The 72089-nt window shown below is 34.2% G+C and overlaps 2 protein-coding genes and 1 long non-coding RNA gene across 4 annotated transcripts in view; 1 reads left to right on the top strand and 2 right to left on the bottom strand.

The window, feature by feature from the left end:
* LOC124541385 overlaps positions 1-883 on the bottom strand; it is a 5521-nt gene extending 4638 nt beyond the window's left edge. The window contains exon 1 of the mRNA XM_047119241.1: positions 1-883. This exon is cut by the window's left edge and continues 2570 nt beyond it. Within this exon, the coding sequence (XP_046975197.1) occupies positions 1-883 (883 nt within the window).
* An 11436-nt stretch (positions 884-12319) lies between these two features.
* LOC124541773 lies at positions 12320-70922 on the top strand. 2 transcript variants are annotated; one of them, XM_047119720.1, is made up of 3 exons: positions 12320-13784; positions 13914-14169; positions 69620-70922. In XM_047119720.1, exons 1-3 carry the CDS (start codon positions 13593-13595, stop codon positions 69823-69825), a joined length of 654 nt encoding a protein of 217 aa, XP_046975676.1. In that variant the 5' UTR covers positions 12320-13592; the 3' UTR covers positions 69826-70922. The 2 variants fall into 2 exon arrangements, 1 of the variants encoding a protein (XP_046975676.1); XR_006967269.1 differs by lacking the exons at positions 12320-13784; positions 13914-14169 and adding exons at positions 68615-68797; positions 68922-69172.
* LOC124541774 lies at positions 15973-20869 on the bottom strand. Its single transcript, XR_006967270.1, has 3 exons — positions 19081-20869; positions 18190-18785; positions 15973-16389 (listed from the first exon to the last, which is right to left on the bottom strand). It is a non-coding gene; the product is annotated as an uncharacterized LOC124541774 (long non-coding RNA).
* Positions 70923-72089: the final 1167 nt, after the last annotated feature.

Below are 72089 nucleotides of genomic sequence, written 5' to 3'. Positions count from 1 at the left end.
GTGATTTAATAAATCTTCTTTCTAACATTAGAAATCTTTTCAATGCAATCTCACGTGAATTTCCATATTTACAGCTCGGATCAGCTTCCTTAAATGGTAGTTTGACAATATACCTGCCAAAATCATCGCGGTTGGTTGTTTCTTGAAATATCTCTTCACATCTTTTTTCATCTGGAGTTAATTGTTTCTCCAGCATGAAATTATCCGATTCTAGTTCCCAAAATTGTTTAAGGTTAAACTCTTCGTTAGTTATGTTGGTATGCAAACTTGCGATAGTACAGGAAGTATTGGTTTCACTATCACAACTAGCTTGTCCCGATAAAATCCAACCCAGTCTGGTGTTTTGTGCAATTGGTGTTCCAGGTGGGCCTCTCATCAATCCTTCAGTTATAATCTGACAGTAGACTTCAGCGCCAAGTAAAAGATCGATTTTATTTGGTATATTAAACATTGGATCCGCTAACTTCAAAACTGGTAAAGTTGGCCACAGTTGGACCTTGAGTTTTCTTACAGGGAGAAATGAAGTTAGTTTACTTAGAACAAGTGCTTTAACTTGTATGGTAAAAGTAGGGTCGTGGAGCGATTGAAGCTTTATAAATACTACGTATTTGGAATTAAGTGAGGAAGTTTCCTCACCCCCCACTCCAGTGATAACACTATTACATTGTGTTTTCTTAAGCCCAAGCAACTGAGCTGCAGACTCCGTAATAAATGATGCCTGCGATCCCTGGTCTAATAAAGACCTTAATGTAAAGTGCGACCCATTGCTAGATACAGCGTTCACTAAAGCTGTTGCCAATACAACTTGACAGTTAGTGTTAGATAAACAAGTGGTAATGTTGTTGATTTTGGTCTCGTCTTTTGATGCTTCGTTAACTAACATATTGGTACTGGTGTTATCAATTGTTGCTTCATGCAGCAAGGAATGATGTTTCCGTTTACAAATTCTACAACGCGTGGGCAAACGACACGATGTTACAGAATGATTAGCTCCTAAGCAATTGAAACACAAACCTGATTTTTGCACGAAGATACGTCGTGATGGCAAGTTTTCATTGGCAAACTCTTTACAAGTCATGAGCTTGTGATTTGTGTCAGAACAATAAATACATAATGACATTTTATTTCTACTGACATTATTGACAACGTGATGAGACTTAGTGACATTACTTTTTGTAAATTTACTACATAAAAATTCAAGCGACCTGAATCTATGCTCTATAAATTCTAAAAATTGTTTTAATGTTGGCAATTCATTATTAAAACTACAAACCTTAGCTTCCCACTGCTTGCGAGATTCATTATCTAATTTAGAACACAATATGTAAATTACAATGAGATCCCAACTGTCTACATTAACACCTTCATTTTTTAAACCATTAAGACATTCGTTAGTGGTATCAAAAAGCTCTTTTAAACAGTTAGACGATTCAGTTGTTACAGTTTTTTGACTAAAGAATCTTTTAAAAATACAATCAGTTATAAATTTCTTATTATTAAATCTATGTTCTAAAGTATTCCAACAAGTTAGATAGTTTTCACTAGTAACCGGTAGATGTCGCAACAGTTGCTCAGCTTCGCCTGTTAGATAACTCTTCAAATAATGGAGCTTCTGTACATCTTCCAACGAATTATTCTTGTGTACAAGAGACAGGAACAGATCTCGGAAGGTTGTCCACTGAGAGTAATGACCAGAGAATGTAGGTATAGAGATTCTAGGTAACTTCACACAATTCTGGTTACTGTCAGCTTTCACACAATCTGAAGCGGTTGTATTGATATGATAGTATAGATGATCCTTCATTGCTGTTTTATAATCTGTATACAAATCTTCACCCTTACTATACATATTACTTGTGTTGTTGTACTCCGACTTCATGTACTCTTCCTTCTTATACTCAACAATTAATTTACGATGTGTTTCTTCAAATGAAAACCATTGCTTTTCTAAAGATTCCAGTCTTGTTTCAATGTAGCTCATTGTAATTCTATCTTTTGGAGATTTCTTAAAGTTTATGTAGCTTCTTTCTATTTTTTGAATAATGTCATCTTGTAATCTGATCCAGGCATCCATTTTATTTTTTCAAGAAAATTTCTTTGACAGTTAAAATTTGCTAAAATTAGCAAATTATTCTAAGTTCAATTTTCACGTTTTTTTTTAAGTCCAAAATTAGTAAATTATTCTAAGTTCAGTTTTCACGTTTTTTCGAAGTCCAATATTCACAAATAATTGTAAATGTTTGAAAGATTGACTTAGACGAAATTTAAAATGGATTCTTCAGACGTCACGATAAGTCAATTTTTTCTAAGTCCCAATTCACTATGCTTGCTTGGTTGTACACTACTTTATTATTAGTTACTTACAGTTTGTTCTTCTCTGACACAATCACATTCACTTAACTGCCATTTTTATATTGACACTTCATCCGACTCGATACGACCATGAATAAAACACCACTCGTTTCCAAGACAAAGACAGTTTATTAATTTGTATTTTCCAGTGTTATATATTTTCCTTTGACAAAGGATATCGCGATTTAGAAAATCATACTTTTTGAACAACGACATCTATTGACAAATGTTTAAAATTATACACTTTGTGACCCAACATCCAGTTTTTAGTTTCTGAAGCGAAGTAAGTCTTGAAAGATTTAAAAAAACTCCTCAAGCGGGTATAAAGGCTGTGTAGTGTGGCTTGGCAAACAGAACAATATGATGTAATTTTCTTTTGCTAATTCTAGTAAATCAATAGCAGTAGTGTGAGATGAATGCCCGTCAACTTTAATGGAGGAGTTATTTTATATATCGACTTGTCGATCAGTAACTTCGCTAGGAGCAAAATCATGGTCAGTAAAAACATTTCTGTCAAAGGGGAATATTCCAGTAGCTTTGAATGCTGCGCAAATATTTCCGGGTGTCATAGTTTTCATGTGGGCTTCCCTGACACATCTAGCCACTTCATATATTGAGAAAGTTTTGCCTGAGTTTCGCAACATCCAGCTATCTACAGCATGGTTATACGCAGTTTTGAATGGCCCAAAAATTCCGACATCTAATGGCTGAAGGTTTCCTGTTGAATGCGGCGGCACTGTTAACTGTCACACCATTGTCTTTAGCCAGATTCAGGGTCTCTATGCAAATGTGCGACTCGTGGTTATCGTATATGAGCAGACTAGGATTGTCCTTGCTGCTGTTTGAGTAACTAATAAAATGCTGCATGGTTTTACATTTTTGCACTGTCATAGTATTTGTTTCGTCTAAATTGAATACTCTGGTGCCTTTTCCAAAGGAAACATGTCTAGCCATGACATTTTCTAAATTATCGAAGAATAAACCAACATTATGGCGATTGAAAGACGTTGCTGTGCTCAAACTACAACCCTCTGGAGGCCGCAACGATAATTGATTATCTTTTTTTCTGAGATTATACAGATACTCGATTCCTGCGAGCTTAGTCTTATGCCATTTAACTGGTACTTTTATGCCATTTAACATCGCTACTTCGTAATTTCTTTGTTATTCAACAATAAATAATTTACGAACTGCATAGTTAGGTGTAAGCCTTATTGGTTTTTCGGGATCAGGGTTATATTTAACTTTTTTATGATATCTATATAACGTTGTAAATGGAATACCGGTCGACCTAGCAACGGCTCTTATTTTTTGGCCATCCGAAATAAGTTTTAGAGTGTTACTCATCTGATCTTCAGTATGTAGTCCGATAGTAGTCTTTTTTACTCGATTGCGAGGCATTTTACCTAAAACATAGAGTAAAAATAAATCTTAGTTTGTTGGGTTACAATGGATCAACAGTTCACTATGACCCAATACAGAATGATTCACTGTGACCAATTGACATTTATAGAAAAATAAACAAAAAAAAAACTCTCTATCTCGAGGACAAATCAATATGTATTACAACGGATCTAAGGTATGACAAGTATAGTTTACTTATTCAATTAGGAATTAAATAAATTTAAAAATCTCGTAAAAAAAAATAGGTTAGGTACTTACGTAGGGACCGAAGTGAGGCAGCGCGTTCTCCCGCTTCGATAGCGCACCGGCGACTAGTGTGACGCAAACAGGTATAGACGAGCGGCAAATAAGTGTTTTTGTGTGCGTGAGTGCAACACATACTCTGTTATTTTACATTATCCACTGTGACCAAAGAGTAGAATAATACATAGAGGGAAAGAGAGCCCGCTTCACGATTTCGATGTATACTCCTTTTCACGAAAGAAGTCCCCAAACGCAGCGCTTATTCGCCCGACATAGTGTTGCCAGGGTTAATTACGGGAAAATATTATATTATGAATATTAAGATACGATATCACAAATGTTTTATTATTTGAATGTATTATTTTTTTTTAGTATTTTATTAATTAAATTTTATATTTATTGTTTAATTGTAAAAGGTGCATTTTTATTAATTATATAACTGGATTTGTTTTATTAACTAGAATTTAAATGTGATTAATATTACATTGATGAGAATTATTGAATAGATGGAATTATTAGTGTCGTTATTAATAGTGATTATGTAATTTGATTATTTATTTAGAATTTTCCGGGATTTTATATATCACAAAATAAGGAATAAAACACAAAAAGAATTTACAATTTTATTGAATAATTATGATCAGTTACATCGGTCATACTAACATCACTATCGGAAAAGTGAATGGAAACAGAGTCCGATTCTGTTTCACTATCACTAGCCGTGGATATGATGAGTCTGTCCATTTCTTCATCTATAAGGCTGTCATTTTTTAAATATTGCTCTTCCAAATGCTCCACGTGTTTGCATTGAGCAGCCCAATCTTCCGCTGAGATACTCTTAAAAGCATCTTCGGTAATAGTCATTATGGTTTTTGGGTCTTGGGATACGTTTTTATCCGCCACCTTTCTTTTCACAAGGCTCCAGATTTTTTCTATCGGGTTGAGTTCGCAGTGATAAGGAGGCAATTTCAAAACCTTATGATTGTGAGCTTTCAATAATTCATCCACAGCATATGTCGGTGGACCTTTATTTTGTTTGACAAGATCAAACAAACAATACAGCTTTTGTCCAGGTATTTTCAAAATAGATACCCTTTTCTCGCAGCCACTCTTGCAACTTACTTTTGATGCTGGACATTGTAGGCGCTTTGTTTATTTGTGTACAGTGATTAGGAGCGTTGTCCATTACCACAAGAGTTTGTTTGTTAAGGTACTAAGTACCTTAACAAAAATTTAAATTAAAAGATAAAGTCAACAATGAGAATCAACAAGTCTTTCTTAATTTCAAACTTAAAATGCTAAGTAAATTATACTTATAGATAATCAACCAAATTATCAAAAATAAAACGTAAACTTAAAAACTAGAAAAAAGTAGGAAAATCTAATGAAATAAATATTTAGAATTAGTCCTGACTGCACCGAGTGCAAATAAATTTATCAGTATCTTCTTTTGTTAAACCAACACAGTCTTCATGGACGTATGCTTGACATAAAAGCATATTCTCAAATCTGCTATTCTATCCTCATCGCAAACGTAACAATACCAAGAGTTTTTAGATTTTTTAGTATGTCCTTTGCCTTTTTGATTAACCTTAGAAGTGACTGCTTCAGTCTTGTTCATTTTAGTAGAATATTGTTTCCTTTTTTGAGAAGACGCTCTAGGTGGACTTGGCTTATTTTCAATTTTTTGTTTACTTGCATTGGATGGTCCTGGCTTATTCTTTTTCTCTGTAAACATTGGTTTTGTTAGCTCCTGTGCCAGACTATTAATAGCTTTTGCTCTAGTTTTAGTTTTTGGACTTGACGTCTTCTCCGGGGTTTTTAAAATTTCACAAAAAGATGAATATGACTCATTAAGTGTAGTGGAGCAGACTTTTGATTCAGTTTTCGAGTCTCTATTATTCTTGTGCTGTTTTAACTTGGATAAAGGAATCTCTACGCTACTATCGAAATCATCATAAACTCTATCTACTTGAGTTGGGTGCTTTGAATTATTATTAGAACGATTTGCAGTGTTTGGCAATAGATGTCCACGTGTCTGGGAATCTTTTTGATCTGGATGCAGTATAGGCACCGGGTTTTCAACAGAGAAGAAATGATTTCCACTGACATCAAAAGGGGTGCTGTTATTGGGATTTTCATTTACGTGAGCAGGAATGACCAGATTTTTGCCAACAACAGCATCATTGCTTTCAGTGTCTATTTCAGGAGGAATTAAGATACTTTCGCTAGCATTAGTAGCATCGCTGTCAAAAGGATCTTCATTTCCACGAGAAGGAATCAACACATTTTCGCTAGCATTAGTATCGTGGCTGTCAATGATATCTTCATTTTGTTGAGGAGGAATTGACAAATTTTCACTAGCATTTGTAGCATCGCTGTCAATGTTATTTTCATTTCCTTGAGAAGGAATCAACAGATTCTCACTAGTAATACTATCGCTATCATTGGGATCATTATTTTCTTGATTTTGAGAAGGGCCAGGTATTGTGGAATCAAAGGTAGGTATGCTAGGAGCGTATGCCTCTTCGGGTATCCTTTCTGGATTAAATGGGAAAATTCCGGTGGCTTCAAATCCAGATTTGATATTAGCAGGTGTTGCAGCTTTATCCCACGCCTTGGAAAATAACATCCCAAAACGTCGTTTTGTTATTTTCCTGTCTTCGTGTACTGACCAGTACTTTAAGACTTCCTCGTCCCAGTAATATTCAAAGGACCGAAATACCGATTTGTCCATCGGCTGTAATTCATGCGTGGTGTTACTAGGAAGGCAAAAAAGCTTGATTTCAAATTTTTCTGCTGCTTCCACAATCGAATAGTCCAGGTGGCATTTGGCTCCATCGAAGATAAGCAGACAAGGTCCGGGCAATTTAAATTTCGAAAAATGATGAATCCAGTTTACAAACGTTTCAGAGTTCATGCTCCCTTTGGGTGTCATTTGGGCTATTGAGCTGGTTGGTAAGGAATCTATCCATTCTGGCTTCATGCGTGTTTGCCTTTGAAGAGAATCATAGGCGGAATGGCATGGCCTAAGGCATTGCCACATGAAACTATTGTAACATTCTCGCCGTGTTCTGATGCTACTAAATGTACTCTCTTAGATCCACGTTCAGCCAAAACTTCTGGTGATTTGTGCAATTTAAGTTGGCAACCTTTTTCGTCAATGTTAAATATGCGTTCCGGTTTATTCATAATTCTTAATAAAAACACACGACTGCGGTGACACAGCGAATTAATTTTTTATTGGAGGGAACTTCAAACATGACATTTACAATTTTACATGAAATGCCAAGAGGTGGCGCTAGTATGCACTTATTTTCTATTTTGATACAATATCAATACAACACCCCCACTTATCAAAATAAACTAGATATGTATAAGTACATTACTAATCTTAACAACAGGAAACAATTTTAAAATCAAAGTATTAAGTTTTTCTTACATCTCTCAGACCTAATAATTGAATAAAATGATAGTGTTTATTTTTACACAATCCTTTTGTGAATAAATCTGCTGGCATATCAGAAGTTTGCAAATACTGTAAACTTACAATTTTATTGCTGACACATTCTTTACAGAAATGATATCTAACATCAATGTGCTTGGTTCTTTTATTAAAATCATTATTAGATGACAGTTTTATAGCACCTTGGTTATCATTATACAAAGTTAAAATGTATGACTCATCAGTTGTTTCTTTTAACAAATTAAGCAAATGAATAGCCTCCCTACATGCCTCAGCAATGCCCATATATTCTGCTTCGGTGCTCGAGAGAGCAACAGTCTTCTGCTTCCTTGCCTCCCAAGAAACAACACCACCAGCCAACATAAAACACATACCAGTATAGCACCGTCTATTTATTACATTATTCCCCCAATCTGCATCGACAAACCCTTCTAGTTTGGCATTACCATCTCTAGAATATTGTAAACCATAATGCCTGGTTTTTTTAAGATATTTTAAAATTCTCTTAGCGTAAGCCCAAGTTTCATGATTATAACAGTTATTAAATTGACTGAGAAAATTGACTGAATATGCAATGTCAGGTCTTGTCAATACTGCCAAGTACATAAGTCCACCTAGTAATTGCTGATAAGGTATATCACTATTACAATGTTTATTTTCTAGGTTTACATTTAATTTAGGCTCTAAAGGGGTATCCATTTCTTTATAATCTGCCATGTTGAATCTATTTAACAACTGATCAACATAATTTTCTTGGCTTAAAGTTACTGTACCAACTTTTTATCAATATTAACATTCATTCCCAAACAATTTTTAACCTGTCCAAGATCCTTAATTTTGAACTTAGAACCCAATACCAATTTTAAATTATTACATTCTGTATTATCATTTGAAAATATGAAGAAGTCGTCTACATACAATGCAACAATTGTTTTTTTATCAGAATTATTTTTTGTATACAAACATGGTTCCAACTTAGAACGTTTATAACCAATATCAAAAAGACAATCATCAACCTTCCTGTACCAGGCCCTTGAATATTGTTTAAGACCGTATATTGCTTTATTCAATTTAAGCACTTTATTATTATTCTCAGAACCCAACAAGCATTCTGGTGTCTGCATATAAATGGTCTCTTCAAGGTCCCCATTCAGGAAAGCTGTAGTGACATCAAGATGTGTCACATCTAAGTCTAGTTTTACAGACAATGCAAACAGCAATCTTAGTGTTGAATGCCTAACCACTGGTGAAAAAGTCTCTGAATAGTCTATATTATGTTTCTGCATAAATTCCTTGGCCACTAAGCGTGCACGATACCGCACTTTATCAAGCTTTTTACGTAACACCCACTTACACTTTACCATTGTTTCACCACTTTTTGGCATGTCCACTAATTCCCATGCATTGCTATCTTCGAAACACTGAAGTTCTTCTTTTACAGCTGACAACCACTGATTCTTCTCCGCACCTTGTAGTGCCTCCTCTATAGACAAGCTGCTAGCATCATCGAATACTTCCTCAGGAATACACATATTCGTCATGATATACCGTTCAGGTTTCTTCTTTATCCTAGTTGACTTAGGTCGAGTGGGCAAATCTGAAGCATTTTCATAATCTCTCGGTATATAATCTTCATCTGAAGTTCCTGTTCTGTCTTCCGTTAGCGTCTCATCTATATTCTCTAAAGTTGATGTTTCTTTATTAGTGTCATCATCCCCCACTGAACATGACTTCTCTCTTCCTTCACTCTCCACAACTGGTATAGTGATTTCTGGATTCTTCTCATCTTCCATTACTACTACAACATCTCTACTTGTTGTTATTCGTTTTGTCCTAGGATCATATATTCGATAACCTTTGATATCTTCAGGATATCCCACAAGGATCTGTTTCTCTGCTTTTCTGTCCCACTTCAGACGTTTAGCCTTTGCCACATGCACCATGACGCTGCTACCGAATATCCTAAGGTGACTGATATCTGGTTTGTGTCCAAACCAAACCTCATATGGGGTCTTATCATTCAGTGAAGGAAGTGCTGTTGTTCTATTGTGAAGATACACAGCAGTGTGAGTCGCTTCAGCCCAAAACTCTTTTCCAAGCTTAGAGTCGAATAATAAGCACCTAGTTTTTTCAACTACCGTCCGGTTATTACGCTCCGATAAGCCATTTTGCTCGGGCGTGTATGGATTACTTCTTAGGTGAGTGATACCTTCCTTACTTAGAAATGAGTCAAATTCTTTGTTACAATACTCACATCCATTATCGCTTCTAATTATTTTTATCTTCTTGCCTGTTTGATTTTCAGCTTTAGCTTTAAATTCTATGAAACTTCGAAGTGCCTCACTTTTATGTTTGATGAAGGATACAAAAATCATACGGCTGAAGTCATCAATAAAAAGGATAAAATATTTGGAACCACCAAGTGATGTTACCTCCATTGGTCCACAAATATCTGTATGCACTACACCAAGCAATTCAGTGCTTCTCGTACCTTCTTTGGGAAATGGCAAACGACATTGCTTGCCCTCGCAGCATACAATACAAGATGATTTATTGATATCAAGTTTTTCTTCCAGCTTCATTCCTTCAACAGCACTGGACATCTTATTTAAGTAGTTAGTATTGACATGACCTAATCTTCTATGCCATGTTTCACCTGACACAGCCAAACCTGCTGCTACACTTTCAGCTACTCTCAATTTGTACACTCCATTGTTAAGTACAGCCATAGCCACTAGTTCTTGGTTCCGATTTAAAACGTTACAGCCTTCTGGCGTAAATATAACGCTATTTCCAGAGTCGATCAACTGGCTCACTGACAATAGGTTCGTGGTCAATCCTGGAGCACACAATACATCTTTGACTGGTATCTCGTATTCACATTGATCGGTTTTAGTCGCAATATTTACGTCGCCTGAACACAGAACTTTTAGCTTTTCACTATTAGCAACACAAATCTCTCGGCTTTTGTGATATGTTGCGTTCTTCATCCAATTTTCATTGGCCGTCAAATGTCTACTCGCGCCGGAGTCAATATACCAATCATATTTATTGAATTGGCCATTTAAAAACACTGCACTGAATGCATTACTTTGTTTACGTTGCATCTCTTTCGAATTATAACTTGAATTATCATTATTTGGACATTGATTCTTGTAGTGACCCAACTGTTTGCATCTGTAGCACTTGACATGACTTTTAGCGCCGCCACTGACATTGACATTTTGTTTCGCTTGACTTTGCGCGCTGGCCATAGACATTTTGTTTTTTCTATGTTGCCATTTCTGCCCGCCACTTGCGAATGCACCGCTAACTTCACTAGATTGATCACCGACTTCCGTTTCCATGTCCATGAGCTTTGTTCTAATGGCGTCCGTTGTAATTTTCATCCCCGAATGCTCAATAGCCACAATCATCGGCATGAATTTTTCTGTCAATCCAGCTAATAAAAGACATCCGATCCACTCATCACTGATGTTAAATCCTGTCCCGCTTAACTTTTGTCCCGTCTCGACAATCTGCGTTACGTATGACTGCATCGAAGTACAATTATCCAGGCGCACTGAAATCAGGCTTCGCAAAAGAGAAATCCTTCGCGAAAATCCAGCATCGTCGAATAACGCCTTCAGCTTGCTCCACAGTTCTGACGAAGTTCTCACGTTTTTTATGTGAACGTACAACGCACTATCAATTGTCATAATGAGCTTGGCTTTAGTTTTCGCGTCTTCTGCATCTTCTATTATCTTCCCGGGTACTGGCCTGACGCAATGCACCATATCCTCCAGGACTAGAAAATTCTCCGCGGCGAAAACCCATTCCGTGTAATTTTCTCTGCCTTTCAGTTTTGGAACGTTAACTAAGTAATTCGATACCATCCTCGTTAGTTAACTCACTGGATAACACGACGCTAATTCCTCAACTTACTCCTTGACGAAAAACTTGTAATTTTTTAGAAAATGCTGGGCCCATAACCTCTTAATAAAAACACACGACTGCGGTGACACAGAGCGAATTAATTTTTTATTGGAGGGAACTTCAAACATGACATTTACAATTTTACATGAAATGCCAAGAGGTGGCGCTAGTATGCACTTATTTTCTATTTTGATACAATATCAATTCAACAATAATGTCATTATCTTCCAAGACTTTTTTTAATTTAGCAAAATAATCAGAAACAACGGTTTTATTCAACTTTTACGCCCTTGCGGGGTTTAGGTTTTGTGCCTTTCGCTTGCTGATATTCTTATGACGTTTTAAAAATCCTCTCAGCCAATCTCGTCCCACCATCGAGTCTCCATCTGACGCTGAAATGTTATTTCGACCACAGAATGTCTTTACGCATGTACGTAGTACACGTTGTGTCAATGGGTATCCCACGTTGCACAGGCGAATAATACGGGATGCTAAAATCTTCTCTTGTTCAGGGTTAAGAAGCGGTTTCCGACCCAATGTAGATTTTGTCTTCTTTTTCTCTATTAAATAACGCCTCAAAGTACGTCTTGGCACATTATAGTGCTTTGAAGCCGTATATATTTTCATCTTACCGCTTTTTATTGCATTAATGCTTGTTTCATTGATGCTTCTGACCAATTACCTCTAATCCCTTTAGATTTATAGCGTGCCATGGTCTAAAACAAAAAAAAAAAAGTTTCTGCTTACTTAATATCGGAAATATGGCCACACGTTGACCATATTTGCAGTCATTCATTTTTTACGTTTTCATATCAGGAATGAAAACCTCATTATTACTTTGGTAATTTAACAAAGAAATATCAAATAACAATCGCCACACAAAATCATAATGTGATTAACAAAGATTCTTAAATCTAACTAACAAAATACAGGACAATACTTACTTGATGTTTTTATAACCTTAAAACTCGTTTCCGTTTAATAAACACTGGGCGACTAGCGGGCGCGCGGGAGGAGTGACAGGTACGCCGTTCGGAAACACGCTACACTAGCGACAATTTATGGTCGCGTTCAAGTTATTTTATTATTTCGTATTTGAAATAATGGCATGTGGCCATATTTTTCGGCTGGCCATATTCGACCCAGGTACCTTACTCGCTGCTGTTATGCCTTCTTTTGTTATCCTGGTGGCAGTTTTTCGGACACGCCTGCAATTAAGTTAAGAACAAATAAAAACACTAAAATTAAAAAATATATATCAGTTGCAAGTTTTTTTTTAATATAAATTCATCTTAAAAACAAAAATAATAGGAATATATCAACAATACAATAAATCGGCAAAAAAATCATTGGTACGGCAGCCCTAAAACTATCCTCATTGCGGCGACTCTCTTGCGAACATTGTTTGGTGGTATTAAAATACCTTTTTTCTTTTGTTCCGCATCACAGAACTCCTTCACCTTCAATATAATTTCTCGAGCCGAACTTTTTACAACTTTAGGCATCACGAAATATCCAATAACGCATTAATCTATTTAAAAAAACACAAATATCTACCACAACAAACGAACTTGATAACATTGACCATTCATATCGACAAAAGACAACATGGCCGATCTGTCAAATTTGAAAGTATTGTTTAGTGCCACAATCCACCGCGGGACTTCTTTTATGAAAAGGACTTTAGTATCAATTGACAATTTTGAAGCGCCATCCTTTGACGTTTCCCTTTAACTAATTGTGTTTAAAGCGCCATCTCTTGACAATTTTGTAATACCCTTATGTATGTACGTAGATGTATATAATACTTATATTATCCATTTCATGATATCGAATTGCATAAAACCATTTTAATTTCAACATTTTTTTTAAGATACAGAAACAATTTTATATTACAAATTATATGTTTGACAACAAAATGGTTTTACACACTGGCACAGTTGTGACGCTTAACAATTGGGTGTTTGACAATTTTATAAAAAGTATTTTATTGTATTCTTAGGACACTAAAGATACGTTTAATAATTGTTTATTTCATTTTTAAAGTTAATATATAACAAAAACAGTCATTTTAAATAATACGATTCAAAATTCCCGCCAAAACAGCAAGTCACGTGACAAATTAGGCCGTGACGTCATGATTCAATAAACAGTTAAGTGAATGATCCTGTGTAAACTGTTTTTCTCTTGTTTTTCTTGAAATCTCGAAGAAATGGCTTCGTCATCATACAAAGTTTGCACAGTTCCTTGCTATACAAGTACAACTATAAAAAATCCCAATAAATTATTTATTCATGTGCCACAATCGGGGCCTCTTCGTAAAAAGTGCCTGCAATTAGCACGACGCGACCCGTCCACTATATCACCTAAATCTTCAATTTATTTTTGCGAGGACCATTTTGATGTGAGTATTATTCATTTATTTAGTCGCAAATACTGGTATTATAGTGATAAATACCAAATAACTTTAAAATAAAATTACTTGTGAGGTTAGTATTTTCTATATAAATAATACTTCTTTGTTTTATTACAGCTGCCAAATGACATGGAAAATTACATGGAGTACCATATTAAGGGCTCTGTCTCAGCAATAAGAATGAAACCATCTTGTGTACCTACTAAATTGAAATGTCAACCTGATCGTTTAAAGAGAACAGCTACAACTATGCCTCGGTCTGCAGTAATAAAAAGGCAGCGTGCATCATTAATAGAAGAGATACTTGCACAAGAAACTTGTTCACCCTCCACTAGCAACATAGAATTACAGCATAGTAACATAGGAACTGGAGGTAAGTCTAAATTGTAAAGCGATACTATTTGTGTACAACTAAATCACTATCACTACATAGTATAAAACAAAGTCGCTTCCCGGTGTCTGTATGTGTGTAAATATGCTTAGATCTTTAAAACCACACAACGGATTTTGATGCAGTTTTCAACTATATATAGAGCAATTCTTGAGCAAGTCGCTAGTCTATGCTATAAGCAGAAGCCAAAGGGAGAATGATGTTTGTTATTTTTCAACCCCAAGGCAAAAACGACAGGGTTTTACAGTTTGATGTGTGTGTGTGTGTGTGTAAATGTATATGTAGTCTGGCGTCGTAGCTCCCAAACGGATGATCTGATTTTAATGGGTTTTTTTGATTGAAAGGTATATATGTCGAGGGTGTTCTAAGTCTGCCCAGAAACAAATAGTAAATTAGTTCAAGTAACTATTAAATCAAAATATAGGAGCTACAAATACAAATACAGGCATGAACCGGGCAACATCTACAATAACCAACTTTTTATCTGTTGCAACATCTCCAATCAAAGTTGAAACTTCAAGAGGTAACACCAGCATTAAAAGAAGATTATTCAGAACTGAAGAGAAATATCCTTATGACATGTTCTCAACCTCAAGTGAATCTTCACCGTCTGGGTCACAACTCAAAACTGATTCTTCAGTCTTCACCATCTAATCAGTCTTCAAATAACATAAGATAGTGATGATCAAAATAATAATGTTCAATTAGAAATGGCCAAAATAAAAGAAAAAGAAGAACAAAAGGAATATAACCAATCAACTCTAAAATTAATACGAGTGAGACCTAGGTTTTATATTGGCATATCTAAAAATTGTTATTTTTTAGTAGAAATCATACAAAATCAGACATGTATTCCTCTTGAACATATACTGTTATGTCTGAAAAAAATAAGATTAGACACAAAATTTACTGAACTTGGTAATCAGTTTGGTCTATCAGTTTCTTATGCCAGTAAAATATTAAAATAAAATGTACCACTTATAGCAAAGGCATTAAGTTGTTTCATTATAAAAAGTAATAAATCTACCATTGAACAAAACTTATCTATAGCTTTTAGGCATAAATACAGACATATTCATTGCATAATAGACTGTTTAGAAATCGAAATTCAAAAACCATTAAAATCTGTCAACCAGGCCCTAACATGGTCGGAATACAAGAAGGCCAATACAATAAAATATAGATAAGTAGCACACCTGATGGTATTATCAATTACATTTCTCCAGGCTATGGTGGAAGAATTAGCGATGTATCCTTAGTTGAAGATTGCAATTTTCTAGATCAGTTATAACCTGGTGTATCTATTTTAGCTGATAGAGGATTCAAGCATATTGAACAATTATTATTACAAAAGGGGTTTAATTTAGTGAGACCTCCAAGTGTATCAGCAAATTTAACTTACTTACTTAACTGTAAAGCTGAAGCTCGGAAAACTAAAGAGATTGCAAGTTTACGGATACACATAGAGAGAGTCATACGACGTCTGAGGGAGTTCTCAATGTTAAAGACTCATTCAGTTGTTAATACTAATTTAATAAAATTTTTAGATGACTGTGTTGTAATTTCTTGTGCCTTAATTAATATACAAGACTCTATAATTAAAAACATTTGAGAAATAAAAGAAAAATTAATTTTGATTATTGTTTTATTTTATAAATATTAAAAATAAATTATTATAATAGACTATAGATATTATTTTTCCAAAAGGTAACAACATTACACAATATATCATTTACCATCATTTCATCATACTCTATGGGAATAATATGGTTAATAATTATTTTTTTCAAAGTGCCAATCTGCCACACAAAATAAACCTTTTTTTAAATCGCTAACATATGTATGTACATTTGCAAAAGAACTTGGATAACAAACTTTGTTGTGATTTTGCCATTACACATATAGTTAGCAAACGTTTTTTCGTTAGTTGGACACTTAATTTCTACTACAACATCTTCCTTCAATATTCCATCTGGTGATCCAGCCACCATTGGGAATTTTCTGCTAATGATTAAGCCACATTCTTAAATCTTGCCATACTGTTTTTCTACTTCCTTTCGTACCAAGCCTTCCAATTTTCTTCCTCTGTCCATGGCTGGAGTGTTTGGTACTTTAGCTCCCATTAGCAAGGCAATCAAAGAACCATCTGTTGTTTTGCATCGAGAAACATCGAATGCCTTCGATGCAGTGATTCTAGCATATCTGAAAATAACAAAATTTAATTAACTAACAGTATTCTTAACTTTTTAAAATGTAAAACTACCAAATACTCTGGGGTTTTGGCCTGTCATTTTTTTTTCTATGGAAATTTTCAGGAAAAAGCTAGACATAGTCTGTTCATCATTCCCTAACCCACTTTTTTATTATACGTAGTAAGGTCCAAAAGTTTCCGGCCTGAACTATAAAATGAAGGATAAATCTCAAACAACGTTTATCATTTTTCAATATAGTCCCCTTTTATTTTAATACACTTTTCGCATCGCTTTACTAACATTTCAATTCCTTTAAAAAAATAGTCTGCAGTTTTATCTTCAAAATGTGCCAAAACCGCGGACTTCACCTCTTCATCCGTGTTAAACCTTTTTCCACGCAAGTCAGATTTCAGTTTTGAAAATAAATAATAATCGCTTAGGGCCAAGTCAGGGCTATATGGTGGATGGTCGAGCTCAGTGAACCCGCATTCTTTGATGGCAGTCTTGGAAACACCCGCTGTGTGGACCGGCGCATTGTCATGAAGCAGCAACACTCCTCGAGACAATTTTCCTCGACGCTTTTCTTTAATAGCATCTCGCAATTGATGTAGTAAGGAAGCGTAGTACTCGCCTGTTATAGTTGTGTTACGCTCTTTAAAATCCGCTAGTAATATTCCCTGGGAATCCCAAAATATTGTGGCCATGATCTTTTTTTGTGACTGAGACACCTTGGCTTTCTTGGGCCGTGGTGAGCTTGGACGACGCCACTCCATCGATTCTCTTTTAGACAAAGGATCATAGTAAAGAACCATAGTTTCGTCTCCTGTTACAATTGAATCCAAAACTTCTTTTTGTCGGCCTTCACAAAGAGATAAAAATTGAGTACAGCACTTCACACGTTCTTGCTTCTGAATAGCAGAAAGAAGTTTTGGGACCCATCTTGCACTGACCTTATTCATGCCCAAATGCTCATGGAGGATTCTGAGCACAGTTGTTTTCGAAAGACCCGTCATAGCTGCTAATTCTTTTGTCTTTAGCCGCCTGTCCTCCAGTACTTTCTCTTCGACAAACTGAATGTTTTCGTCCGTAATGGCCTCAGACGGACGTCCTGGGCGGGGTTCATCTTCAATTGATTGTCTTCCTAAACGAAATTGTTTCGCCCATTCTTTTACGGTGGAATATGAAGGAGAGGATTGTCCATATACAGCATCCAAACGTTGTTTGATTTCAGACGGCGTCCTCCCCTCTTTTGTCAAAAATTTGATCACGGCTCGATACTCAATCTTATCCATTTCGAATTTTTTGCTGACTTTCTGATTTCAAAAGGTTATAACTTTGACAATAAATGAAATAGAAGAATATTTTAAATTGTGGGTAGAACACAAAAGTGTAATTTTTCAATGTCAAGCTAGTTTAATATCATTGATGAATCCAAAGCGGGTAGGCCGGAAACTTTTGGACCTTACTACGTACATCCGGAAATAAATCCAACACATGAACATTACATAATATGTAAGTTATATTTTATAACTTACATAATATGTAAGTTATATTTTATAACTTACATATTATGTAATGTTCATATATTTATTTATGTTAGGCACTTTGAATGTATGATATTAACTAGCTTTGCCCGCGGCTTCGCTCGCGTAATGTACCCTTTCTCATTTTCTAGGTGTCAAACTATATCCATGCCAAATTTCACCTTAATCCGTTCAGTGGTTAAAGCGTGGAGAAGTAACAAACAAAGAAACAAACTCGCATTTATAATATTAGTTAGGATTAGTATTAAAGATAAAATATATAATACCTTAATTCATGCCATACAGGAGTTTTGTGCTGCCTTCGGGTCTGACTTTCAACAAAATCTAAATTTGGTTTTGAGAACAAAGGAGCAATTTTGCTTAAAAATGTGTCACATGTGTCATTTTCTGTTTTATAATTAATGCCTAGATAATGCATAGAAAGCTGAAGAATTTCTGGCATTGTATAGTCCGGTTGATGTTTAATAATTTGTGAAGAACATATATTCCTTTTTTTGTTTTCCTCCAAAATTTATGCAATATAATATCTCCGAACTGTTTGTTGTCTGTAGAGGAGTTACCCTTCATTTGTTTGACTGTTGTGAACTACAAGGTGGTTCCTACTTTTGCTAGCTTTGATTTTTTCCAATAGCATTCTGTACATGTACATGCTGGCTCTTCACTTCTTCTGTGCACCCACATAAGAAATGCTACAGAATGTTTACATCCCCCTAGAGATGCAGGGCAGTCATGGCACTGGACACTGGATGTCTGACGAACTTTTTGCTCAGGGCATATTTGCCATTTCACTGTGCACAGAGTGTGGTCACGTTTTAATTGAACATAACCAATAGCATCATCACCATAGGACTGTCTTGATGATCTGTAAATAGAAATATCTCAATAAAATAATTATGAAAAAAATTTGTACGCATTGTTACGCATCAATGTATTAGTAGTTATATTTTGATAGACACTTTTTGCATTCTAAAACTGCTTCAGTTAATTATAAATTATAACCTACCGCAATATAACCCGAAATATGTATATTTTTGACATACATAACCAACAAAGTAAATAATGACAAAAAATTTCAAAAATTTAAGGCTAAGGACATCGATTGAATTAGAACATTATGAATATATGTATATTAGATAGATACCGTTTTTTATACTTACACTGAAGTTTTCACGTTTCTAAATTCTGCAGAACAGAAGTCTGGGTTTGATGCAAATAAATTTGCAATCATAAACGAATCAACTTTTGGCAGATTAGCACTATCAGCTTTTATAAAGTCTTTCTCCACTTGCATTTTGACTGAATAACTAATAAAATCAACACAAAATTATTAATAAAATAACACCACCGTACAAAAGTAACAGTGCAATTTGTTTCACAGACCAAACAAGATTTGTTTGTTTATTGAATCGTGACGTCACGCGTTCTGATTGGCTAGTGAGCCGTTTGAGTTTTGTTATTGCACAGATGCAAAATTTCTTATTTATTTTTAAGAAATAAAAATATTAATAACGTTTAATTTGTAAATTGACATAGTTATTCTGAATCAGCATCTTGAAATCTACATAATTCAATTATTTTCTTATTTAATTGTTAGCCATGTCAAATACTGAATTTAATTAAGGAGATTGTTCAAAAGACAAGGCTTTATAAAATTGTTTTATTTTTTTAACTTATATTGCTTAAATTTATTATAATACATTTGAGCAATAACTTTTCATTCATCTGTGCAATCATAATTAGTTATTTTACCACATAGAATTCGATTAATACTCCTACTCCAACTGTAAATTAATACATTTAATGATGTATCCAAAAATAAGTCATTTAATTCTATTTTGTGTATGTCACACTTAAAAGGAGACGTAACAAATATTTATTAACATAAAATTTTATATTTCTCTTAATTCCTTGGTTTGGTACGTCTTTTTTTAAATGTGAAACAAATATATTGGACTTCTTGAAAATAATCAGTTAATTCTGTGGAAGGGTAGCATAGCCAATTCTTTTTTGAAAAATATTCTTTTACTGCTATGTCTTTCTATTTCTATTTTCATCGTATTCACAAATTGTATTGCGTCTGCATGATTTACAATTCTTAACAATACTTTCTAGACTCTTTTTAAGAACCCACCCACATACATAATTTCTTTGGCCATTATCCAATTTTTTTTTTCTAAATCAATTAATATGTCTTCGTTTATAGGTATATAAACTTTTTTCTCTTCAGAGTTATTAGATCTAAGATTTAACCGCTTCTTGAAAAAAAAATTAAATTTTGTAAACATTTATTGTTGTCGCTTTCACAATTACCATGAGAAGAATGGGGCGAATTATAATTATTAAGTAAAATTGATTTGTAAGCACCCTCAAACGCTACACAATTAGGCGCAACATTTCTCGCCCCATAGCTTCTTATATTGCCAAAAAAGTTTTCGGCTGGGTCCTGGTTCATGTTACGTTCAGCAAACAGTCAAAAGAATACTTTTCAGACAAAATTTTCCAAAGAGCTTGAAACCCTTCTATAGTTTTCATAATTTTTTATATAGTTGGAGGAGTGAATTCAGTGGTTCATTTAAAAAATCTGATACTTTTCAACATTAAGATGGGCTTACTCTACAACTCGTGATGTGTTTTCTTCGGAGAATTCTCGTGGTCTAATCACTTCACTTCTGAGCCCACATACCAGTTGGTTTCGGAGGTTCTCGTCTAAGGTTGCGTTGAATTCACAATAATTCTTAAGTTTTTTTTTGCAAAACACGGGATCGAGTGTCGAGTGTACATAAAATAAATTCAACTAGTGACAATGGTAGGGGTGACAATAGTAGTGGTGACCGGTGTTTACGTAGCAAACGTACAAGAAAGGAGGTAGTTCGATACGGACACCTCTAACATTATCAGCATCTACCCGCACACTTCAGTCTCGTGAACAAGACATTCGTAGACAATGTCGAAATATCGAGCTCCACCGAACAAAAATAAAAAACATGGTAAATATCCCGAAATTAATAACTTTAATAATTCTTAAGTTCTGTGACGTAGGCAGCTATTGATTCATCCTGAAGCTGCCGCCGTTGCCGAAACATAAGTTTCGGATAAAACCGACGCCTTAGGTTGCAGATGTGCTGATAATAACTGCACTGTCTGATCAAACATCAAGACTGATGGATAAGTCATACGCTTCTTTTCCCATGACTGAAATTAACGTTGGTACTTTTAAATCTTCTGCTCCTGTGTTCACAATAAAGTGCATATTTAATATTTCCACATAACTCAATTCAAGAAATATTCTTTTTTTCCGCGTTCGCCCCTGTTAAATAAGACACGTTTGTTCGCATGAGTGGTTTATTCCAACTGCTCCACATGTTGACAAGTACCCTATAATATGCTTACATTACAAACACAAAAAAAAATAATTAAAAATAGAACAATAAAATAAAGGTAAGCAACAAATTAACGATGAACTCGATAAAAATACTCTGTGCACATAAAATTCTAAATAAAAACGAATGTCGAACGTTATGAATGAATTTTAAAGAACCACTCGATGCAAATCCTGGTCTTCCAACGCAGCTTTTTCAGTCATATAAAGTGGCAACTCTATTTTTCCTTTCATTGCAACTTTTACACTCTTTTCAAATTACTTCTGTGATACTTCTTGTCTTATTAATGTCGCATCTTTACTTTTTCAATTTTAGTTATATGACTGAAAAAACTGACTCTTAGAGAGTCAGTTTTTTAGCCATTTGTGGTGGTTTTGGTGGCATCTTTTCTAAAACATGCATACGAAAATTATGTAGATTAATTTTGCTATTCTTACTAAATTTATTATATAAATGAAACGGATTACTTAGACTCATCTGTATTGTGTGGATAAAAATCTTCTTGTACTTACTCATAGTTTTTCTCTCACATAGATAATACGAAGTCATGTGATCCTGCAAATCAACACCACATAAATTTGCTGTAGTGGACAATTACTGATGGCTTCACAAGAACATTTCCTCTTTTATCGGTGTCTTCCATAATTTCGTGTTTACGCTTTGTTGATATATAAAGTACGTATCGCTTGTCCCTCCATTTGCCGATATGTGCGCCATTTAAAAAAAAGAGCCGTCACGGGACGCCTGTAAGATGTGAAACATCGACATTAATTTTGTAAAAGTTATATTCAGAAAAGAACAGATTGTGATACGAACTAAATATGTCATAATCATAAAATATTACGATTTTTTCCAGATAATGATGACTATTGAATAAACATTTATTTTCATTAAATCCAAAAATTTACGAATTTATTTCAAATCGTGACTACTTTTCGTTTATTCAGTGACTTCGGTAATAGTTATATTCGATGTTGCCTCTGAGGGCGGTATTACTGTGACAATTGGTCGATGGTAACTGAAGTGTGTTACAAAAGTATTGGACATAACATTATCAAGATATCTAATAAATACAGCATCTATTGTTGTTCCGTATCTGGTGGTAAGTTCTTTTGAATTGTTATTAATTTGCAATTGAAATTCTTCTTGAAGAAACGTAATTAATGGCGTTGATTCATCTTTTGTAAAATTTACATTGAAATCCCCAGCTAAAATCAATAGTTACTCTTTATTAGTTTTGAAAATTATTGAACCTCTGTGACTGTACGGTAATAACCTCTCCTGTAAAAATGAAATGATGTCATTATTTTTTTTATTAGGTGAGATGTACACAACAATCGTCATCAATTCACTTCCATCTTCTAGTTTAACACGTGAAGCACACATATCGCCAACACATGGTTGGGAGACTTGAACTTCTGTTGCATTTTGAACTACTAAATCCATGTTGAATGTATTTAGTAGTTCAAAATATGTGAAGTATTGTTGTTTTTATAAATGGCAACTTCAGCAGCTTTAACATTTTGTCTCTTAAGTTTAGCTATAGAATGAGAATTAGGTAAGTCAACTGATTCATCTGTAGGAAGCCACGTTTCAGTTAGTAATAAAAAGTTACTCCTTTGACAAATAGAATCTTGTAACAAATCAGTAGTACGTTTTCTGAGACTTTGGCAGTTTAAAGTATAAATGGTTAATTTATTTCTGTTTGTTTTGAGATAATCTTTTAAATTCTTGCTGTAAACTTGAAATTGACGGATCTACTCTTCCATGATAAAATCTTAAATTATCCTGACTGTTATATATACTAGTCAAAACAAAATAAGGGCCACCATGTTTTTTTAGTGGATTAAAAAAAATATGGGGTTTAGGGATATACAAATGATTAGATTAAATTATTTAATATTTTTAATGTAAAGAGCAGCAGATATTGTTTTTTTACTCTAAAATTAACATCACTTTCTGTCTTTTGGAAAAATCGACTTTTTAACCTAAAATTCACAATGTGAAAAAAGTGCCTAATTTAAAAAAACTGAAGATTTGTTGAAATGTTTATTTTTTTCAGTAACGTGTGTGCCCTCCCTTTTTTCGAACACATTCTTCAAGCCTCGAAGGCATACTCTCCACCAGGTGTCGTATTGTCTCCTGTGGGATTTGTTCCCTGCTTGTCTTTAGCACGTTGATGAGCTGTCGTTCGTTAGTTACCGGTTGATTTGTGTCACGAACGTTTGTTTTTAACAAATCCCACATGTGCTCACTAGGGTTAAGGTCCGGGCTACTGGCGGGCCACTGCAGCACCTGAAAACCAGCTTCTTCTAGTGCTTCGACAATAGCTCTAGCTGTATATGTAATAATGCACCAATTCTCTGTGAAAATGGCACCACGTGGGGTCTTATGACTTGTTCAATGTACCGTTGAGCCGTTACTGTGCCTTCGTTGAGAATTACGAGCTCGGTTCGACCTGATAGTGAGATTCCGCCCATACCATTATGTTAGGACCCCCGAATCTGTCACTTTCATGGATGCCAACATCGGAAAATTACTCTCATTCTCTTCTCCAAACTCTAATGCGCGCTGTGAACAATACCTTGCTCCAGTCATCGATGTTCCAGGCCTGGTGCTGCCTAGCTAACGTAAATAGCCTTGCACGATGCGCGGATGTCTGTGGAATTCACACTACTCGTCGTCTAAAAAACTGTTGGTCTTCATGCAACCGATTCCTAATCGTTTGGTCACTTAAGCGGGTGCCCATCGCTTGGCGCAAGCGGTTTTGTATGGAGCGGGCGGTGACGACTCGCTCTCTGCGCGCAGTTAACCGTATGTAGCGGTCTTCCTGTATTGTGGTTGCTCGACTCCTGCCTGATCCTGGTCTTCTGGTAACTCTCCCAGTCTCTTGAAACCTAATCCAAGCATTCTGGATTGCTCGCCGTGAAAAACCCAGCTGCAGAGCTACAGAACGCTGCGAATGTCGATTCAGCGTTATGGCCCTAGTTGTGATCTGTATGTCCATATGTCTTCAAATCCTCGGCCCTTTTACAGAACAATTCTTTAAAAATGATAATCACGCACTAACAAAGAGAATTCCTGCAGTTCACCAAGAACTTGACAGTGTAAATGATTCAAAAAGTCGACTAAAAAAAGGGTAATTTTTAGTGACTTCGAAAAAAAAATCATATTCTACCCACTTCAAAAATTAAGTAAGTGATATACTCTCATAATGTTTGTCAACACTTAATGTAACGCCACAAAAAAACTTAACCGGTACCGATAGCTTAAAATTTATTAGATCGCTTCAAACGTCAAAATAAACAAGTGGCCCTTATTTTGTTTTGACTAGTATATAAACAACCCTTCAAGACTTGTTACTCGTGTTAAAACTACGTACAGTAATGGAATAGAATAACTCTTACTGTACTCATAAACCACCTCGTCATATGTACCTCCTTGAGACTTATGAATAGTCATAGCACATCCTGATATCAATGGAAAATGATTTCTTTTCCCCGCAATCGTTTTATTGTTATTGAGTGGTATACTTGAAGCTCGACGTACGATAGGTACTGCACATCTATCGATATTATGTTCCGCAAGAAAGGCTTTTCTTCTAGCCAGCCTTCCAGATAAAAACACTGGTATGTACCAGTGTTTTTATCTGGAAAAACGAGCCGCGAGTTACTTGATATTCATCATTTTGTTCTACACTGTTAAAAATTTCTATGGTAATATTACAAAAAATGCATTGGAAACTAATAGGCAAAACAGTTTGTCGATATTCAAATGAGGCTTAGTAAAAATGAAATTTTTTTGATTCTTACAAGTTATTTAATATTACAAAATGAATATAGCAATATTACTAAACAGTTTTTTGTAATTAGATATCTTTGAGAGTGCTAAATTTTCAAGCAAGCTTTGTGAATTTACAATACAATTTTTTGAATAATGTTCAGTGCTATAACAACGAATTATGATAAATTTATAAACATATGAGATTGTAATAGTTTCACAATTTCGTTAATCGGTTTTGTAATTTTACAAAACTACATAGTTCTCCTAGCTTAATAATTTTGTAAGGCTGTTTTGTAATTTTACAAAACATTTGAGATCTTACTAGCTTAATAATTTTGTAGAACTTTTTTGTAATTTTACAAAACATTTAAGGTTCTACTAGTTTATGAATTTCGTAGAATTGTTTTGTTATTTTACTAAACATATGAAGTTTTTTTAGTTTTATAATTTTGCAAGATCATTTTATAATTTTACAAAACATTTGAGATCCTCCTATTTATACGATTTTATACAACTATTTTGTAAATTTACCAAACATATGAGGTTCTATAAGTTGAGCAACTTCTAAAAACTGTTTTGTAATTTTACATGTAATTTCAGTTCAGTGTTAATTTGTGAAATTACTAATCATACTACGATCTTTTACTTTCTAACATGTGCTAGCTAAGCTAGCTAAGTTCTTCGATAAATTTAGTCAGCTTTGGGTGTTGAACAGAGGCCTTTCTTTTACCGCCTCGTTTATTGCCTTTTTGTGGATCAATTTTCAAAAATAATCTGAAATAAATGCAAAATTGAAAATAAATTTCACTGTTACATACAAATTTAAAATAATTTTTATCGACATTCTCAGAATTAAAATTTGAATACTGTAAAACCGGTGACTCTTAAGAATTACAAAAAAACTTCTAAATTAAAAAGAAGAATATTTTTCCGATTTTTTTATAAAATTGTTGATTATTTGTATAAAAATTGGAATTAATGATATTTATTTTACACTCACATTGAATTCAAATACTTTGTATTTATCTTCCGTTAAGCCCAGTTTCAATCGAGCAACTTGGAGCAGTCCATCCATAGTGGTTGCTTTTATCATTTTTTTCTCTAATAATTTGTCATGTCGACAAACTTTGAAAATTGGCATGCTGTCATTAATCAGTTTTTGATAAATTATTAATTTTTGGTTATATGTTATAAAAATATTGATAATTTTATTATATTTTGTATAAATAAACAAATTTTAATTCTTATTTACAAGAACTCACTCGAACTCAACTTTTAGCCCAGGCAACGAAGGTAAAATAAAAATAATAATTTTTATTTCGTGAAATTTTACCTTTGTTAACTGGGCTATTTATATTGATCATAAAGTAACATGATATCGATTTTAATAAATTTTCGTTTAAAGAAAATGTGTAAAATATAATTTTTATCAATGATAACTATCAAAGTAGAGTTTTTTTTTATGGAATAGGTGGCAAACGAGCAGGAGACTCACCTGATGGAAAGTGACTACCACCGACCATGGACATCTGCAACACCAGGGGGCTTGCAGGTGCGTTGCCGGCCTTTGAGAAAGGAGTAGGCGTCCCGATACGACATGGGAACCTTCAAGAAAAGATTCTTGAAGGTTCCCATGTCGTATCGGTTCGGAAAAACCGCCGGCGAAAGCTGGTTCCACAGAGTGGTTGTGCGAGGCAGAAAATGTCTAAGAAATCGCGCTGTTGTGGATTTTCGGACATCAAGACTTAGAATTTTGACGCGATGTCCGAAGGTGAAATTCAGCAGCCGGGATTAATCCGAACAATTCCTCGGAACATTCCCCGTGAAAAATTCGGTAGAAGATGCAGAGTGATCCAACATCTCTACGCAAAGCCAAAGGATCAAGGAGATCGGAAAGAGCTTGATCGTCGATAACTCGAGCCGCTCTACGTTGGATGCGGTCAAATGGAAGGAGCTGGTACTGGGGAGCACCCGCCCAGAGGTGAGAGCAGTACTCCATGTGAGGCCGAATTTGCGCCTTGTAAAGTTTTAGGCGATGGGCCGACGTGAAATACTGTCTCGCCTTGCTGAGCACACCGAGCGTCTTTGAAGCCAATTTGGCTTTGCCTTCCAATTGGCCGCGGAACTGAACGAGGCTCGAAATATCAACGCCAAGTATTCCGATACTACCTGTAGCGGCTATCGGGATGTTCTCAAATCGTGGAGATACGACAAATGGTGTTTTTTTAGCGGTTAACGCGCAAACTTGCGTCTTTTTAGGGTTGAAATGGACTAAATTTAGCCGGCCCCAGTTCGAGACTTCGTTTAACAAAGACTCGATTTCAGACACAAGTTTGTTCCGGTTTTCTTCGACGTTTTCCCGAGAAATATTAGCGCGGCCGGTGTATAAGGTGTCAACGGTACTGTCGTCTGCATAGCAATGAATGTTCCCGATTTGCAACAAATCATTGATATGCAGAAGAAACAGAGTGGGTGATAGAACGCAGCCTTGTGGAACACCAGCATTGACGAATTTTAAGTCAGAGCATGCACCGTCGACAACGACCTTGATGCTCCGATCTGCCAAAAAGCTGGTAATCCAATTGCATAATTTCCCGGGAAGCCCATAGGAAGGAAGCTTCGAAAGAAGCGCTTTGTGCCATACACGATCGAAGGCCTTCGCTATGTCCAAGCTGGCTGCTAATGCTTCCCCCTTGCTCTCAACTGCTTCAGCCCACCTGTGAGTAAGGTAAACTAGAAGATCACCGGCTGAGTGACCCCGACGGAAACCGTACTGGCGGTCACTAATCAGCTGATTCTCCTCTAGGTACCGCAGGAGCTGGCAGTTAAAAAGGGGCTCCATTATCTTGGAGAGCAAGGAGGTGATGGCTATAGGCCTATAATTGGACGGATCTGAGCGGATGCCTTTTTTAGGGATCGGATGCACCAAAGCAGTCTTCCAGGAGTTCGGGACGACGCCTAATGCGTAGGATTGCCGGAAAAGACGCGTTAAGACCGGTGCCAACTCGGAAGCACATGTCCGTAGCACGATTGTAGGGATGCCATCGGGTCCACTCGACTTGTGAATGTCCAAGGAAAGAAGTGCTTTCCGAACTGCACTTTGCCGAAATTTAACCTCCGGCATCGTCGTATCACATCGCGGGATTGATGGTGGTGACTTTCCTTGGTCATCCAGAGTCGAGTTCGACGCGAAGAGAGACCCTAAAAGATCGGCCTTCTCCTTCGCGGTATGGGCCAATGACTCACCGTCCCTGTGCAAAGATGGAAAAGAAGGCTGACAGAAATTCCCTAGGACAGCCTTAGCGAGAGACCAGAACGCACGTGTTCCTGATGGGAAGCGCACCAGTCCCTCGCCAATTCTGCCAATGTACTTCGACTTCGCCTCAGCTATACGTTTTTGAAGGACCTGGAGGCAGAGTTATATTCCTTTCTGAATGTGCTGGTGTTTGTATCACGAGACGCCGATGCGTTAGCCCAGTCTTGGTAGCGTTCCCATTTTCGGCGTGAAGCCGTCTTACAGAGGCGACCAAACCAGGGCTGGGACTTGCCACCAATGGGCACCGCAGAATATGGAATGAAAAGTTCCATACCCTGAAGCACCACATCGGCGATAGAGTCAGCAACAACGCTCGGATCATCCATCGAGAAACAAACTCGCCCCCATGGGTAAGATGCAAAGAAGGACCGCATCCCATCCCAATCTGCTGACTTGTAGTGCCACACGCGACGACAGCCCGCGAAACGAGGTCGTGAGTATCTTGTAACTGGCACTGTACTCCGGACGAGACAGTGGTCCGACGAGCCCAGAGGGGGATCGACGACAGTCTTATAGCCGTCCGGATGCGAAGTCAGCAGAAGGTCCAACAGGGAAGGTGTATGATCCTCCACGTCCAGTATTCGCGTTGGCGAGGTGACCAGTTGTGTCAAATCATAAGCCAAAGCGAAGTCGAGAACAGATCTACCCGCATGATCAGTGGTGCGTGATCCAAGCCACTCTGTATGATGAGCATTGAAATCGCCCAGAATAATGATCTCTGCGGATGGAGTCTGCTGCAGCACGGAATCTGTAGCCAATTGGACGTGCTCAACTATAAAGGGACCTATAAAGGCACGCGTAGATACGCGGATGGTCGTCGCAGTCTACGCGCAGCCAGATAATTGATAGGTTCTGCCCTTCAAGGCTGCCGAGGCGTCGAGAGCAGATATCATCTCTGACGTAAACGCACACCCCAGCTCGTGGCACAAAAGTATGCTCCAATTTGTACCCGGGGTAAGAGAGAAAAAACGTATCGGCAGGAGAAGATATCTGGGTCTCGGTAAGAAAGAGCAAGGCCGGCTTCGCCGTCTCAAGGTGAAAGTGAACGGCATTCATGTTGGAGTTGAGTCCACTTATGTTGCAGAAGTCCACAGCGAGTGTGGTAGGGGTTGCCTTATGATGCCTGCTCCGCTTGCCCCGAACAGTGGCGAGCGCAAAATTGCCCCCCCCCAGAATTCGGAGGGCAGCCTGGGCATCCCTGCTCAGGCGGTGTACGTCCTGAGCATGGATGCCCAGAGAGGGATTCTCCACCGCAGTCGCTGATGGTACCCTCCTGGGGTAATGTCACCAAATTCTGCACAACCATGTTTTGGGGGGAGAGGGATCGGGCCTCCGGAACTCTCACTTACCGGACGAAACGCGGTAGCATAGCTACCACTTCACGCCGATTTTAAGTGAGAGAGTGGTACTTCCCCGGGCGTGCCGGCCCATTCGACTGCAACCGAGAGGTATGCAGTGTGGCACTACTACTTAAAATCATTGATTTTGTAAAATTATTATGTATTATAAACATTACCATGATATAATATAATTGATGAAGTTTTTATAAACTGAATTCAACTAAACCATATTTTGGCTTAACATAATAATTAGAACTAATACTATAGATATGTAATTTTTCGAAACTTGTAATTTGATTAAACGACAAACATTTATAATTTAAATATATATATATATATATATATATATATATATATATTTATGTGTAATAAATATTTAGTAGTTTAATATTATATTACTTGAGATCTTTTTCATTTTTTATTATAAGAAAATAATTTCTGAATAAATGCTCTTGTAGATTTTATAAATTACTACAAATGCTTTTTTTTATATTTTTAATAAAAATCATTTCAGTACTTTATTTTTTAGTTTTAAAAATTTCATTAAAGTTCGCTGGATTGATATTTTAAAAATTGACGTCTGTGGGAATTTTTGTTTTTTAAAAGTATAATAATCATATACAAGTTATTCTTATAATCAATAATTGTTTAACTAATCAGTGATTGAACATTTTTTTTTATTTTAGAAATCCACTTGATTGTTTTTATCTTAGGAGAATTTTTTTCTTTTATAGGAAAAATATTTTTTGAAATTTCATTATCTAAATCAAATTTATAAAACTGTAATAAAAAAAAAAAGATATTTAAAGATGAAATATCATTTTAAAAAAATATTTATTTCATATGATTATTTGATAAATAAATAAATTTGATTCTTTTTTGAGTAACTTAATGAAACTTTAATGAAATATAAAATCTAAATTGTAAAACTCATCTCAAAAATATTAATTCGTTAACTTTCGTTAATAATAATAACAATATTAAAATCAAAATAATATTTAATTGAATGTTTACTTATAAACATTTCCCAGTAAAAATTGGTATATATATTTACTGAAAAGATTTATGAATAAACATTACAATATAACTATTAACCGTAAGCAAAACTAAATAAAATCCTAAAAAACAAAAAACACTCAATACATACACGTATTTAATATGTGTATGAATGAGTCATTGACGATCGACTGTTTATCCTGCATGATATGCGTGAAAGAAGAGGGGCGAGAGCTCGACTAGTCAACATGTATGTGCTGGCCGATTACTCGTATAACTTATATATTTCAACTGCATTCTCCGAAAAAGAGCTCAATTTCAAATCTCAAATTATTCTAAATAAAAAAAAGTTTTCAGTAAATTTGTAAAAGTAAAAATAAGTTTTCGTTATCTTCTCTGTAATTTTAGTTAGAATATTTTTTGATAATTTTACGTCAAAAACACATGGAAATAAATAACAAACAATATTTGTTAATCTAAAAAACCTTAAATTTGAAACTGACAAAAAGCTTAATAAAATTATATCTCGCTTTGTACCAATAAAAATTTTTGGTAAAATTATAATGTACCGTGTAATTCTACAGCCAAAGTAGTAAAAATGATAAAAAAATTCCTGCCTGCCTGTAACAAGTTCGTTGTAATAGATATTTCAATATTTCTTTGTAATTTTACATTGATTTACAATAAATTTACAATAAATTGCAAACAATGTTTGTAAATATGAAAAACTTTTGAATGAACATTAATCAACGGTACAGTGAAGTTACGAATTGTATGAGGCAAATTACAGTTTTTAGGTAAAGTATAAGACACCATGTAAATTTAAAGTCAAAATTGTAAAAATCAGACAAAAATTTATCAATTTTAAATGACTACGTTGTAATTTTAATTACAACATTTCTTTGTAATTTCGGGTCAAATTATATGAAATTAAAATGTAAATAATGTTTGTATATCTTTGAATACTTTAATTGAAAACTAACAATCAATCGAGTAAAATTACAATTCGCTTTGGAAAAACAAAGGTATTCTGTAAAATTAGATTGCACCTTATAATTCAACAACAAAAGTTGTATAAATAATCAAGGTATTTGCGAATCTGTAATGAGTTGGTTGTAATATAAAATAGAATGCTTTATAGTAATATTACAAAAGATTATTGTATATCAAATTACTAACAATGATTGTGAATGTAAAAAGCTTTCAACTGGAATTGTACGCAAGTTTTGTAAAAATAAAGTACGCATAAGAATTATGCATGAAAATTACAAAACTTGTGAAATTACAAAACTTTGGCCTAGATTCTTCGACATGTCTTGGAAAATTACTTGAATAGTATTCCAATTTAATATTGGTACACATTGATTTGGATTTTACTTTTCGCGTTGTAAAATAATTGTAATTTTACAAAAAAATTTAACAGTGTATATGAACCAGCTTCCCAACGGCGCTGCTAGCTAAACCGTCTACCAAGTTTATGTTAGTGGTGATAATACAAGGTTTTCTAATAACAAAAATGATTTCGTATGGCAAACCTCCAGTATCAATCACTGACAACTTGAGTAATTTTTGTCTCATGTTTGCTTCTTGCTCATGATAAATACAATCAGAAATAATGTCCATTGCAATTGAATCTATTTTATTTCCAGTTTGTAAAGCTAGTACGTTATATGCTAACGCATACACCACTTGGACACAGGCGCAAGGTTTCTTCCTTCGTAAAAAATCTAGACTCTATAACAGCTAATTCATCATCATTTAAAATAATACCACTGCCAATTTTTGTGAGAATAGAAGCAAACATTTCATTATCTTGGCGCATTATTTGAGTTAATTCGTAGAATTTTAATCCTCGCCAGAATGAGGGTCCAACCAATAATTAATCTTTAAAACAATGTTTCAGTGTAATTTCTTCTCTTTTCACTGCTATTATAACACTACAAAAATTAAAGCATTCACAATTTTAATTCTTATAGTAATGTAAATAAACATTGTTAAATTCGATAATATAACCTTTAAATTTTTAAAGACAATACTTTTCGAGAAATGTCAGATACAATAAAAATGACAATATTTTCTCTCACCTTTTTTTAGCGCGTGTAAGTGAGGTGGAAATATGAATTGTGTGGTAGACTTTTTCGAGTAGCTCGATGGCTATCATGGTTTTAACGCAAACGAGTAATGGTAAACTCATACTATCGAATTCAAATACTTCGTAAACGTTTTCGAATAGACGATACGTTATTAACGCAAGAAGTATTGAAACTCATACTAGGGGTACTGCATATAGACTGTATATAAACAGAGTCCGATTCTGTTTCACTATCACTAGCCGTGGATATGATGAGTCGGTCCATTTCATCTTCTATAAGGCTGTTATTTTTTAAATATTGCTCTTCCAAATGCTCCACGTGTTTGCATTGAGCAGCCCAATCTTCCGCTGAGATACTCTTAAAAGCATCTTCGGTAATAGTCATTATGTTTTTTGGGTCTTTGGACACGTTTTTATCCGCCACCTTTCTTTTCACAAGGCTCCAGATTTTTTCTATCGGGTTGAGTTCGCAGTGATAAGTAGGCAATTTCAAAACCTTATGATTGTGAGCTTTCAATAATTCATCCACTGCATAAGTCGGTGGACCTTTATTTTGTTTGACAAGATCAAACAATACAGCTCTTGTCCAGGTATTTTCAAAATAGATACCCTTTCTCGCAGCCACTCTTGCAACTTACTTTTGATGCTGGACATTGTAGGCGCTTTGTTTATTTGTGTACAGTGATAAGGAGCGTTGTCCATTACCACAAGAGACCTTTCAAGTAGGTTAGGAATCAGTTTTTCCTTCAGCTATTTAAGGACATTTGTTGAGTTCAAGTCATCATGATTATCTGAAGACTTTGATTGGGATTTGAACATCAACAATGGACCATTTATGAAACCATTATCTGTGCCTGCATGAGCAATTATCCAGCGACTCCCTACTGATTCTGTGACCATCAGTCCTGGCTCCTTCTAACTTTGCCAACAACTTTTTGCATGATACGTATTATGTATATAGATAGGTCTCATCTAAATATACCATTGGCCTTTTTTCCACAGTGCGATTTCTTCGGATTTTTTCCAAATATCTTGCACGCTATGCGATTATGTCATGGCGTTCCATAAGAATTTTACGTTTGGATTGGCATCGCTTATACTTGAAACCAATATTATTTAATATTCTATGCAATGTTGTGATGCTTCTCTGAAAATTTATATCTTTTCTCAATGCGGCACGTAGCTTAACCAATGTTGGTAACTCCTTCCTCACTATATAAAAACTGTGAATTTTTTCCCGTATGGCGCATAGATCAAACCCATCCAAGTTGAACTTTTTGGGATGCGGACGACTTTTCCCTGGTGTGACAATTTTTTTTGAAGTACTCGCTGCTGTTATGCCTTCTTTTGTTATCCTGGTGGCAGTTTTTTCGGACACGCCTGCATTTAAGTTAAGAACAAATAAAAACACTAAAATTAAAAAAATATATATCAGTTGCAAGTTTTTTTTTTAATATAAATTCATCTTAAAAACAAAAATAATAGGAATATATCAACAATACAATAAATCGGCAAAAAAATCATTGGTACGGCAGCCCTAAAACCCATTGTTTGGTGGTATTAAAATACCTTTATTCTTTTGTTCCGCATCACAGAACTCCTTCACCTTCAATATAATTTCTCGAGCCGAACTTTTTACAACTTTAGGCATCACGAAATATCCAATAACGCATTAATCTATTTAAAAAAACACAAATATCTACCACAACAAACGAACTTGATAACATTGACCATTGATATCGACAAAAGACAACATGGCCGATCTGTCAAATTTGAAAGTATTTTTTTTTTATTTTTTTTATTTTATTTATTTGTTAACATATATACAATAATATATTCGTTTAAAGGGTGCAAACATAAACTCGAGAAGTTTTCCCGTGCACCCTGCGTCATCGACTCTAATCATTACAAAAGTAAAAATTGATTAAAAAAAGTACAAAAACTAAACTAAATTATACAGAGAAAATATAATGATAACATTAGTGACATGCAGGTAATATTACAAAACATTTTTATTGAAATAACTCCATGTCGGTAGGTGTATATATTTTTTTCTTGTTGAGTGCGTACAGGTGTTCGTAAAATAATGTTATTATTTTTATATTATTTGTATTTTTAATATAAAATTGTTTTAGTTTAATATTTTTGAGTCTTATCTTTTAATGTTTTTTTTTTTAGAGATTTGTTATAACTAAATATAAAAATATTTATTTACTAAATATACAAATAATAACATTTATAATTATTACAGAAGTTTATGTAGATAATTAGATAAATTTACAATGCATTAATTAGATCAATTTTGTAGCTATGACTTTTTGATAATGTTGTTTTAATATAGTTTTTATATTTTTTAATGTTATTTTATTTTTTAGAGTTATCGGTAATTGATTGATAAGCTTAGGTACAATATATCCCAATGATCTTTTCCCATATAAATTTGAATAATTAGGTAATACAAGTTTTGAATTCGCAATACTACGTGTTTTCATATCTTCTGGATTCACTTTTCTAACCTGTTTTAAATTATCATTAAAATAATTTTCTATTAATAGAGTTAATTCAGTTTTTTCATGAATTGGTAATATCTTACAAAATGCAAATAATTTTTGATAATTGTTATGAAGTTTACTTTTTACGCTAGTTGGAGATAGTTCTTTTAAAATTCGTAACTGCAGGAAATATATTCGATCAAGGTATGTCTTATATGTTCTTCCATAGCTTGACAGACCGTAAGATATTATCGATTCAGCCAAAGATGTATAAAGTAACAAGCGAGTTTTATACGGTATTTTGGATTTTATTAAGTGAAATTTTGCAAGTATTGATCTTAATTTGGCACACACGTGATCGATGTGCGAGTTCCAGTTTAGTTTGTTGTCTATTACTAGTCCCAGATAGGTATGTGTATCTACAATATCTATTGGACTACAATCACAGAGCGTCGTGTTCACGCATTAATATTTTGATGTAAGCAATCATGTTATATATTTATATATATATATATATATATATATATATATATATATATATATATATATATATATATATATATATATATATATATAAATCTTGCAGTTCATGTTGCGTCCGACCTACTTGATGCGTCCGGTATACGGATGCAAGATTAACCAACCCTCATTTTTGCTGTAACAGCGTATTTTAATGAGTAGAATGTATGGACAAAAATTTGGCATGGACACAATTTTATCACTAGAATGCTTTTTAGCGTATTTTGTAGTTCAGCCATCTGCCGCGCCGAATTTGGAGGGCGGTATCGTAACGTGTATAATTTGTAACGTATACTTCGCGTTTAATTTACCGATTTTATTGCGTCCCATTAAATATATTTTAAAGTTTTTATCAATTCTTTACGACTATCATCTTGCGTCCAGTATTTAATATTAAATTGGGAAACCGACGTTCCTGTGGGGCCCGTTCGGGGTGTAGGTAAGAGCGGAGGCGGAGGGAGCGGTGTGAAGCGGTCCTGTGTTTTATGTTTCAAATTTTCAATACAGACTGCGTCCCGCCCGGTAAGACGCAAATTTGTCATCGCAGTGATTTATCAAATAACATATATTATTAAAAGTTATTTAAAAATTAAAACACAATGAAACGAAGTGCAAGGATTCTTCAATTGGCAAATGGTAAGTACTTAAAACTACATTAAAAATATTATAAATTTAATATCTAAGTACATAGTATGTTCTTAACTCATTGTTTGTTTAAGTGAGCTCAGTTTAAATTAGTTTGTCGGTTAGGGCGCTTGTGTACTAAATAATATTTGTAATAATGGTAGTTGTAATTGATGTGGACCAATTATTTAAAAGAAGTGATTTCAAATACTTTTATAAGACTAAAATGTGTTGGCCTTGGCATTCGACTCATTTCATTTTGCAAAATTATTGTATTAATTGTGGCAACCGTATCGCTAATAATACAATGGTAGAACATTTTGTTCTACCTATGACTTGCGATGATATAAAAAGGCTCATTCAGTCTTTATTTTTCTGGTGTCCTGTTTGTGAATATACCATTTATGACCATTATCCGGAAGACGAATGTTACTATAACAGGCATTAATTATTAGGTAGCCATATAACTACTGTTTACTTATTTTGTATAATACGGTTTAAGATAGGTTATTGAATAATCGACTATTTATTGCAAATGAGGAAGAATACTCATTTAAAAAATATATCTGTAACGTTCTAATGTACAATAGTTCAATGGCTTAACTGTTGCGTCGCATTAAAACTATTTAAGCTGAGACAATATTGGTTTTATATGTCTTGTTAGTTATGTTAAATAATTACAATCGTCATCTAAAATATAATAAAACATTATTTTTATTTATCTTTAGAAAAACACGAAAATAAAGAAAACCAGCAAGAATGTGAAGAAAACAATCTAGAAAAAATAATTGAGGTATGTATTGCCAGCCTATTTTTCTAAGACTAACGTCAGCTACCCGTGTCCTTGAACTTACTTGTATACAACTTATCTGTCTCTAAAGCTTACATACATAAATCAACTTACCTATCCGTATCATTTGATTTACTTGATTAGATCAACTCGTTTGAACTACTCGTTTTCTAGAACTTACCTGTTCACATTACTCTCTCTATCCATTCTCTCAACTTATCTATCCTTGTTTCTAAATGTGCTTGTAACAACTACTTAGCTATTGGTTCCACTTAATTTACCTGCTAACACTAACTGACGTAACTCTACGTAACTCACCCATTTACTAGGTCTTACCTCTACAACCTCCTCTACCCGTTCTTTGAAATTACCTATCCGTAACATTTAACTTACCTGTCTATCTTAACTATATGTATCTTGAAACCTACTACTACTACTGTCCTTGATCTTATATGGTAGCTGCGTCATTGATTATTCTCTGTCTTCAGTAAAACATTCAGTCTTTATTTCTTTGCATTAATTAATTACATAAACTCTGTGTGTTTGTTGCAGGATATATCTGATTCAATATCTTCTTTTTCTGATACATGTTCAATTTACACCCCACCAATACAACATGTAAGTATAAAAAATAATCTAATTTCTGCGCATTGATGATGTAAAGAACAGTTAATATTTCATACAGCATCATTGTCTATGGATGGTGGTGACCACTTACCATCAGGTGGCCCATATCCTCGTCCGCCAACCTATAGCATAAAAAAACTTATATGTTTCTAAAATATGGAAAAACTCAATAGAAAATAACTAACTAATACCATAATAATATGCTAACGATGAGCTGAGATAGTCCATGGTTAGAAGGCGTGCATCTTAACCGATGATTTCGGACTCAAACCCGGGCAAGCACCACTCTATATTATATATAATTTGTGTTTATAATTCATCTCGTGATGTCTTCACGGCAGTGAAGGAAAACATAGGAAACCTGCATGTGTCTAATTTCATCGAAATTCTGCCACATGTTCATTCCACCAACCCGCATTGGACCAGCGTGGTGGAATATCCAAACCCTCTCCTTAAAAGGAGAGGAGGCTTTAGCCCAGCAGTGGGAAATTTACAGGCTGTTACTGTAGTGTACTGTACTGATACTAACGATTAAGTTAGGTAGTTGCAATCTCAGTAATTCTATAAATAAATAATGTATTTTTTACAGACTAGTTCAGATGATTCTTTTCTAGAAGAATTTGGGACATTGAAACAATCTTCAATACTTAAAGAGGTAAACCAGACCTGCAACAAACCTGCAAGTATTCAAAATAATTTATCGTTATTAGAGTGTGTTCCTTTATCTGATATATCTATAGCATCGCATAGAAATATAAACTATAGTGAAGTTAGTCATATAAGTAATTCTCCTTGCAATTTAGATGTTGTCGATAAAAAATTTCTACAACCTGTATCTTTTCCACATTATACAACAGAAGAATTCGCAAAAAATAATGGGACAGATATTAATAATGAATCTCAAATGGAAGATACTTCGAATGACAGTTTAACAATAATGACAATAATCCAAAGGCGAAAACCCAGAAGTACTAATTAAGTTCGAGATAGAGACTACTGCTTTTACTGTGAGATTTTTGTCTTAAATTTTGCTCGACATTTATTTCGAAACCACATTTATGAAACTGACGTGCAAAGAATTATATCGAAACCAAAGAAAAGCCTAGAAAGGAGACAGCTTATTGCAGCACTACGCAAAAAAGGTAACTACCTTGTAAATACCAAAGAGGTTACTAAGCCCATGAGAAAACAAAAATTTACTGAACATCTACCTTGTACAGATTGTCTGGGATTTTATTCAAAAAGATTACTTTGGAAACATAAAAAAAAATGCACTGGTAAAAAGTCAAGTAAAAATGTTCAATCAGAAGCTCAAAATTTACTAATACGTCATTTAAAAATAGATGAAAAGCTCAAAGAAAAAGTATTTCCCCGAATGAGGGCAGACAAGATATCACTTATTGCAAAATCAGACTACCTAATATGTGCTTTCGGGTCCCAATATTTGAAAACTCACCGAGAACAGCATTTTGCAAATGTTGTGTCAAGAAAAATGAGAGAGCTAGCAAAATTATTAATTGAAATAAAAAAGGTTGACCCATCCATCAATGACTTATTTTGTGCCCTTCGACCAAATCATTACGATATTATCGTAGAGGCAACCAAAGTGTTAGGAAAATATGACAGCCAAAAAGACAGATTTGAAACACCTACGTTTGCAATGAATGTTTCAACTACTTTAAAACAATGCTGCCATATAGCAATAATGTTGGCATTAAAAAAACAAGGACCGTATATGGATGTTGAAACAGGCAAAGCAGAAGCAGACTTAAAAACCATGGTACACCTCATAGAGTCAAATTGGAAGTACGATATTTCTAGTCAAGCTGCGACTGATTTAAACCAAAAGAAATGGAATAAAGTTACTATTGTTCCTTTAGCAAATGATTTGAAAATTTTAAAAGAATACCTAAATAAAAGATCTTTGGAGGCGGCTAAAAGCATTAAAGAAGGCTTACAAAATATTGCGACATATATAGAACTTTTAGAAACTGTTTATTGTAGAGTTTTATTGTTGAACAGGCGGAGGCCTGGAGAATTACAAAGAATTACACTGTACGACTATTTAGAAAGTGAAAATAATTCTGATAAGTATGAAGAATTTGATCGTGCGCTCACTGTCTCTGAGCGGATACTCGTAAAGAAATTTAAGAGAGTTGTTATTCGGGGTAAACGTGGTCGTGGAGTACCCGTTCTGTTTAGTCAAGAGGTTCAAGATGACATAAAACTATTACTGTCGGTTAGAAATATTTTTTTTACTACTACATCAAATCAATTTTTGTTTGGTAATCCTGGTTATGAAAACACCATATATGGCTACAAAGTTCTTGAAAAGCATGCCAGATTATCTGGGGCCAAAAATCCAAAAGCAATCTCGGCTACGAGACTTAGAAAACATTTGGCTACCTTATCACAAATATTTAGCATGTCTGAAAATGATAAGGAGCAACTAGCTACATTCATGGGTCATACTAATGAAGTACATAAGAAATCGTATCGATTACCAGATGACGTTTACCGAACCGCCAAGATATCGAAACTTTTAATACTTATGGAAGACGGCAAAGGAGATGCCTTCAAAGGTAAATCTCTGGACGAAATTGAATTAGATATGGATGAGGAGTTAGAAGAAGAAGTCCTTAATAATGATAAAATATTAGACTATGATTTAGATTCTATCGTAAACGTCAACTCTGATTGCCTTCAACAAATAAACAATCATAATGATTTATCTCAAGCTGGACCATCCGGTTTTCAGAAAATTGAACAAATGTCACAATTAAATGTCAAAAATAAAATAAACAAAAGTAAAAAAAGAACCTTGGTACCTTGGACAGTAGAGCAGAAGAATGTCGTAACAAAATTTTTCAAACTCCACATAAAAAATCGTCAACCACCGAAAAGACACGAATGTGAAAAACTAAAAGAAAAATACGGAGATCTCCTTCACAACAAAGACTGGCTTAAGATCAAAGTCTTTGTGCAAAATATTTACTCCAAGAAATGAAAGAATTCGTATTAGTGACGTCTTCATGGGCCGTTAGGATAGACAACTTTTAAATACTAATGGTGTTTGAAAAGATGTGAGTGCAGTTCAAGTGTCTTTTCTGTTCCACAATATTGGAATCTATTGATTAACATAGGTGTTGATGATTAGGAAGCTGTTAATATTATAAAAAATCATTTTCAGGACTTTTATGAAACCAAAAATGCGATAAGTTATTTTGAATGTCTCAGACAGTATGTGTGGATTTTTATTTATATAATATTTGAGTTATTAAAATAATAGTAAAGTGGCTGGTTATAGCAATGATTAATTTTTAAAAATATCTGGTTTGTGTTCGTATCTTTTGTGTAATACATATCAAATTATGACTTGAAGACTGATTAATGTGATTTGATTATTGTTGACTAATTACATTACTTTTAGCATATTTTTGTTAGTTATGTTTTTTTTGTCTTAGATTATCAATAATGATTAATATAAAAATTAAAGCGACGTTGATTTCATTGAGAGTATTTTAATAATTTTGTTAATAATGAATATTATTTTAAGAATATGGTTACCTTGTGATTTATGTTATTTTCAGTTTTTTTATTTTTAAGAAAGTTTTTTACTTATGTATATAAAATGGAAAATAAAATTCTACTTATATTATAATACGCTTTTATTTACATACATTTATTATACATCTTTAATCATTTATTAATACATTTATCAAAACCAAATTAAAATTAAACATAAAGAACTTTATAATTAATAATTAAAAATTACACTTCAATTAACCGGAACTTTTTTATATACAGCATTAACTTCTTTGTATTTTTGAACCCACCCATGTACATTAACTTACCAAACCATATATAGTTATATATCTTTCTACTTACCTGTTTACAGCAACTGCTTTAAGAAACATAAGAAGGTGAATTCTTCTACCCAAAAACATGGGTAGAACTGGTAGAAGTATTCACCTACGCGTGATTGCCTTCCTGTTTCTATGAGTTTGGCTACTTAAAGATTTATCTTTTTATTTACCTGTGTACGCCACTGCGCCTGTATATTTAACTGACCTGTTTACACTAACTTACCTGCTTATAATTTAAACAAACTTACCTTTACTCGGCAATACCCGTACGTAGATATTCTAAATTTGTCTTTGAATATATACTAAAACTATAATTATCTTTCTGATTATTTTTTACACCAATTCATTTATGTGGTCAGCTTACTTATTTCATCTGTCACTCTTATTTTTAATTTCGCTAACCACTAAGCTGCAGTGACATTAAAATGCAATTTAAATACAAACCTAAAAATAGTAGGTACTTATGGCTACGGACGCAGTATAAGCATTAGTATAGTTCGAAGCTAGTTGACCAGTACGATGAATGCAAGATTACAAAAACAGTATTCGGTATCGCTATATATTCTAAAACAGATGGATGTAAAATTGGTAACGTAATCTCTGTACTATATACAGGGCATTATATAGAATCGGTTTAAGCATACGTTTTGATGGACGCAGGAGCATTCACGCAGTGTATAGAAAGTATACGGACATATACGGGATATAAGATGGTTTAGGTGGTGCACGGATGCGCTAAATGACCGGGAAATTTGCGAAATCGAATATTAACAAATCATATTTAAACGAAATTCTGCGTTAACCCATGAAATTATACTGATATAAACTTCATATATATGCATTAAAAACATTGGAAATGTTGTTACATTCAGTGGACGCCGTAGGGTGGTACTTTGGGAAGATGCAAGAAGTCTTTGGCGATTTATATATATATATATATATATATATATATATATATATAATCATTGTTTAGTGCCAATATCCACCTCGGGACTTCTTTTATGAGAAGGACTTTAGTATCAATTAACAATTTTGAAGTGCCATCTTTTGACGTTTCCCTTTAACTAATTGCGTTTAAAGCGCCATCTCTTGAGAACATTTTGTACTACCCTTATGGATATGTACGTAGATGTATATAATACTTATATTATCCATTCCATAATACCGTAATCACAGTTGTGACGCTTAACAATTTAATTAAGGAGATTGTTCAAAACACAAGACTTTATAAAATAGTTTTATTTTTTTAACTTATATTGCTTAAATTTATTATTATACATTTGAGCAATAACTTTTAATTCATCCGTGCAATCATAATTAGTCATTTTACCACGTAGAATTCTATTAATACTCCTATTAATACTCCAACTATTAATTATCTCTATTAATTTACTAATATATTTAGTGATGTATCCAAAAATAAGTCATTTAATTCTATTTTGTGTATGTCACACTTAAAAGGAGACGTAACAAATCTATCAACATAAAATTTTATGTTTCTTAATTCCTTGGTTTGTTACGTCTTTTTTTAAATGTGAAACACAAATACAATGGACTTCTTGAAAATAATCAGTTAATTCTGTGGAAGGGTAGCATAGCCACTTCTTTTTTGAAAAATATTATTTTGCTGTTATGTATTCATTTATATTTTCATCGTATTTATAAATTGTATTGCGTCTGCATGATTTACAATTTTTAACAATACTTTCTAGACTCTTTTTAAGAACCCACATACATAATTTCTTTAGCCATTCAATTAATATGTCTTCGTTTATAAGTATATAATTTTTTTTCTCTTTAATTAAAAAAAAAAAGATAAAAAAAAATGATGGAAGAAAACAATATAGATAGATCGCGTAAATAAAATTATTTTAGGTCAGAGCGAGCGTCCGTTCACGTCCGTAGCTGGGAGCCGCGTGTCCTCGTCGTCACTCGCCGCCGAGAGCCGTGCATTGTGTTGTTTCTTAGAATTTACTTGTATATAAACGGTCGTACATAATTTGTAAGTTGAATTAATTTAATTTATTTATTTTTTATTTTTGGAAACAAGACATGCTATAGCACTCCCCCGCCGAGATCGTTGCTACGATCGATAGTAGTCTGGAAAGTGAACCCTCCTGCCGCTTCGTGTCCTCTTCTCCACGATGTCAGGCAGAGGTGCTGGAGCTGCCGCTGGGATGATTGCCTCTCGCATCACATAAGCTGGCTTGAGTCTGTCAACGGTGACGTTGCTGGGTTTGCCTGCGACCTCGATTTTGAAAAATTTTGCTGTCCTCTCTAGGACTTTATGGAGACCAGTATATGGAGCTTCTAGCGGTCTTCGAACGTGGTCCTGCCGCAAGAAAACATGAGTTGCTTCCATGAGATCCTTAGGTATGTAGAAGGGTCCTGTTCTATGCCATGTAGTTGGTCTCGGTGCGAGTCTAGCCATGCCAGCACGAAGACGGAAATTGTCGGAGAGAAAAATTGCCCAGGTAGACGTAGTGGTTCGCCGTAGACTAACTCGCTGTCGACGCCTGCAGATCGTCCCTCCATGCGCTGCGTATACCGAGCATTACCAAGGGCAGTGCTTCGGTTGCAATTTCGTATATTCATTTCGTGAGTTTGCTACGATAATCCGTTGGAGTGCGCTAGGTGAGCGCCACACGCGCTTGCCGCTTCTCGCGTCGTATAAATAAGGCGGGACTTGGATTTTGCTTCAGTCGGAGCGCGTCTGTTGACGCTAACGCATGTACGAATGAGAATATTGAAATGTAGTTCCTACATGACCATTGAAAATCTGCAGACGCCGTATCAGATTCGATATTAAAAGTTTCAAGACGAAGATATCTTGGCATGGTGGATATATAAGATGGCATAGAATATTTTTCTGAAATTGATATTTTTCGTAATAAATTGGTATAAATAAATAAACACAATTAATTTATGGTTTTATTACGAATAAAATTAGACATATTTGAAAAAACAATACATGATATTAATTTACTTTTAAATATAGTATGTTAATTCCCTTCTCGACTAAAATCTTCCGATAATGACTTTTGAGGTTTTAATTATACCTTGATCAATGAGTTTAGTCGCTAATGTTGTGTTTGGTGGTTTATGTTGGTAAAATTTTCAATTTCAGGATGATAATGATGCAGGTTTGAATTTATAATATAATTATAATTTTGCGCACATTGACGTGACATTTAAGACGCACCATGTAGGCTTACAGATCCTGCGATAATGCCGTTCTATAAAATTGGTATATTGGTCTTCCGGGTATCCTTGATGAAACCCCACTCGGGATAATAGTCAAAACACGTAGGCTTTGAATTTAGTTATCTTTGAAGTATATTTCTGAATTATATTCGTTTGTTCTCGAACATTCCAATAATTGTCCGCTCAAATATTTTCGTCCAGTGGTGATTGGATGATTTCGTCGTAGGAAAGGGTCAAAAAATTAGATGAACCGGCCACTATAATTGCCTTTTCCACTTTTGTTTCGCCAGATTTCATCGGTAACACTCCATCTAAGTTGAAGTTAGGCAGTCTATTTTTTGTATTTTCGATTGGAGTCAATCAGAAATCTCTTCAATATATAACAAATAATTTTGACAGCGCAATTTAACAAATGGAACAACGCCATCTATACGTAGATAGAAGAACTAAGTATTCAGTAAGAACTAAAATTGGTATTTGACTCGGACACACAACATCCACTAATAGATGCCGGTCAATATTAATCAAAATCAAAATATACTTTATTCAAGTGGGCTTTTTCAAGCACTTTTGAATCGTCATATAACAATTAAGTGAAGCTACCACCGGTTCGGAAAGTAGATTCTACCGAGAAGAACCGGCAAGAAACTCAGTAGTTACTCTTTTTCAACATTTAAAAAAAAGTACAGTCATGCTAGTTAATACAATTTTTTAAATTAATATATCCTGCCTGGAAGTCAACAGGTATTACTTCCACGCTTTTTTATCATCTACAAAATCTTGTATCGAATAATACGCCTTTTTCACCAATGTATTTTTTAAAAACGATTTGAATTTACGAGACGGCAAAGTTGAAAATGTCTGCGGAATTTTATTATAGAAATGGCTACCTTGCCCCAAGAAAGATTTATTGACTTTTCGGAGTCGGAAACTTTTTACTCATCTTAACTAATTTCCCGTTTTTCAATCTCGGATCTAGAGTGAGCTTCTTTATTCACTGGACCGTCCGACGATATACAGCGTTCATTTATTTTGTTATCGATTCTTTCAAGATGTTATATCACAGATCGATCGAATCGCAATGGAATTTCACTCCTAAACTCACGACGTTTCAGATCTGCAAATCCTGCTTCAACCGCAGAAGAGGGAGCGGTCACTGAGCCTCTTTCAAATATGTTCACCATTATTGCAGTCCACAAAGGTAAATATGGTAGAAGGTACCTTTTTAACCTTTTGGTTCATACAAGATCACTTGTGTCATACAATTTATCACGCCAAGATTTCTGTCCTAACATTTCCAATTCACATTCTTCCACTCTCTGTTCTGCGTCAATATCAAAGTCAAGTCCTCTTATTTGTATCACAAGCCTCTTCGTTAATTTGGTCAGAAACCTTTCTGTCGTCATATTTTGACTAATTCCTTTAATTCAGTTAAAAAAATGCAATCGATCAATGTTGGCATTCTGTTCAGAACCAATACAATTGCTGAGAGCCACGACAAAGACAGATTCTAGTAAACATGATAATTCTTCTAGATTCGTAATTTGATGCGCTTTTCCGATACATCGTTTATAAAATCTTCTTACCAAACTTTTATCTTTACCCCTAAGATTGGGCTATTCTCGAAGTTTCGAAACTTTTTCAGTTGTATTTTCTATTGAATTAGCATTTTAATATCTTTCGATTGTCTCTTATCGATTTTATATATTAGTAGAAATACCTGGTACCTGCTTACGAATGAAACTTGGTTTCTTTTATATGACGCAAAACTATTCTCAGAATCTTGCGAGCGCTTCTCAGACGTCTGGTACTTGATAATATAGAGGACCAACATTTGGTTGTCCTCGGTAGACCTCTTTGCTACGAGGCTGAGTCAAAGTGCACTCTGGGCAAATCCAAGATATTTTTTTGAGATCATTATCATGAATGTTACTAATTTTTCGGTAAAATTTAAGAAGAGGCTTAGGTTTATCATTTCGTATGTTTATTTCAAAAGATAAGAACGCATGACTGCTAAGCTCGTGTACGTGATCCACCCATACTTTGCTAGTGTTGCCATCCACACAGACTAAATCTATGAGTGTCTCACTGTGACTAGTAAAGTGAGTGGGTTCGTTATCAATTTGCTTAAGATTAGTGTACGTTAAGAAGTCACATAGCATACGTGTACAAAAGTTATTGGTATCATAAAAATTAATATTAAAATAGCCCAATAGTACTAAATGGTCATATCTACTGAATGTAGTAAACGTTTCCGTAAGGCCATCATGAAACGTACGTGGATAGCCACGGAGGTCGATATGCAGTGCCGATAATTGACTTCTTCCCACCGACCTTCACACTAAGGCACATTTGTTCTATTTCAGGGGAAGTTATCGGATAATTCTATTATAAAAATATTCCTCGTCTAATATAATATCCCACACCACCACCACGGCCACGCCGATATCCCGGCATATTTGGTGCACGTCCCTCCTCACTATGTCTGAGCCAGGTTTCGTTTAGGGCCATAATATCAACATCGTGGCGGTTCATAGCCAACATGAATTCGTCATGATGTGCCCCCAGAGAACCTGGATTTAAGAAACCAATTTTTAGCTTACGTAACCCAGGCATCTAATCGAATAATCTAAAGTAATAGATTAACATGTGGAAGTAGATGTATGTATAATGAAAATAAATATTTAAAGATATATGTAGTAGTTACAAAGTAATTATATAATAATGTTTAATGTAATGTATAACCATTATAAAAATATACTTTTATTAACATAAGAATTAACAACATTAAATGCTTAAATATATATATACAAATATGAACTAAAACTAGTTACTGTATAAATCTTGACCGCGTGGAATGGTGGCAAGAATGCTAGCAGCATTTCCCCGTTGAATCGCAATTCCGATCCTCTGGGCAAAAAACGAACCAGCCCTCCTGTCACCAGTGGAGGCAATGAGGCGAGGTGTTATACTTTTGATGAAGAGTATTTTTAAAAATATTGGTGTATGTTTGGCATAGTTAGTATTTTAAATTCGGTCATCCCACTAACAACATAAACATGGCAACTATAATTAATACAACAACAAATAACACAATATGGTAAATGTACATTTAAAATAATAAATGAGTAAAAATAGCGATGTGTTTTTAAAACAAAAAGGTCGTAATATATGTGTAGTAATAACCAGGCTAATCGTTGTTTACACAAAAAAACTTCTGTAAATCTGCTTCCTCACGTGCTCGGTGTATGGGAGTGTTAGAGCTGCGCCGAATAAATATTTTTCCTCCTCTTGTCCACACAAATCGCCATCCTCTCTTGCCCTAAATAGAAGGTAACGATTTAGAGGTGTGAGCCGCTCATTGATGTAATAGCGTCGCGGCTCACCATCGACGATGCCGGACGTGTCGGCACTGCGCCGCACGCGCGCCGCTCGAAGCAATTCATCTCGCAGTAAGCGGGGCGTCAACCGCACCACGATGGGACGCGGTCGCATTCGCTCGCCGTCAGCCGCCGCGGAGCGTCTCGGTCCCACGCGCTGTGCACTTACAATATCTTAGTCGGTGAGATCGAAACCGACTTTTTTCCTACATAACATCGCAATGTTATGTATATTCTCACCCGGCTTTTCGACAATACAAGCTATTTCCAAATCCGTCATTAAATGCTCCTGCTCCCTCTCATTTATTTGCATGCGCAGCCGCAGGGCCGCGCCGACCCCCGGCAGCGCCTGTGTGCGAAACCTATGAAGCGCCTCTTTTTTAACGAATCATCATAAAAAACTAATTTAATTTTTGAATGAATATTTTTAATTGTTAATTTTGACTGAAATAAATGTTCTCCAGTTTTACAGTACTTAAATAATATTATCATTAATATCTAAGTGTACAAAAGTGTGGAACATTTAGGAATTAGGATACTAAATAGGTAAATCCCGTTCGCTTCTGCTTGCCAATTACTGCGAAAAATATATATAATTTATACATAATTTCTTCACACAAATCATCGGCGTTAATATCCAATGAATCATTTGCTGAAAGTTTCTCCTGTAAACGATGACAGCTACTTCTTAATCGATTATAATCTTGGTTATCACTTAAATTAAATAAAAAATTAAACACGTCGTTGTGATTATTCAATAAATCAAATCTTTCATATACGGAGGATAACGCTTGGTCTAATATATAATAAAGAGGTTTTCGGATGATTTATAGTGTGGTCTTCGTGTTCATAATCAAAATTCTTTGGAGTTTTACGACATCTTAGGGGTCTGTACCCCTAGTACGAGTTTCAATACTTCTTGCGTTAATAACGTATCGTCTATTCGAAAACGTTTACGAAGTATTTGAATTCGATAGTATAAGTTTGACATTACTCGTTTGCGTTAAAACCATGATAGCCATCGAGCTACTCGAAAAAGACTACCACACAATTCATATTTCCGTCTCACTTACACGCGCTAAAAAGAGTGAAAAAAAAATATTTTGTCATTTTTCTTGTATTTGACATTTCTCGCAAAGTATTGTCTAATGTCTTTAAAAATTTTAAGGTTATCTTATCGTATTTTACACTGTTTACATTACTGTAAGAAATAGAACGGTGAATGCTTTAATTTTTAAGTGTTATAATAGCAGTGAAAAGAAAAGAAATTACACTGAAACATTGTTTGAAAGATTAATTATATTATAAAATTCATCAAGAGGTACGTAAACATAAATTTATTATTACATTAAATAAATAAAACGATACGTAATAATTGTAAGGGCCGTAAGTTTATAATAAAGATTCTAAACGTTTAAAAAATATATAAACAGTGAATATTGTTATTAATATAGAGGAATTTGTGTTAAACTATAACTAACCTACAAATATTGTTAATTGAATTCTCCTTACAATTTTACGTTGATATACTTATACATATTTAGAGCATCTATTAATAAGTAAAATTAGTTTGCGAACACTTTTATTCTATATTTAAATTATTGTTTTTATTTCCTGTTTATTAAGTTTAATTTAAAATGAAGTGACTTTCATCTCAATTCAAAGTTATGCTTAAATTATTTTGTTATTTCGATATTATCCTAATTAAATACAAACTATTTCAATATACTACAATAATATGTATGTCTAATTGCCATTATGTATTATGGCCTTTATTAATTATATTTCAATTAGGGTTCACTTAGATTTAAATAATTCCATGATCATGACTTATATGTTTGTGAATGTATTAATAAAAAATATTGTTTGTGATTACAGTTCCAAAGAAGAAAAACAAGCCTAGATAATACAAATACATCTGTGCTGCATTTTCCAGTGTGATGCTACATCTATCACTCTTAACTCCAAGAATCATTGTTAAAATAAAGTTTAATATATAGAAAACAAATACCTAATAATTACTACCTTAATTTGTTTTTTATTTGTCCTAAAATATAATTATGTATATAACATATATAAAGGTCTTTATTTACATTAAACAACAAAGAGTTCATAGTTTTAATTGACTGTTTTAATATACCCCATAATTGAAAAAGTATAAGTAACAACATTCTATTTTATTAAGCAATGAGTATTTTTGAAGTTGATTATTTATGACAGAAATCAAAACAATAGTTATTGATTTTCTAGTGTGATGCTACATCTATCACTCTTAACTCCAAGAATCATTGTGAAAATAAAGTTTAATATATAGAAAACAAATACCTTATAATTACTATCATAATTTGTGTTTTTATTTTTCCTAAAATATAATTATAAATATACTACATATATAAAGCTTTTTATTTAAATTTAACAATAAAGAGTTCATTGTTTTAATATACCCCATAATTGAGAAAGTATAAATAACAACATTCTATTTTATTAAGCTATGAGTGTTTTTGAAGTCGATTATTTGAGAGAAATCAAAACAATAGTTATTGATTTTCCAGTGTGACATTACATCCAACACTCTTAACTCCAAGAATCATTGTGAAAATAAAGTTTAATATATTGAAAACAAATACCTAACAATTACTTTCTCTTAATTTGTTTTATTTTTCCTAAAATATAATTATATGCACTACATACATAAAGTTACTGATTTACATTAAACAATAAAGAGTTAATAGTTTTAATTATCTGTTTTATACTACTATTGTTATTTATATTTTTCCTTTTAGAAAAAGGATAAATAACATTCTATGTTTTTAAGCAATGAGTGTTTTTGTCGTTGATTATTTATAAGAATTCAAAACAATAGTTACAAGCATTTATTGAGTATAATAATAATGTATATATAATTTAATATAAACATATAATATACATACATAATAGTATAATAATGTACCTATAAATGTTTCTTATATAATAATGCATATTTTTTAAATCATTCTCAATTCAATTTAATTTTACAATATCGTAGAAAATAATAGATATTCAATAAAGAGACAAATCCACTTTTCAGTATATTTATTGTTTGAATTAAATCAAAAGGAAATTATATAGAGAAGTAGATAACTGTTCAATGCATGGTCACTTGTTTCTTGGATATTGTCTGCACCAAATCATCATTAATAATAGTATAGCTGCTCCAAATAAAGGATTGATTCACTCATAGCCTGAAAAATATATATATTTTATTAATAATGATTAGGGTCAAGTGGGGGACAGTGTAACAAAAAAGTTATTTTTCTTTTTAGAAATAAAACCGTTTATTGTAATGTCTCCTTATTTTTTACCTTAAAATCAACAGTCTTTACCTCCATATTAGGTTTGAAATAATATCAAAATTATACATAGAAACAATTTTTTTTTTTAGTTTTCTGAGATCACAATTTTGTTATAGTGTGCCCCAGGGGTGGGGTACAGTTTAACAGCTATAGGGGTACAGTATAACAAGATGGGGTACACTATAACAGTGAACTAAACAACATCAATAAACATACAAATAAAAAAAGAAACAAAAATATAACATCCTTTAACTTCAATTATGATCTAAACATATTTTTGGCAATCAAAAACAAACATAAAAAAATATAATATTATGAAAAATCTTTTCTTAACATAGATTAAACTGCCTTAGAATTTTTTCTGGGAATGAATAGAAGTCTGCCTGACGTTTCGTTTGTTTTTTCGTTTTAGGTAAAGGCAATATAAGCTCAATATCATCCTTTTTGACAATAGCAAGATCCGGTTCTAAAGGAAAATAAAAGACATTATCAACTTTACTACTTTTGCGTAGATAACTGACATCATATTCATCTAACTCATTATTCGTCAATAATTTTCCTATATAATGCTTTGTCTGTTTTCCCATAAATTTTACAACTACAAAATCATCTTTTTCTGGAGTTTTCAACAAACAAAGAGGGATATCATCTGAACCGCTAGATACAATATCTGAATCTTCATCTAAATTTTCGGAGCCTTTCTCAGAACTAGCAAATAAAACCTTGGTAACTTTTTCGACTCTCTTTGGTTTTCTCTTTATTTTTATATTTCCCTCATTGGGAGTTTTCTTTTTACGCTTCTTGTTTTCTCTTTCTTTGGATGCTTCTTCAAATTCTTGTTTAATTGGTGTATCGGTAGCGATACAACTTTTACCTCTTTTTCTTCCTTTTTTAGAGTTTCTGGGACCAGCCTTTGGATATTCTCTGCATTCAATTGGGCTGGCTAAAATGTCTTCCATTCTATTAACATCATTTGTTATTAAGCTTATATTTTCTTGCTGCTTCATCGGATCACTGACTTTTTGTGTTTCTTCGAAATTTTGTTGAAGCGACAACAAAGTTTCAGGCGCCGTATTTTGATTTGAGAGCTGTTCGTTCTGTTCTTCAGAGTTTTTAGATGTCGAAGGCCGGTTTAGAGATTGCTCATTTTCCTGCATCAAGGAAATTTCGGAAGCCGTAGTCTGGTTTGCTGTCTGTTCATGTTGCAGTAATAATGAAGCTGAAGATTCTAAAGTTCTGTTTGTAATCTCGCTTGGCATAAAATCTTCACTGGTGAAAATGTTCCTGTCAAATGGAAATATGCCGGTTTTCCTAAAACCCGATTTTATGTTTATGGGTGTCATTGCTTTTTCAAATGCTTCACCTAGTAGTTCTGCAATATTGTATATCGTCACAGGTACTCCCGGATGACGCAAAAGCCATGAATCTATTGCGGCGTTGTAATAATTCTGTAAAGGACCAAACACTGACACATCGAGTGGCTGTAATTTATGGCTGGAATGAGGCGGAATGGTAAGCAGAGTCATGCCGTTTTCTTTAGCTATGTTCAAAGCCTCAAGAGCTAAGTGACTATCGTGATTATCAAGTATAAAAAGCGATGGGTTTGTTTTTGAGCTTCCAGTTACTTTTACAAAATGCTTTATAACCTGAGGGAACAACTCGGTGTTCATCCAGCCCGTAGGTTGCGCTAAGCCCAATGTACCAATAGGGGCGCCCTTCAACATGGGAGTTTTGAAATTTTTCCGAGGAAATACCATCGCCGGTGGCAGGGCATTGCCTGTGGCAGAAACTGCGCAGCATGTTGTCACAAGGGTTCCTCGTTCACCACTTGTTACTTTATTGAGCTGTTTTGATCCTTTTAATGCCAAAACTCTTTTTGGTTTTTGTACTGTCGTCGTACCAGTTTCATCAAGACAAAATAGTCTAGTACCGTCGCCAAAACTAGGACACCTTTTCATTACCTCTTCCAAATTGTTATAAAACATTTCAACATTATACCGGTTAAACGATGTAGCTCTTGAAAGGCTACAGGCTTCTGGTTTGCGCAAAGTTAAATCTGGATTCCTTCTTCGAAACCCATCCAACCAATCTTTTCCTGCGATTTTTTTAGCTTCCCAAGATGCTGGCATCTTTAGCTTGTGGTATGTAGCCATTTCATAAGCTAGTTTTCTAGTTTCAGTCGTGTCAAGACCGTAGCACATTTTTGAGCACGTTATAAGATATTGTTTTAATGCTGATTCTTGATCATTTGAAAAAACTTTATTAACCGCGTAATTAGGAGTCAACCGCAGATTTTCAGTTTCCTCGGCTGAACAGGTCTTTTTCTTTTTAACATAACGATACAAAGTGCCATAATTTACGTTCTTTCTTTCGGCTGCTTTTCTCAAGGGTATTCCATTTTCTACCAACTCTATTGCTTCTTTCATATCATTAGCATCGTGTAGACCAATTTCCGTCTTCCTTTTCCGATTCCGAACCATCTTATTACTGCGAGCACTCCTAGAAAAAAAAAGATGTTAAAAGGGGCACACTATAACATGTTACACTGTACCCCGTTACACTGTACCCCACACCTTATTGTTTAAATGTAAAAATGAATAAAAATTTATAGGTTAGAAATTGCAATTCACTTTGTTTTTTATTTAAACACCAAGTAATTAAAGATTAAATGAAACATATATTTACTTACCAGATATTATTAGTTTTCCAACAAGAACAAAACTTCAGTAGTTAAATTTTTCACAAATTTTTTCCACAAAACATAAATTCTATGACTATTCCGTTAACTCGGCAATTCGAAGTCCGATGACACTTGATTAAGATGGCGGCACATGAGGTTGTCAAAACACGGAAAGAGTTGCCATGACAAATAAGAACATGACAGAGCTAACCTTGATGTTATACTGTGCCCCTTGTTACACTGTCCCCCACTTGACCCTACACGTGTGTATCTGTATATGTCAGATTGATGAGTATTGCAATAAAACACTATTCGGTTGAAACGTCCGTTTATTAGTAAGATCGTTACAATACTAATGTGTCTCCGGCACAGTACATCCCGCTTAATAAAAAGTAACATAAAATATGGTTGGGTAAATACATAATATTTGATACATAAACTTATAAAACTAAACTTATTCTAACAAATTACTTTTTCGTCATACAGATAGCTAATGAAAGTGATCATACATTGGTACTTGTTACACATTAATTACGTAAAGTAGACACTTGCATTTACTATATACTTAAACACTTTTTATTCTAAATGATCACTCGCGTAGACTGTGGAGACGACCGTTCAAGCGTTGATCACCTCCCCGTAACTCACCTAAGGGCAGCTCGCGCAGCTCACGCCTCATATAAAGCGCGTAGTTCATCTTACATCGTTTCCAAAATAAATACAGCATCGCGGCAAGAATGCAGATGATGATGAATAATAAATAAACTTCATACTTTACGTATGCAATTTGCTGTTCGTTCTCAGATGCTGCCGCGCTATTGCCAGCACCATTCTGTGCAATAATTATTTGTTCCTCTTGGCGCTTGCTTTGCTGTTTATCCATCTTCACAAAGATTAATTGTGCAATAATTGAAAGCTGTTTACGATAAGAAACGAAGTACAGGTCTAATCGTTCTTCCGAATCTCGACACTCTCGAGCAATTGCACTTGCCGTATTTGGTGTCGTTGTTGGAAACTGCTGTTAAGCGTAAACGCAGACTTTAATCGATCTCGACTAACGTTTTTCTGCGTACCCTGCTGCATAATTTTATAATATTTATCTTTTTTACTAATTACTTTAAAAGGAAACCAATATCGAAAATGGAAGGAAACCAATATCGTTTCGATTTACAAGGACGGTGACAAATCTCTTATAACTAACTATAGACCAATTGCTATTCTGTCAGTTTTGGCAAAAGTTTTTGAAAAGCTCATATGTCCATTTTTTACTTGGCATGTATCGCAGTTAATAATTGAGGCCCAGCACGGTTTTTACAGGGGGCGATCTACTGCAACTAACTTGACTTCATACGTCGAAGACCTAATTGATGCTGTAGATAGACGAATCCAGGTAGTCGCGGTGTACACCGACTTCAGTAAGGCCTTCGATACCGTAAATCATGCTATTCTATTAGACAAATTAAAATCTTACGGGATATCGAATCCTTTGCTTAGTTGGTTTGATTCTTATCTGAAAAATCGCAATGCTAGAGTAGTGGTAAATAGTTATACTTCCAATTCCTTTCAGGTTTTGTCTGGTATCCCACAGGGTTCTCATCTAGGACCACAATTGTTTACAATTGTTATCAACGATATTGGTGAATGTTTTAAACACTCACAAATATATCTTTTCGCAGATGATTTAAAGGCTAGGATTAAGGATTCCTCCGACTTTATTATGTTTCAAAATGATTTAGATAGACTAGCAGAGTGGTGCATAGAAAACAAAATGGCTTTAAATGTAGCAAAATGCAAACATATTAAATTCACAAAAAACAAATATAAAAAACCGACAGTATATCATATAAATGGGGAAGAACTTAAAGAGGTAGACATTATTCGAGACTTGGGTATAAATTTCGATCAAAAACTTAAATTTGATAAACATATCGAAATCTTAGTCCTGAAGTCATCGAAAATACTAGGATTTTTAATAAGAGAATCTAAGAACTTCAAGCAGCCAACTACAAAAATTGTTATGTACAATGCATTGGTTAGAAGTAATCTAGAGTACTGCAGTGTAGTTTGGTCTCCTAGATACAAAAATCGTATCGATAGACTTGAGTCCATCCAGAAAAAAATCATTAGATATTTAACTTATAGTTGCAAGCTTAGCAAAGTACTCAAATCTTACGATGAACGTATTGAATATTTCAAACTCGCTCCATTGTCGAAACGTAGAAGTCTTTTTCAATTAATATTTTCAAGTAGAATCGTTACTGGGTCGATTATTAATTCAGACCTATTACAAAAACTTACTTTTAATGTTCCCACCAGATTACCTAGGTCAAATAATTTGCACTTGTTTAATAAACCAAAGCATCTCACAAACCTTAAACTACATAGTCCAATTTCACAAATGTATGATGCTTATGATGAATATCAACACAGTGTCGATCTAAATGTTACGTCCATTGCGTCCATGAAAAATATCGTACTGGGCAACAAAAATGAAGTCTAAGTTCATACATCCTGTCCCATATATATATTTATTACATCGTTTTTTGTTTTTTTACTTCCTTTTAATTAAGATTGAAATAATTTTCTAATTAGGTTAAGATGTTGATTGTTTTCTTTTAGTGCATGCTGTGTTCTTCTTTAAGTAATTGTGACACTTAGAACAGAATGTTATTTTTGTTATATTTTATTATTATAAACAGTGTACAAATTGTTGAAGAACCAAATAAAATAAATTAAAATAAATAAAAAAGGACCGATGTAAGGTTGTGTCAAGGGCTTTGTCTCCTTGTCGACGCGTACGAATACATGAGTGCAACCTTTCAAATTCGGGTGAACAAATATTTTTCCTTGATGCATTTTCTTTTTTATGATTTCGATATTTTAGAACGTAACTCTTTTAAAAATGTCTCGTTATTATAAGTTTCTTGTTGCATTGGCTCAAAAAAATCTCCCGGTAAACGTATCGGTTCACCAAATACCATGTCCGCTGCACTTATTTGCGTATCATCTCTTAAACTGGCTCGCAACCCAAGTAGCACAGACGGTAGGGTAAAAGAGGGTACTGGGGGTCACTTAAGCGAGAACTCAAATAAAATTTTAATTAAAAAGAAAGTATTTATTATAACTGCGTATAAACATAATTTGCTTATTAAACTATCATTAGAGATCAATTTCAGTCACTTTGGCTGTCAACTTTGGAAATTATAAGAGTTAAAAAAAAAAACAGATTTGACTCCCATTACACCAACGTAGGGGTAATGGTGATCACCCTGGGGGCAATTGGAGTCAAATAAAATCTAGCATACGTCGCAAACATAACCTTCAGCTGACTCCCATCCAGTGCACTCCGCGTGAGCAAATAGTCCACACGAGGTACACCTGTACCACATCTCGTTGTTTCCTCCGAATTCGTCGCATACTAGGCATCTGTTCCCAGCATCTTCTGCGTCATCATCCTCATCGTCCTGGCATAAGTCGTCAGTGCCAACATCTGATACAGAAGTTTCGTTCTGTTCTTGTAATACTTGGCGCTTTGACTTTTCAGGACCCTTCTTCTATACTTTAGTCTTTTTTCCTCGTCCTTTACCTTTCCATGTTTTCTCTTTTTCTTTACCTCCTTTTTTCTTCATTTTATTAATTTCCTTTTCTAACAGATTTTCTTTTTGTGGCGTTGAAGTTAAAATTATAGCGTGTTGCTTCTTTCGGCCCTGTCTTGTTTTAATAACAGATGATTTCTGGGGCATTTTTATTAAATCATGCAATACACTAGATTGATTAGGCGTGCCAGGAACTTGTGGTACAACATCTGTATACATAAATAAAACTATATAATAAAAAAATTAGCATTTATTTCTGTCATGAAAATTAATGTGATTTTTGACATTGTAACAAATTTTTGACAATTTTTGATAAATCAGGCACATAGTTACTGCATGCTACTCTCAAGACGTCGTCTAGATGCGAATCGGTAAGCCGAGATCTGTAGACATTTTTTGCATATTTCATTTTGATGTGTCTCTCTTTTCTCTTTAAAAATCGCCTGCAGATTCGTATCATTTTTTAAATCAATCAGCTCATCAGAAAATTTTACATTATCAAAACCCAATAATGCAAGCTCTGTTGTAGTGGCTACTTCTAAATGCCAAGGATTTTCAATTAAAAGAAGACATTTCTTTATTTTACGTGAATCCTGAAATCTCTTCTGAAATTCGTTGCTTAATGAAAATAAGTTATTAGAAATATAAACCAGATTTTCTGGGGAAACCTTAATTCCATCCTGTTGAGCTTTTATCAATGTTGGAAAATTATTAAGATTTTCATGTTTTATTTTTTCGATATACATATGAAGTTTGTCTTCAAAAGCAAACACTTTACTTGCCATTTGAGAAATAAGTTTATGCTCACCTTGTAATCGACGATTAAGTTCACCAAGTTTTTCAGTTATATCGCAAAGAAACGCTAAAAGACACCACCAACTGTCTTGCTCAAGTTCTTTATAAACTTTATTATTTTGTTGTAGAAATAATATTATTTCGTGCCTTAAAGCGTAAAACCGTTCTACAACTTTTGTCCTACTCATCCATCGCACTCCGGTGTGTAGAAGAACATCGCCATACTCACTATTTAATTCTTGTAACATGCTCTTGAATTTTCTATGGTTCAGTTCTCGTGCTCTAATAAAATTGACGATATTTACAACGGTTTTCATTACGGCGTCAATTTCTGGCACAGTAGTATGTGCTGTGAGGTTTTCTTGATGTATGATACAGTGAAATGATAGAAGATTTTAAGGTCATATTCTTTTTTTCAATAGTGAAATAAACCCAACGTCGCTTCCAGTCATAGATGGGCATCCATCGGTGCAAACACTTACCATTTTTTTGATATCAATGTTATTTTTATCCATAAAAGTACAAATAGTATCAATATAATCAATTCCTCTGGTTTGACCTTTCATGGGCAGAAACTTCAGAAAATCTTCTCGAACGATACTCTGTTCCATACAGTACCGTACAAAAACTGAGCATTGTGACGTCGAGGAGACATCGGTGCTCGAATCAAATGCCAAGCTGAAATATTTACAATTCTTCAAGTCATCTATGATACAGTCAGAAATATGCTTCGAAATATCTTCAATTCGCCTGACGCAGGTAGAATCTGAGAGCTGTAGTTGCCTGATTTGCGATATTATCTGCGTTTTATTACTAAATTTGTCAAATAATATATTCGAAGCGTTTATAAAACACTCTTTCACTATCTCAGCGTCAGTAAATGGTTTCATATGTTTTCCTAGTAAGTAACAAATTTCGTAGGACGCTCTTGTCACCGCTGTATCTTGTGACATTGAGACTGCTATAATATTCTGCTGTTGACCTCTTGAAGCAACTTGAGTGCAACTTTTCTTTTCGCAATGCAGACCCAACTGGAAAACTATTGCTGAACATCTTATGTTTTGTAGTGTAGTGTCGCATAATATTATATTTTTTTAATATCACACTTTCGCGGCATATTAAACGTGTTGCCGAACCGATTTTGTTCAAAACAACAAAATATTCCTCTTCCCAATTGTCTTGAAATAATCTATTTTCGTCAGAAATTTTACGTTTGCTCTTTGAAGATACACCAGCCATTTTGATTAAATGTTCGTCACAAATAACGTAAAAACTAATTATCAGCCGTAACGTAAGGTAACTATTACTTTTACTACGTTCGAAAAACTATTGTTTCAAGCGCAGCGCATAACTGTCCGATGATGAGTGACAGACGACGCGCGGGATCGGGCGCGCGTGCGGCAGGGGCGGGGGCAGGTTGATGCAGGGCAGGTTGGTGATGTCGCTTGGCTCAGCGGTCTCACTGTCGCAGTCATCGGTTCCCGCACGCACGCCACAGAAAATACATTTTTAACTCCGAGCGCACTCAAGTGTGATCTGTGTGTACGCATTAAGGGAGAAAACATGAGTAAATGCGTGAATTAATAAATACGTTAATTTTACGTAATTTTGGGCCCTTAACGTGGCTATAATATATTGTATATTATAGCCACGTTATATTATTTGTATATTTCTTGTCAACAGACTACTTACTCCACGTGTTTCATTTAAATATTTAAGCATTTCTTTATACACATTAATGTTCGAAATCCAATTTTTAAGAGATGGAACTTGGTTATATTTTGTTGAATTTTTCAACTTTTTCTCAATTTTAAACTGCGTTGACCTTAATATGGGCAGTGAGACATTCCACAAAAATGCATTTGAAATTTACACTGTCATATTTTTTTACTTTTCTGCTTTTATTACGAAAACAAAAAAAGATACTGTAATATGTTCTTAAGAAAGGTTTCTTGATTTTTAAGTAGCTATAAAATGGTATACTTAATTATCTGAAATCATGAAAAAAAAACCTGAAATTTTGAGTTATGACACTATATTGATAAGAAAAAAAAAATATAGCAAAATAATGTTTATTTAAGTGTATTTTTATTGTCTAAATGCACGTAATGCAACCTCTAGAACAATAAAAAAATGAAACTTTATCAAAACTAAATAGATAACTCTTGTATTAATTAAATCTATGTATACGAATATAACAAAACTTATCCAAACTTTTCTGAAAGTAATAATTCTTTAAACTGTTTCGTAGTAATCATTCTTCTCTCCTTAATATCTCTCCTTATCAGTCATATTTCTCTTATAATCAACAATACGTAAAAACACACACATTCCTTGAACTTTTAAATCTTACTCAAATACCACAAAACTTACTAATTTATTTACGAGTATACTCTTAACAGTTTCATAGTATCTAATCAATCATTTATAATATTTTAAGCAGTCAACAATAGTTTAAACTATTTTATTGCACTCGTCTCTCTCTTAATCTCTCTTTTTATATAGGAATCAATAATGGATAAAATAAATCTTCCAAAACTATTTGTGTTCTTAGGTTAATCTATTTACAAGTTATTAAAGAAATCTGCATAAAAACTTGGGATATGGTTGTGTTGTAGCAAACTAATTAAATCATTTTTTTATTCACCTTGATCTGTAACTTGGTTACATACGTGGGTTTTATCTCAGGAATGATCAGTTTCTTGTTTCGGGATAGCAAATTTGCTTCTGACCATTCGGTGTCTTTGTAAGATGTTTTGTATCTAAGAATATTTGGTCTATCTTTTTTTGAAAATGAGGCATCTATCCTACTCCTATCCCGCCTTTACCCGTAAAAGTGGGATAGTTGCCCCACTTTTCGTAAGCTGACTCTAACTTTTTTTTTTAAAGCACTATTCGAGTGAGTTCACTATTTGTAACAACTTTAGCCCTTATACTGACTATCTACTCATATATTGATATGAGTAGAGTGATATTATAAGGTTTTCTTATCCAAATATACCGTTAAACTAAAGTAAATGGCACTTTTATAGGAATAAATGGCTCAGTCTTTCAATCATTATTTGGGTAAACTTAGCGACTTAACAACGTCTATTAAAAATTATTTAAAACTTAACAGAACTAAACTTAGGAATAATAAAATTTATAGTAAAAATGAGTTTTATTATTCGTTTTGTAATATGACTGACAATTGCAGACTTCTATGGAAAAAACCAAAACTTCCTTCTTAAAAAAAACATCAAACAGTAATCAAAATCTTCAAATAATCAACAAATATAGAGATACTGTTTACTTTGGCCAGGTTACTTATTCTTTGAATTCACTTTGGCCAGGTTAGCTATTACAGCTGCAAGCTTCTTCTTCTTGTGTCCACGTCTATTACAGTAATCGCCATATAGAGTGCAATCTTCGTGTAACAGAGTTTACACGTCAGGCACTGAATCCAGTCCGCTGTGGACTTGGTACTTGCGTAGTCATCGAAACATTCTCTGCATTGAGTATTTTCTTTATCAGATTCAGTCTGGTCAGAATCTGATTCATCGAACTCTTGTTCACTTTCAGAACTAAACCTCGGTCTTTTCTTTTTAGGAATAGATTTTTGGTTGTTTTTTCTAGGTTTGTCTGGTGTTTTGCTTCTTAGCTTTACCTTTCAACTTAGCTTTCTTAGAGTTAATATGTTCTTCTGAAATTATAACGGTAGCACCTTGCTTGCCTCTTTTATATAATGGAACAAGAATTTTCAGGATAGGTGAACATTCGTTAAGATATTTACTTGGATTTATGACTTCTACAGTTTCAGACTCCCTATTGATAGTTGGAGACGATAGAACAGGCTGGGGCTCAACATAATATGAATTCACATCAGCATTAGCGTCGAGTTCCTTTGCCACTGGTTGGTCTTGAGCAAGGTTTCCTTCATCTAGATTTTGAATTTTTGGGACCGGTGAACATTCTTTAAGATAATATTCATATAAGGACGAGGGAAATGAAACGCCCGAATGTTGATATAAGACTACTTTATTAACGTTACTGATGTGGGTTTTATATTATGATGGCACTAAACATGTGTATATTTAGATAGATACCACATTCACCTGGAGTTATGACTTCTACAGTTTCAACATTATGTTTCTGAGAAAGGTTGGACGGACTGACATTTCCTTCTACGGGAATAATAATTGCGTCCGCTGCAAGATCTTCATATAGTAAGAACCCGAAATCAGGCTCCCGCTCACCAGTGACAGTTGATGTCGTTGGACCAGGCTGAGGCTCAACATAATATGAAGTCACATCAGCATTCGCGTCGAGTTCCCTTGCTACTGGTTGGTCTTAAGCAAAGTTTCCTTCATCTAGATTTTGAAAGCTGTTGTTATCAGAGATAGCAAAGTAGCTGTCGGGAATAGCAGAAGGATTGTACGGGAAAATACCACATGCACGAAACCCATTCATAGCATTAGAAGAGGTAGCAGTGCGAGTCCATGCGTTACCTATTAATTTTCCAGCAATTTATCGATTTATTTTTCGATCTTTGTGACCCAACATCCAGTTTTTAGTTTCTGAAGCGAAGTAAGTCTTGAAAGGTTTAAAAAAACTCCGGTCAAGCGGTTATAAAGGCTGTGTAGTGCGGCTTGGCAAACAGAACAATATGATGTAATTTTCTTTTGCTAATTCTAGTAAATCAAAAGCAGTAGTGTGAGATGAATGCCCGTCAACTTTAATGGAGGAGTTATTTTATATATCGACTTGTCGATCAGTAACTTCGCTAGGAGCAAAATCATGGTCAGTAAAAACATTTCTGTCAAAGGGGAATATTCCAGTAGCTTTGAATGCTGCGCAAATATTTCCGGGTGTCATAGTTTTCATGTGGGCTTCCCTGACACATCCAGCCACTTCATATATTGAGAAAGTTTTGCCTGAGTTTCGCAACATCCAGCTATCTACAGCATGGTTATACGCAGTTTTGAATGGCCCAAAAATTCCGACATCTAATGGCTGAAGGTTTCCTGTTGAATGCGGCGGCACTGTTAACTGTCACACCATTGTCTTTAGCCAGATTCAGGGTCTCTATGCAAATGTGCGACTTGTGGTTATCGTATATGAGCAGACTAGGATTGTCCTTGCTGCTGTTTGAGTAACTAATAAAATGCTGCATGGTTTTACATTTTTGCACTGTCATAGTATTTGTTTCGTCTAAATTGAATACTCTGGTGCCTTTTCCAAAGGAAGCATGTCTAGCCATGACATTTTCTAAATTATCGAAGAATAAACCAACATTATGGCGATTGAAAGACGTTGCTGCGCTCAAACTACAACCCTCTGGAGGCCGCAACGATAATTGATTATCTTTTTTTCTGAGATTATACAGATACTCGATTCCTGCGAGCTTAGTCTTATGCCATTTAACTGGTACTTTTATGCCATTTAACATCGCTACTTCGTAATTTCTTTGTTATTCACCAATAAATAATTTACGAACTGCATAGTTAGGTGTAAGCCTTATTGGTTTTTCGGGATCAGGGTTATTTTTAACTTTTTTATGATATCTATATAACGTTGTAAATGGAATACCGGTCGACCTAGCAACGGCTCTTATTTTTTGGCCATCCGAAATAAGTTTTAGAGTGTTACTCATCTGATCTTCAGTATGTAGTCCGATAGTAGTCTTTTTTACTCGATTGCGAGGCATTTTACCTAAAACATAGAGTAAAAATAAATCTTAGTTTGTTGGGTTACAATGGATCAACAGTTCACTATGACCCAATACAGAATGATTCACTGTGACCAATTGACCTTTATAGAAAAATAAACAAAAAAGAACTCTCTATCTCGAGGACAAATCAATATGTATTACAACGGATCTAAGGTATGACAAGTATAGTTTACTTATTCAATTAGGAATTAAATAAATTTAAAAATCTCGTAAAAAAAAATAGGTTAGGTACTTACGTAGGGACCGAAGTGAGGCAGCGCGTTCTCCCGCTTCGATAGCGCACCGGCGACTAGTGTGACGCAAACAGGTATAGACGAGCGGCAAATAAGTGTTTTTGTGTGCGTGAGTGCAACACATACTCTGTTATTTTACATTATCCACTGTGACCAAAGAGTAGAATAATACATAGAGGGAAAGAGAGCCCGCTTCACGATTTCGATGTATACTCCTTTTCACGAAAGAAGTCCCCAAACGCAGCGCTTATTCGCGCGACATAATGTTGCCAGGGTTAATTACGGGAAAATATTATATTATGAATATTAAGATACGATATCACAAATGTTTTATTATTTGAATGTATTATTATTTTTTTAGTATTTTATTAATTAAATTTTATATTTATTGTTTAATTGTAAAAGGTGCATTTTTATTAATTATATAACTGGATTTGTTTTATTAACTAGACTTTAAATGTGATTAATATTACATTGATGAGAATTATTGAATAGATGGAATTATTAGTGTCGTTATTAATAGTGATTATGTAATTTGATTATTTATTTAGAATTTTCCGGGATTTTGTATATCACAAAATAAGGAATAAAACACAAAAAGAATTTACAATTTTATTGAATAATTATGATCAGTTACATCGGTCATACTAACATCACTATCGGAAGAGTGAATGGAAACAGAGTCCGATTCTGTTTCACTATCACTAGCCGTGGATATGATGAGTCTGTCCATTTCTTCATCTATAAGGCTGTCATTTTTTAAATATTGCTATTCCAAGTGCTCCACGTGTTTGCATTGAGCAGCCCAATCTTCCGCTGAGATACTCTTAAAAGCATCTTCGGTAATAGTCATTATGTTTTTTGGGTCTTGGGATACGTTTTTATCCGCCACCTTTCTTTTCACAAGGCTCCAGATTTTTTCTATCGGGTTGAGGTCGCAGTGATAAGGAGGCAATTTCAAAACCTTATGATTGTGAGCTTTCAATAATTCATCCACAGCATATGTCGGTGGACCTTTATTTTGTTTGACAAGATCAAACAAACAATACAGCTTTTGCCCAGGTATTTTCAAAATAGATACCCTTTTCTCGCAGCCACTCTTGCAACTTACTCTTGATGCTGGACATTGTAGGCGCTTTGTTTATTTGTGTACAGTGATTAGGAGCGTTGTCCATTACCACAAGAGACCTTTCAAGTAGGTTAGGAATCAGTTTTTCCTTCAGCCATTTAAGGAAATTTGTTGAGTTCATGTCATCATGATAATTTGAAGACTTTGCAATCAAAATCCCAATGGATTTGAACATCAACAATGCACCATTTATGAAACCATTCTCTGTACCTGCATGAGCAATTATCCAGCGACTCCCTACAGATTCTGAGACCATCAGTCTTGGCTCCTTCTCACTTTGCCAACAACTTTTTGCATGATACGTATTATGTATATAGGTCTCATCTAAACATACCATTGGCCTTTTTTCCACAGTGCGATTTCTTCGGATTTTTTCCAAATATCTTGCACGCTATGCGATTATGTCATGGCGTTCCATAAGAATTTTACGTTTGGATTGGCATCGCTTATACTTGAAACCAATATTATTTAATATTCTATGCAATGTTGTGATGCTTCCCTGAAAATTTATATCTTTTCTCAATGCGGCACGTAGCTTAACCAATGTTGGTAACTCCTTCCTCACTATATAAAAACTGTGAATTTTTTCCCGTATGGCGCATAGATCAAACCCATCCAAGTTGAACTTTTTGGGATGCGGACGACTTTTCCCTGGTGTGACAATTTTTTTTGAAGTACAGGTACCTGGGTCGAATATGGCCACCTTAAGGTATGGTATGCTTTTTTAATAATAATAAAACTAAAACAAGAAAGTTTTAGCACTCATTTCTAAAGAGTGGTTATTTATCTTTACAAAAAAGGCAAGAAAATGAAAAGACTTCAAATGATAAAAAAGTATTTGCAACATTTTTAAAAATATAGAAATTGGCCATATTTCCGACGGGGGAGGTAAATATGCCCATACATGTGGCCATATTTACTGTATGAATCAGTTAGTTTAAAAAACTTCTAAATAAAATGAAATAAAAATAGTTATTATATTTTAATAGAAGATTTATTTAAAAGATATTCTTTGGGCGATATTCATTACAAATAAGGTACTAAGTACCTTAACAAAAATTTAAATTAAAAGATAAAGTCAACAATGAGAATCAACAAGTCTTTCTTAGTTTCAAACTTAAAATGCTAAGTAAATTATACTTATAGATAATCAACCAAATTATCAAAAATAAAACGTAAACTTAAAAACTAGAAAAAAGTAGGAAAATCTAATGAAATAAATATTTAGAATTAGTCCTGACTGCACCGAGTGCAAATAAATTTATCAGTGTCTTCTTTTGTTAAACCAACACAGTCTTCATGGACGTATGCTTGACATAAAAGCATATTCTCAAATCTGCTACGATTTGCAGTGTTTGGTAATAGATGTCCACGTGTCTGGGAATCTTTTTGATCTGGATGCAGTATAGGCACCGGGTTTTCAACAGAGAAGAAATGATTTCCACTGACATCAAAAGGGGTGCTGTTATTGGGATTTTCATTTACGTGAGCAGGAATGACCAGATTTTTGCCAACAACAGCATCATTGCTTTCAGTGTGGATTTCAGGAGGAATTAAGATACTTTCGCTAGCATTAGTAGCATCGCTGTCAAAAGGATCTTCATTTCCACGAGAAGGAATCAACACATTTTCGCTAGCATTAGTATCGTGGCTGTCAATGATATCTTCATTTTGTTGAGGAATTGACAAATTTTCACTAGCATTTGTAGCATCGCTGTCAATGTTATTTTCATTTCCTTGAGAAGGAATCAACAGATTCTCACTAGTAATACTATCGCTATCATTGGGATCATTATTTTCTTGATTTTGAGAAGGGCCAGGTATTGTGGAATCAAAGGTAGGTATGCTAGGAGCGTATGCCTCTTCGGGTATCCTTTCTGGATTAAATGGGAAAATTCCGGTGGCTTCAAATCCAGATTTGATATTAGCAGGTGTTGCAGCTTTATCCCACGCCTTGGAAAATAACATCCCAAAACGTCGTTTTGTTATTTTCCTGTCTTTGTGTACAGACCAGTACTTTAAGAACCGCATCACAGAACTCCTTCACCTTCAATATAATTTCTCGAGCCGAACTTTTTACAACTTTAGGCATCACGAAATATCCAATAACGCATTAATCTATTTAAAAAAACACAAATATCTACCACAACAAACGAACTTGATAACATTGACCATTCATATCGACAAAAGACAACATGGCCGATCTGTCAAATTTGAAAGTATTGTTTAGTGCCACAATCCACCGCGGGACTTCTTTTATGAAAAGGACTTAGTATCAATTGACAATTTTGAAGCGCCATCCTTTGACGTTTCCCTTTAACTAATTACGTTTAAAGCGCCATCTCTTGACAATGTTGTACTACCCTTATGTATGTACGTAGATGTATATAATACTTATATTATCCATTTCATAATATCGAATTGCATAAAACCATTTTAATTTCAACATTTTTTTTAAGATACAGAAACAATTTTATATTACAAATTATATGTTTGACAACAAAATGGTTTTACACACTGGCACAGTTGTGACGCTTAACAATTGGGTGTTTGACAATTTTATAAAAAGTATTTTATTGTATTCTTAGGACACTAAAGATACGTTTAATAATTGTTTATTTCATTTTTAAAGTTAATATATAACAAAAACAGTCATTTGAAATAATACGATTCAAAATTCCCGCCAAAACAGCAAGTCACGTGACAAATTAGGCCGTGACGTCATGATTCAATAAACAGTTAAGTGAATGATCCTGTGTAAACTGTTTTTCTCTTGTTTTTCTTGAAATCTCGAAGTAATGGCTTCGTCATCATACAAAGTTTGCACAGTTCCTTGCTATACAAGTACAACTATAAAAAATCCCAATAAATTATTTATTCATGTGCCACAATCGGGGCCTCTTCGTAAAAAGTGCCTGCAATTAGCACGACGCGACCCGTCCACTATATCACCTAAATCTTCAATTTATTTTTGCGAGGACCATTTTGATGTGAGTTCATTTATTTAGTCGCAAATACTGGTATTATAGTGATAAATACCAAATAACTTTAAAATAAAATTACTTGTGAGGTTAGTATTTTCTATATAAATAATACTTCTTTGTTTTATTACAGCTGCCAAATGACATGGAAAATTACATGGAGTACCATATTAGGGGCTCTGTCTCAGCAATAAGAATGAAACCATGTACCTACTAAATTTAAATGTCAACCTGATCGTTTAAAGAGAACAGCTACAACTATGCCTCGGTCTGCAGTAATAAAAAGGCAGCGTGCATCATTAATAGAAGAGATACTTGCACAAGCAACTTGTTCACCCTCCACTAGCAACATATAATTACAGCATAGTAACATAGGAACTGGAGGTAAGTCTAAATTGTAAAGCGATACTATTTGTGTACAACTAAATCACTATCACTACATAGTATAAAACAAAGTCGCTTCCCGGTGTCTGTATGTGTGTAAATATGCTTAGATCTTTAAAACCACACAACGGATTTTGATGCAGTTTTCAACTATATATAGAGCAATTCTTGAGCAAGTCGCTAGTCTATGCTATAAGCAGAAGCCAAAGGGAGAATGATGTTTGTTATTTTTCAACCCCCAAGGCAAAAACGACAGGGTTTTACAGTTTGATGTGTGTGTGTGTGTAAATGTATATGTAGTCTGGCGTCGTAGCTCCCAAACGGATGATCTGATTTTAATGGGTTTTTTTGTTTGAAAGGTATATATGTCGCGGGTGTTCTTAGCTATGTTTGGTGTAAATCTATGGTTGGGGTTGTTTTTAATTTTTGAATTTATACTTGTTTCAGATGTACAAGTACCTGATGAGGAGCTTCATTTTATTAAAGAAACCCAAAATAAATCAATTCAAGTCTGCCCAGAAACAAATAGTAAATTAGTTCAAGTAACTATTAAATCAAAATATAGGAGCTACAAATACAAATACAGGCATGAACCGGGCAACATCTACAATAACCAACTTTTTATCTGTTGCAACATCTCCAATCAAAGTTGAAACTTCAAGAGGTAACACCAGCATTAAAAGAAGATTATTCAGAACTGAAGAGAAAAATCCTTATGACATGTTCTCAACCTCAACTGAATCTTCACCGTCTGGGTCACAACTCAAAACTGATTCTTCAGTTTTCACCATCTAATCAGTCTTCAAATAACATAAGATAGTGATGATCAAAATAATAATGTTCAATTAGAAATGGCCAAAATAAAACAAAAAGATGAACAAAAGGAATATAACCAATCAACTCTAAAATTAATACGAGTGAGACCTAGGTTTTATATTGGCATATCTAAAAATTGTTATTTTTTAGTAGAAATCATACAAAATCAGACATGTATTCCTCTTGAACATATACTGTTATGTCTGAAAAAAATAAGATTAGACACAAAATTTACTGAACTTGGTAATCAGTTTGGTCTATCAGTTTCTTATGCCAGTAAAATATTAAAAAAAAATGTACCACTTATAGCAAAGGCATTAAGTTGTTTCATTATAAAAAGTAATAAATCTACCATTGAACAAAACTTATCTATAGCTTTTAGGCATAAATACAGACATATTTATTGCATAATAGACTGTTTAGAAATCGAAATTCAAAAACCATTAAAATCTGTCAACCAGGCCCTAACATGGTCGGAATACAAGAAGGCCAATACAATAAAATATAGATAAGTAGCACACCCGATGGTATTATCAATTACATTTCTCCAGGCTATGGTGGAAGAATTAGCGATGTATCCTTAGTTGAAGATTGCAATTTTCTAGATCAGTTAGAACCTGGTGTATCTATTTTAGCTGATAGAGGATTCAAGCATATTGAACAATTATTATTACAAAAGGGGTTTAATTTAGTGAGACCTCCAAGTGTATCAGCAAATTTAACTTACTTACTTAACTGTAAAGCTGAAGCTCGGAAAACTAAAGAGATTGCAAGTTTACGGATACACATAGAGAGAGTCATACGACGTCTGAGGGAGTTCTCAATGTTAAAGACTCATTCAGTTGTTAATACTAATTTAATAAAATTTTTAGATGACTGTGTTGTAATTTCTTGTGCCTTAATTAATATACAAGACTCTATAATTAAAAACATTTGAGAAATAAAAGAAAAATTAATTTTGATTATTGTTTTATTTTATAAATATTAAAAATAAATTATTATAATAGACTATAGATATTATTTTTCCAAAAGGTAACAACATTACACAATATATCATTTACCATCATTTCATCATACTCTATGGGAATAATATGGACCTAATTATTTTTTTCAAAGTGCCAATCTGCCACACAAAATAAACCTTTTTTTAAATCGCTAACATATGTATGTACATTTGCAAAAGAACTTGGATAGCAAACTTTGTTGTGATTTTGCCATTACATATATGTGTAATAAACAATATATGTGTTAGCAAACGTTTTTTCGTTAGTTGGACACTTAATTTCTACTACAACATCTTCCTTCAATATTCCATCTGGTGATGCAGCCACCATTCGGTATTTTCTGCTAATGATTAGGCCACATTCTTAAATCTTGCCATACTGTTTTTCTACTTCCTTTCGTACCAAGCCTTCCAATTTTCTTCCTCTGTCCATGGCTGGAGTGTTTGGTACTTTAGCTCCCAATAGCAAGGCAATCAAAGAACCATGTTGTTTTGCATCGAGAAACATCGAATGCCTTCGATGCAGTGATTCTAGCATATCTGAAAATAACAAAATTTAATTAACTAACAGTATTCTTAACTTTTTAAAATGTAAAACTACCAAATGCTCTGGGGTTTTGGCCTGTCATTTTTTTTTCTATGGAAATTTTCAGGAAAAAGCTAGACATAGTCTGTTCATCATTCCCTAACCCACTTTTTTATTATACATCCGGAAATAAATCCAACACATGAACATTACATAATATGTAAGTTATATTTTATAACTTACATATTATGTAATGTTCATATATTTATTTATGTTAGGCACTTTGAATGTATGATATTAACTAGCTTTGCCCGCGGCTTCGCTCGCGTAATGTACCCTTTCTCATTTTCTAGGTGTCAAACTATATCCATGCCAAATTTCACCTTAATCCGTTCAGTGGTTAAAGCGTGGAGAAGTAACAAACAAAGAAACAAACTCGCATTTATAATATTAGTTAGGATTAGTATTAAAGATAAAATATATAATACCTTAATTCATGCCATACAGGAGTTTTGTGCTGCCTTCGGGTCTGACTTTATTTTATAAATCTAAATTTGGTTTTGAGAACAAAG

This window comes from Vanessa cardui, chromosome 28 (assembly GCF_905220365.1).
Source record: "Vanessa cardui chromosome 28, ilVanCard2.1, whole genome shotgun sequence".
Taxonomy (NCBI): domain Eukaryota; kingdom Metazoa; phylum Arthropoda; class Insecta; order Lepidoptera; family Nymphalidae; genus Vanessa; species Vanessa cardui.
This window is presented reverse-complemented; position numbering and strand designations above follow the sequence as displayed.

Coding starts and splice junctions, on each gene's coding strand:
- LOC124541773 (XM_047119720.1), top strand. CDS start 13,593: ATGGCTTCGTCATCATACAAAGTTTGCACAGTTCCTTGCTATACAAGT. Junction 13,785..13,913: donor TTTGCGAGGACCATTTTGAT/GTGAGTATTATT, acceptor GTTTTATTACAG/CTGCCAAATGACATGGAAAA. Junction 14,170..69,619: donor TAGTAACATAGGAACTGGAG/GTAAGTCTAAAT, acceptor TACTTGTTTCAG/ATGTACAAGTACCTGATGAG.